Source organism: Tetrao urogallus (genome assembly GCF_951394365.1).
Source record: "Tetrao urogallus genome assembly, chromosome: 5".
Classification (NCBI taxonomy): Eukaryota; Metazoa; Chordata; class Aves; order Galliformes; family Phasianidae; genus Tetrao; species Tetrao urogallus.
The window spans coordinates 48,718,525-48,783,294 of NC_136818.1; the positions used below are offsets into that span (position 1 = coordinate 48,718,525).

The 64,770-nt window shown below is 41.5% G+C and overlaps 2 protein-coding genes across 2 annotated transcripts; both read left to right on the forward strand.

Annotated features, from left to right (window-relative positions):
* Positions 1-1,471: 1,471 nt before the first annotated feature.
* LOC306946810 (kinesin-like protein KIF20B) lies at positions 1,472-29,318 on the forward strand (the record flags this gene model as incomplete). The annotated part of the gene is made up of 33 exons (XM_079535911.1): positions 1,472-1,627; positions 2,110-2,196; positions 2,365-2,481; positions 2,676-2,814; positions 3,191-3,375; positions 4,803-4,851; positions 5,502-5,699; positions 6,034-6,145; positions 6,612-6,683; positions 7,147-7,293; positions 8,685-8,847; positions 9,709-9,963; positions 10,990-11,129; positions 11,661-11,808; positions 12,380-12,647; positions 13,152-13,213; positions 13,422-13,541; positions 14,280-14,442; positions 16,582-17,785; positions 18,225-18,363; positions 19,004-19,126; positions 19,535-19,595; positions 20,241-20,366; positions 20,623-20,762; positions 21,613-21,768; positions 22,669-22,845; positions 23,811-23,975; positions 24,622-24,747; positions 25,757-25,960; positions 26,572-26,652; positions 27,404-27,536; positions 28,006-28,148; positions 29,244-29,318. 33 exons carry the CDS (start codon positions 1,472-1,474, stop codon positions 29,316-29,318), a joined length of 5,634 nt encoding a protein of 1,877 aa, XP_079392037.1.
* Positions 29,319-36,338: 7,020 nt separating this feature from the next.
* Positions 36,339-63,299, forward strand: LOC306946811 (kinesin-like protein KIF20B; the record flags this gene model as incomplete). The annotated part of the gene is made up of 32 exons (XM_079535912.1): positions 36,339-36,494; positions 36,977-37,063; positions 37,232-37,348; positions 37,543-37,681; positions 38,676-38,860; positions 39,735-39,783; positions 40,375-40,572; positions 40,896-41,007; positions 41,474-41,545; positions 42,009-42,155; positions 43,547-43,709; positions 44,571-44,825; positions 45,414-45,553; positions 46,085-46,232; positions 46,804-47,071; positions 47,576-47,637; positions 47,846-47,965; positions 48,704-48,866; positions 51,006-52,209; positions 52,649-52,787; positions 53,687-53,747; positions 54,244-54,369; positions 54,626-54,765; positions 55,616-55,771; positions 56,664-56,840; positions 57,806-57,970; positions 58,626-58,751; positions 59,762-59,965; positions 60,577-60,657; positions 61,409-61,541; positions 62,011-62,153; positions 63,249-63,299. 32 exons carry the CDS (start codon positions 36,339-36,341, stop codon positions 63,297-63,299), a joined length of 5,487 nt encoding a protein of 1,828 aa, XP_079392038.1.
* Between the last annotated feature and the right edge of the window lie 1,471 nt (positions 63,300-64,770).

The following is a 64,770-nucleotide window of genomic DNA, read 5'->3' on the forward strand; positions in this document are numbered from 1 at the left end:
TGCCGCTTTGCGAGCAGCCATCGCTGAACGTGAAGCGGCGGTTATGAGACGTACGGCCCCTTTGGCGGCGTCGGCGGTTTGCGGTTGCCTAGCGACCTGCGGGAGCGACCGTGCTCGGCGCGTCCTGCTTAAGACGGCGTTTGCAGAAGCTCGGGCGGTATTTCAGGGCGGGCTTTCCCCTGTTTTGAACAGCTGTAGGGAGAGAGACCGCCTGGCCAGTTCCCTTCCGCGTGACTTTCGGCGATGGCTGCCTAGCCCTGTCCGACTCGGCAGCTGCGTTTTGCTGGTCGGGTAGGAGGGCTGAGCTGTGTGTTGCTCCATCCCGGCTTTTTGTGCTGCTCGCGGAGATCAAAAACGTGACTGCGTGAGAGGCAGCGCTGTCAGCGAGCGAAGGGCCGTGCCCCAGCGCTGGTCCCATCGGCCGCTTTAACCGCTGAAGTTTATCAAACGTTGCCTATTCCCTATTAGCACTTACGGACACTGTATGTGCGCTGCTGGAGCTTGGCGTGAGGGTGTAGGGTTGTAAGGCGGCTGAATCGCTGTCCAAGCTGTAGGAAGCCGGGCAGCACCAAGTGTTAGAGTGCTTTTTGCCGTGATAGATGAGTGATATCCTGACAAGCTATTTCAGAGGGCAAATATAAACTGCAAAGATGGCCCCTGTAGTATCAGAGGAAGAAGTAGCAGGAGAATGAAGTGTGGGCAAAACACACGGGTATTTGTATGTCAGATGTGCGTCTTAAGGGGTATTTGGGTGTCCTGTCACGCTGAATCAATTACACTTTCCTTTTCTGTAGCAGATCACTGCTGAGACTGAGATGCACTGAAGGAGTTAAATTGCGGATTTAAAAGCCAACAGTTGTACTCTGGCATGAGGTTTTCTGATGTTTAGTATCCTCTTAATACCAAAGCTACCTGTTAGACTTCACAGTGCCTCTGAGTCCTGCCTTGTGTTAAACTGCATGGGGTTATCCTTTTTCATACCAACGATTGATTAGGTGCCACAGGGATAAGCCATTGCAATGTTCTATTGTGATAAGCTTTTATTCCAAAAGGAGACTCAAACTGCAAAATGAGATGACGGGAAAGGTTATGTGGAGCGGGCCTGCTTTTACTAAATGGTATCTGTGACTATTTCCATCAGCCATCATGGCTCTAGCAAGGCTGTGCTACATGCAAAAGGCTTTTTCCCGATGGGCGGTTGTGGTGTGATTTAGTCTGACAGGCAGCTCGGCACCACAGGGTTTGCTCCTTGTGGGGAGATGGAGGGGAGAATAGGAAAAAGGTTACGCTTGTGGGTTTGAGGTAAAGAAAGTTGAGTAGAACAGAAAAGGAAGACGAAGCAAGAGTCAGTCCACACACACAAAGCAAACTGCAGATATCACTTAGTCGCGTATTACCTAACTGAACTTAGGAACTCTGCATCATGCGTTGAAAGAGCAAAGAATAATTTCTTTTTGTATCATCTTGCAGAATGGAAACTAATTCAGAAGAAGATAAAATTTTGAGACCATCCTATGTAGCTGGCATAGAGCTTCCAGAAAGAACAGGACTGGTAAATGTGGAAGACATAAAAACAAATCTCTCTGATGAGTTTAGTTTGGTTTCTTCAAGCTCAGACATGAGCCGGGTAAGAAAGCTTCAATATTAAAATTAATTGGATCTTGTGAAAGAAACTTCATTCTTTTCTTGGTAAGAAGAATTAGCATCTTAAAGAGGAGATGACAGTCATCTCTTCTGTGCCTTTAGACTGTGCGTAGGCTAGACCAAGATGTGTGGTGTTGCTTTGATACCTTATGGGGTGCACCAGTCTCAGTGGGTGAAGCTGACGTCGCTTCAGAGAAGCAGAGTGATGGAAGACTTGTGCTTATAGTTGGCCTGAATGCAGAACATGAGTGTACTGCAGTATTATTTGTTTTGAAACTCTAGGCTCTCACAAGGAAGTTTAGCAGGGGCCAAAGCACTTGTGAAAACAGAGTGAAATATTCGTGCTTCCCGTGTCATCAAATGAGTCTGTTACAACAGGCTGATGAAAAGAATGCTGTCTAAATGTGCTAATCATCAAAGAGAGGATCTAGTCAGATTTGTAACTTCCAGCTCTTTCAATTTTAGAGGTCTAGTTTGGAGCCTAGGGGACACATACAAGTTTGCCTGCGCATTAAGCCCTTTACAGCACTGGAAAGAGCAAATGGATCTCAGGTACGACATTTACTTAATCTTAACGCTAAAAACAAACAACAAAAAAAACCCAAGCTACCAAACAAAAGAAAACAAACAACCCTTAATGTATACTTGTTTACTTTTCCCCTTATGATGATCTTTTAAAACACTTTTGATGCCTGCATTACTTGTGCTTCCTTTTAATAGGGGTGTGTTTCACTTGAGGACTCAACAAGCGTTATACTGAAACCCCCTAAGAGCTCCTGGAGTCGACCGACTGAGAAAACTGCAGGACAGGCGATACAGAAATTCACCTTTTCACGAGTAAATGAATTTTCTTTAAATGCCTCTAAGTTATTTGTGGAAGATGTTGCTTGTCTTCTGTTACTTAAGATAGAACCAACAAGTTTCTCTTAAGAATTCCCTGTATGATTATAAGCGTGTATCTGACTCCTACAAGTATGTAAGGACTGCTTAAACAAGCTAAAGAGATTAACCAGCTTCTTGATAACGTTCAGGTGTTTGGACCTGAAGCAACTCAAGAAGAATTCTTTGAAGGTGCAGTGAAGCAGCCAGTGCTAGACTTCCTAGAAGGATGTAATCGCCTTGTTTTTACGTATGGCATTACAAATGCTGGGAAAACCTACACATTCCAAGGTAAGAGTAGAAAAGTTTTTTCCTTGAATTAGTTTATTAAAGCAGGATTTACTTCAGATTATTTCAGAGAGGGGAGGAAGCCTGGAAAACAGTTGAAAACTTGCATATTTGTTGAATGTGGGATTTTGCTGTGTTTTCTTTTCCCCCTTCTCTTATGGCTAAGCTGATGCAGTATATCTTGGCTGCTTTCAAGTGATGCCCTGTAATGTCTAAGGAATGGGTTGTGTTTCACTAGTAACACTGCAAACGCTGCTTCAGACTGTAACTGGCCTCTAAATTCTTTGTGTGTGCCTTGAGATTCAAATCCGTTATCTTCGTCTTCATTTACTTTGTACGTTGCTCATGATAATTACTGGGGCCTTTCTTTTGCTTACAGGGACAGAAGATGATGTTGGTATTTTGCCAAGGACGATGGATATGTTGTTTAAAACTATTGGAGGAAGGCTATACACCAAAATGGATCTGAAACCTATTCGGTGGCGAGATTACATAAAACTGACTGAAGACCAAGTGAGAGAAGAAACTGCTCTTAAAAATTCCTTGCTTCGTCTGACAAAAGAGGTAGGAGACCACTTCATAAAGAAACGATGAGTACATGCGTCTTGAGAGAGCTCAGTGTGATCCTGTGCATTGTGTGATGAAAGAGGCTTGTGTGTTCTCACGCAGTTGTTTATTCATCTTTCTGTTCCTGTCGACAAAGAATGAAGCATCTTCTTAGTGGCATGCCACACCATAGTGGGGTATTTCAGTTGTGGAGTTAGGTTGATCTTATTGAGGAGTTAGTTAAGTGTGCGTCAAAGGCAGGTGGCAGTCAGATTCTTTCTGAATAACTTTGAGAGCCCAGGCACGTGTTAAGTCTGGCTGCAATGATCTGTAAGTATGGCGGGGGGAAACAACACCTGTCTTCTACATGTGCATGAACCAAAGCTCTGTTCCAGGTTTAGTGAGGGTGTGGAAAGAAAATGCAGTGAACGGCTGTATGCTGATCTTAACTCTCTAATGGAGTAGGATGAGATGTGATCATGTGCTAGAGGTGCCTCCTCTGGTTTCAAGAGCCATGTTTGTAGGTAGAAAACTTGACCTGATAAACTGACTAGGTGCAAGCTTTGCTGCCTACCCAAAGCCAGGTCTGTGTGTTGTGTAGATGAAAATTTCTCCGTTTTTCTTCTTAAGCATACTGTGTCTGGTATGTGAGACTCCTTGTCTTCACTTTGGTAGATGGGAATTTCTTTCTACTTTTGTGCTTTAATAGGAAAAAAAAAAATACCACTCAGAATCTGTAGCCAGGGAACTGATTATGCGTCTGTGAACATCATAAGTTCTGGATGTTGGGAACCATTTTATATTATTAAGCAGTTTGGACAAAGAAAATAGTATATTTACAAAGTTTAGAGTTAATTTCAGTTGTGTAAGACTTTGACAGCCTGTGTTAAGAAGCAATGAGGTGCTTGCCTACACTAAATGATCAAGTATTCTACCTTAACTTTAGTTTCCAAGAATTGACCTAATAAGCCATAAGATATGGAAGTCCTGAATTATGAAAATGACAAAAAGAAAAATACTTCAGGAACCCTAGTTTGATGAAATCAAGGGTAATATGCAGACTACAACCGGGCTGTTGAAAATCATTCTGTTAAGTAACTCCTTCCAGTTTGGGATTCTCCTCCATTTTTTCTTTTTTCCCCCTGTATCGGCGAGCTGTAGTATGTTGTAGTAAAGGAAATGCCAGGAATGAGTAGTAAGGTAAAAACACAGAAATGTATGAGTGCAGTGAACCAATCATAGTGTACAGCCAGGATTTTGGCGTTGGCATATTGAAGCTATGCTGTATTGCTTTCTGGGAGGGCCATATATCTGTATTTTAAAAAAAGAAAAAAACAAAACAAACAAACAAACAAAAAAAAAAACCCAAAACCAAACAGGTAACAGGTGGTGTGTTAGTGCTGTACTTCAATAATAAATCCAGAAGTCTCTCTTTTCTTTTGTAGGTAGAACATCGCAATAGCACTAACGGCAAAGCACCGGCTGATTCTAAGGGTATGTTTTGTATTAAACAATGCAGAAGCTTTTCTAACTGCTAAGGTCAAGAACTGGCTCCTTGCTAATGTTAATAATAAAAGGATTATTTGGCTTTTATTTGTGATGGATTGGAATAATGGGCAGGACATCTGGGCAGAAAACAGAAGGGATGAAGTGGTTAGGAGACTACTTGGACGTCTAGCATAACCTGGTGTTAAGCATGAGGTGTAAGTAAAACGAAGAGAAAGAGAATGGCTTGTGATAAAATTCCTAGTGATATTCTGACAGGCTTTTAGGGCATTTAAGAACTGCCTAAATAGTAAGTTTCCCTAAAAAGTCAGAGCGAGGCTTCTCTACCAGTTCAAGTCTCTATATTGTAAAGCCTTTGAAGAGTTCAGAATATTTCTAACCCAACTAGACGCGTTAGATTAGGTTTTGGAAGTGAAAAAGCAAGCTCTCAAGTGGATGTGTCTTTGCAAAGGTGTAGGGCAAGCATATGACTTCCAGATGGTCTGTGTGTGTATGGGAGGAGGGGGATGTCCGTGGTTTTTGCCTGGGAAGAGTTTTCTTTAATTAACAAGGCTGCTGTAATCTTAGTCGTTACTTATTTTTAAATGCAATTAGTTTTGCTGTCTCTAGATTGACTTGTAATATTTTCTACTTTGCAGGTGTAGGAAATCTCTCAAAAGGATCAGAACAATCTAGCAGATTATCTCTAGATAATTTCTCAAAGTTCTCTGTTTGGGTTTCATTTTTTGAGATTTACAATGAATGTTTTTATGATTTACTGGCTCCTATGTCAGATGACAGGAAAAAGAAGACACTTCGCCTTGCTCCAGACATCAAGGGATATTCTTACGTGAAAGGTAACTGGAGTGCTTTGCAAATCACCATGCTTGTCATGGAAAAGTGCTATTTCTGTAATAATGTTTCTTCTGAGATAGAAAACTCTTAAATGTGTTCAGTTTAGCTCTAGAAATGTCTGCTTGAATGCAGAGGCATACTGTGTCTTGCCCTTTTCCATGGGAGGAAGAACCTTAGTCTTATCTCTCATCAGCTTATCGTGTGTCTGAAGCAGACTTAATACAGTATTTTCTTGTGTTGACTAAGTGTATTATTCTTTGTTTGTATACCTCATTTCTTGTTCACTTTTCCTTCTGCTAGTGAAGCTCCCAAAGTCACTTTTCCTTCTTTTGAAAGGTCTGCAGTGGGTTCAGGTCTCTGATTGTGAAGAAGCTTTTGGACTTTTTAAACTGGGACAGAAACACCGGAGTTTTGCAAGCACAAAGCTGAATGCTTGCTCCAGCCGAAGGTGGGAGACTTTGTCTGAGGTTGGGTATAAGATGGTGTGGGGAAGAGGGATAAGTGAAAATACTGCCTGTGGCTTTTGTAGGGCAGAAGGCTTTAAAGAGGCTTGATATCGAGTGTTCCATTAGATATCCTGTAACTGCATGTGATTCTAGTGCTTGAAACAAGATGGATTAGTCCTTCAAGCAGATAAGCGTGTACAAAAGCCAATTGTTTTATCAAAAACTCTCAGCAGAATAACTAAGCCTTCTTCTGTCTAAGTACTGGTGTTTTGGGGGAGGGAAGAAAAGCAAAAAAAGCTGAGAAAAAAGTCTCTTTAAAAGGCTTACTGCATCCAGTAGAATTATGAAGTTAATTGAATCTCAAGTAGATCCAGCAGCGTTTTGACTAGATGTTGTAGATTTGTAAAAATACATGTATTTCTGTCCTTTCTTCATTTCTCCTTACTGGTTTTAAATTTCTCCTTTTAGCCACAGTATATTTACCATCAAGTTACTAAAAATTGAAGACCTTGAAATGCCACGAGTGACACGAGTCAATGAGTAAGTTCAGAGCAAAGGTCCCTTCTTCTTTTGGGGTGAAATTGTCAGTTGTTTTCAGTGTTGGTGTATTGATACTAGGCTACGTACTCAGTGTTCCCTGATGGAGCCTCGTGTATGAGCGGTGGTTCCCCATTTCCTATCGTCATACGGTACTAAACCATCCAGTTGCAGTGCTGTTCTGCATCTTGTGCCCCCTGTTCAGCACAATGTTCCTCTATCCTGCTCCACTCGACTTCTGAACTAACGTTAAGTCCTCAGAAAGAAGCGCATGGCAGAAAAATGGAAGCTTTGTTGAAGAAGCGTTTGGCAGGAAGTAGCGTGCAGCTTCGCTAGGAAAGCAACATTAAAAAGCATGGGAGGGTTCAAGAAATTCTTCCGTTGGGAGGAGTGGTTGTGTTAGAAATGAAAATAATCAGGGCACGTTCCGAGGCAAGAAAACTTAATTTTCCTTATCTGCCTTCAGGTTATCCCTGTGTGATCTTGCTGGTTCAGAAAGGTATACCAAGACGCGCAACGAAGGTGATAGGCTGAAAGAGAGTGGAAATATCAATACGTCTCTCCTGACTCTAAGCAAGTGTATCAGTGCACTCAGGATCAGTCAGCAGTCAAAGTAAGTCCTTGTACTAACTGGAAACCAGGTGTGGATTTCAGGTATTGCGTGCAACGTTTAAGCTATTGTCTAAAATGCAGAGTACAAAGCTAAGGCATGAGTGAAAAGTACACGTAGACTTCTGCAGTTGTGTGAAGCCTTGTTGATCTAACAAAGTGGTCTATAAACTTGCCGGCTTTGTTTATTTTTTACTTTTGATTTTTTTAAGTAAACCTTTGAGTTCTGAATCTTTGAACGTGTTATCGTGGACTTAAGCAACTTAACATTGTTTCTTCTGGCCTTGCCTTCTCAAAGAAATCCTGGGATAAGATAGACAGTTTCTCTTCACTATTTTCTCTACAATAATGCAGACAGAAGAGAAGCCTACCTGCTATTTTTGCCTGCGGTTGGGCTCTAAGTGAGTGCAGGCAGAACTTTCTGTGTTTTAAAAGGATGTAGTATTTATTTACAGTCACAGCTGGATGCAACCGCTCAGGAGCAGCTTTCTCTGTAGATTCTCACTTGAAGATGTCTTTCTCCCACACAGATTAAGTGTGCTCTGTGCTTGGGGAATGCCATTGTGTGCTTGAAGAAATTCTCTTATTTGCTAACACTCTGCCTGGTAGCCTACTCAAATTCTGTTGTGCTTTAAAGAAGATGAAAATAGGCCTAGCTAGAGGTTTAGTCTCTCGTCGGTCCTTCCTTTGTAGGTAAGAAGGGTGCCTTTAAAGTTAGCAGCTTCTTGAAGAGCTGTGATGTGTTCAGAACTGTTTTATGTTCTGGTCCTGATCACTTGACATCTGAACAATTCAGAAGAAATGTACTGAAGCTTAATCACTTATCATATTGATAGATGACTTTGATAGTCATTTTCTTAACACGACTCTTGTTTAGCACTCCTGCAGTAGAGCTGCTTATGGGTCGTGTGTGTGTTGTGACAGCAGTGTAACTATCTGAAGCTTTCTTGCACTATTTGCAGAATTCAGTAGCTGTCAAGAGTGCAGTGGGCAACCTCACCAGGGAGGTGAGGTTTTCGTACAAGTAGAAACTGTTTTCTGAGAAGTAGATAGGCCGTTTTTGCAAAGATGGTAAGGGAAAGAGAAAGGAGAGAGAGAATTGAAGGTAATGTGAGGCCGTGTGACCTAACATAGGCTAAATGTTGGACGTACTTTTTGTTTTAAATATTCTTGTGCGATGTCCAAGAAGATAAAGGCTGCGTAGTAGCTGGAACAACCACACAACCTGTCTGCAGACTAGCAAAAAGCGATAGCATTAAAAACAGCCCACAACCCAAAATGATGTAAGGAGTTCTGCCGCTATTAATATGCTGTCTTCCGCTTGGATAGCTCGTACACTGAACTGAAGTTGTTAACTTGTGGTAATGGGCTTTGCTGTGGTTTTTGTCTCCAAAGGGTGCAGCAGCACATACCGTTTCGGGAGAGTAAGTTGACGCACTTTCTTCAGGGATTCTTCAGTGGAAAAGGGAAGATACACATGTTAGTAAACATCAGCCAGAGTGCTTCAGCCTATGATGAAACGTTCAACGTGCTGAGGTTCTCAGCTCTTGCACAAAAAGTGAGTGTGCTGTAGTCTCTCCTGGGGTTGTTGTGTTTCTTTGGGGTGTGAGGGCGGAAGCCCTTCTCTTCTGAGAATCTTATTCCTAAAAGGTTTTCAGCCTAACAAGAAGCAACTTGTCATATCGGGAGGAAATTCTCCACTATTTACTTAATTTTTCTCTCTTCCCAAAATATGATCCCACCCAGGAAAGCCAATCCAGCTAGCCCATACGTGTTGTAATTTTGACTCTTGTTCAGGTCAAGCCCTGACAATATAAATGGAGCAGCAAAGAGTTTGAAAGGCTGTGTTATGGCCGTAAGAGGCTTCAGTGGGGAAGCGGAGGTTAGTCAGAATGGGTAGGAATGAGAGTCATGATATAAGGCTGAGGAAGTTAAACTGTCCGATCAGTGCTGCAGGCTTGATGGAAGTGTTTGAAGCGTTGGCAGTTTGTTGTCTGAAGAGTGACTGGTGGATGTGTGCCCTCGGATTGTGGCCGTATCTAAGGAGGTTAAGTGGGAAAGTCGAAGGAGCAGCCTACGAGGGTGATGTGGTTGTGCAAGACAAAGACCTGAAAAGATGATGTCCAGTTGCATTGCGTGCAACTGGAAACTGAAAGCAAAAGCAGAAACCTGTGGCTTCGTGAAGTGGCAGTTCTTGCACGTTGTTTGGCTAGTGATAGTCTTGAGACTAAGGGGAGGATTGGAGTCTGCAGTAATTCCTTTCTACTTTCTTGAAAACTGGTTGAAGTAGTGACCAAACAAAGGCTATAGGCCAAGGGAGTAGTAAGCTCCGGAGAGGAAATGACAGCAGGTCCCTCTTGGAAGTACTAGTCAAGGTTGAAGGAATACTGATGGCTTTGTTCTTTTATTTCCTGGGCAGGTTGTAGTAACGGATGCATCTGTTCCTCCTCGTGATGAGTCATTTGGCCAGAACTCAGCCAGTGGATCATCAATGCCTTTTTGCTCTAAAATGACCGTCCCAAGGAGAAGCACTGGATTTCTGTGGGACCAGACCCTAGAAGATGTAGTGGAAGATGATGACTATGAGATGGAGCAAGAACATAAGAAGTCAGGAGAAGAAACAGTGCTGAAATACGAAGAAAATAAAGTTCTGGTAGGGAAAGAAGAATATTCAGTAAGTGCCCGGACTGCTTTAAGAATTAGTGCATCCCTGAGGCTTGTAACAACATCCTTCTTTTCTTCCATCTCCCTCCTCTTCGTTCTGAGCACCCTTTCTGTCCCTAAATTCAATGTTAAGAACTAAGTGGAATCTCAGAATCACAGAATGGCCAGGGTTGGAAGGGACCTCAAGGATCATGGATCTCCAACCCCCCTGCCGCATGCAGGGCCACCAACCTCCCCATTCAATACCAGACTAGGCTGCCCAGGGCTCCATCCAATCTGGCCTTGAACACCTCTGGGAGGGGGTACCCATAATCTCTCTGGGCAGCCTGTTCCAGCACCTCACCACTTCCTCTGTGAAGAACTCCCTCCTGACATCCAACTTAAATCTTCCCTCCCTCAACTTAAAACCATTTGCCCTTGTCCTGCTGTTGTCTGTCCTTTCAAAGAGTTATTTCCCCTCCTGTCTGTGGATGAATTTGGAATGACTCTGACTTAGTGTCTTGTGTGGGGAAGCTGTGTGAAATGTGTCCAAATTGAAATAGAGCATTGAGGCATGCAGATGTGTTATTATTTTCTTGTGGTCAGTACATAGCAAGAATACAGATATTTTATTCTCTTTTAGGACCTTGCTTTGCTTCTTTTAAAAGTTACTTCTAGATAGGGCAAAGAGGCAGGAACAGAAGGCTTGAGAATATTTTGGTAGCATTTAATTAGTATTATCTCTCCCATCACCCCCTTCCCCCTCCCACCCCCACCCCACCAAAAAAAAAGGGCATCTGCAAAGTAACAGCTGAATTCTATATGAATTATCTGCTTTAGATTTCTTGGCAAATGACTTATCTGAGCAAGCCTGTAAGTTATTGAGCTAGGACCAAATGTGAAGGCTTCTGTTTATGAATAAGTTAATAAAAGAAGTGGGAGGTCATTTTCAAATAGAGTGAAGGGAGAAAACTCAGTTCTAGGGAAAACATTGAAAAACTTAATACCAAACCAAACATTGGAAACCATGAAAAACTTAATAGTGCTGTTATCCTAGGCACTGCTGAATCTTGTGGAAGACTTGAAGAACAAACTTATTGCTGAGAAGAAGGACAAGTTACTGCTGGAACTGAAAATTCGTGATGAAGTGGCCCAAGAATTTACCCGATATTTTGCTCAGCAGGAAACAGAGTTCAAGTAAGTTAGCTTTAAACGCTCTTAAAGTTATTGGTTGAAAAGGAAAGGTGAGGGTGTATTCCCGTGTTGCTGAGAGTTGGATTGGATGAAAGAATAGTCTATTATTCTGCTGGACTTGCTCTTTTACTCTTACTTGGTCTCTGGTAAGAAATCAATGTCTACCTGGACGGTGGATTTTAGGAGAAATACAGCGTAGGAAAGGCTTTGATTTGGAGGCTGAGGAGAGGAGGGTATCTTTACTGACTGCTCTCTTAGTGGCAAACAGAATTTTTCTGGCTTGAGGAGCTCAGGAAGAAGTCTTCTAGTAAACATTTGCATCTGTTGTCACCTGCTGCTGCTCTCCCTCACCTCCATCAGGTCTTGGGGAGTGGGGAAATACATTTCTTTGTCAGTGTAGCAGTAATATTCTGTGTATTATTCTGTGGTGCCGAAATAGAGAAACATCTTTGTTTTCAAGAAACTGCGCTAATAACGTAGCGGTTGAGATGGGTTGGCTTTTAGCTGACGTATGTTCTGTCTTTTGTTCTACAGAGAATGCCTTTCCCAGGAACGAGAACGGCTTGAAGAAAATTCTGAAAAGCGCCTTGAAATTTTGAAGGAACTTGTAAGTGGTTATGCTGACAACCCAGGCGAAGAGAAACTAAAGAATCTGCCTCGCAGCGAACAAGCTGAACCCCTGGTATTTTTTCGTTCTTGCTTTTTCTTAAATATTTTCCTTTTTACTAGTTTAGTGGTATGGGCACGTCTTAGGGAGCTGAAAGGCTGGTCACAAGGAAAGGCAGGCTGTGTTGCTGTATGATGAGCAAGATGCATCTATTCTTCATCTAGTACGAATGGTTGCTGAGCCTTTCAGAAAGCTTTGGGAATTTGACGGCTTTTCTTTGTGTTTCTGCAACAGAAAACGAAAAATGACCCTGTGTTCGAGGAAAAAGGGAATCCTAGCTTACAGGTTAAATTTGCAGGAGTTGTATCTGTGGTAATATAAAAAAGGAGTGTGATAGTGGGTCGTCAAATACTATAAAATATAATAGCTGTTGCTAGATTGCCAATTCATATCTCCCACTCCCCGCGCCCCCCAATACAACTCTCTGTTAAGTTGCATGTGAACTTGCAAGGTGGGCTTTGAAGCTGGAATTAAAAACTGTTTAGGTGGTTGACTTCACAGTGGCTATCCAAACTATCTGTAGAAGTAACAGCTATTGCGTAGGTAGCTATCCACCAACTGTAACTGACAAGAAATTGTGTTCCAGGGTGGAGAACATAGCGCAGTGCGTGACACCTGTGCTGATCTTGAGGGCATTCTTGATTCTCTGCAGCGTGATGTTATGGATATTAAAAAGCAAGCTGTGGCAGCACATAGTTACATTGCATCCCTAGAGGATCCACAGGAAGCTATTGGTCGGCTTGAGGAGCAGCTGGAAAAAGCTGGCTTTGAGCTCATGAAGGCCAAGGAAGAGCTGACAGAGAAAAACACCAAACTACTTAAAACTGAGGAAGAGCTGAGACAGAAGAACAAAGGTGAGTTGTGTGATGCCATGGGTAGAAGAAAGAAATAGTTCACTAATCCGAAGTAGACATAAGCAATTTGAGCTGGAAGTAGAGGAGATGTTCTACGTTTGGAGCCATCGCCTGTATATAATACAAAGCCTGTGTGCAATATGAAGTGATTGTTTGTTCTGTGCATGTGTTCAGGTTGAACAATTGCACGGTTCTTGGTTATTTCATGTTTTTTCCGCTTAAGCTGCAGCTAGCAGGCTGAAGCTTTCAGAAGTATGGGGTTAAATGTCCCTGTGTAGATTTTGCTGTTGTACTGTAATCCCTGCTCTTCTTTACTTCTTGCTGATGCAACCTTTTCATTCCAACAAATACAACTTTTGAAACACTCCTATAAGTGCAGGCCACGTGCAAATGAATTAATTTCTTCAAATCTACTCCAACATCAGAATGTCTGGGAACATCTGGGGTTACTGAGTAAACTACCTATTGGCTACTTATTAATGCCAGTTTTTCTGTGTGTTACAGACTTTGAAATGCAGGTGATTCAATTGGATGAGTCTGTTGAGCAACTGAAAGAAGCAACCGAGGTAACTTTATCACGAAAATCCTGTGTAGGATTATTTGTTTAAAACCAAGTTGTGGTAGCTTAAAATGCTGTTCCAGTAGGCTCCAGGAGTAGCTTTCTCACCAAGTTTAGCGAAACTGAACTTGCGTTTAAAATGCATTGTGCAATTCGGCTACTTAACACTGCATTAGAAGCTGATGACTGAACTATTTTTTTATTTTGTTTCCAAGAGAATGAATGTGCAAAACGAAAGGATTCAAGTGCTAACAGATGTCGTGGTGCAGAAAGATGCCATTATTACAAAGCTACAAGACTTGAGATCTCATTTAGAAGAAAAAGTGAAGGACTATGTGAGTTTTGCCCATCTCACTATCTTTACACCGAAACAACCCATCCCAAACCCTATGCTTGTAATGCATTCACTTCTGTAAAAGTGATTTTCTGTACGAAGCTGTTGCTGTTTGAAATTGTAAACAATTCAGGTTAATCTGAAGATAGTTGTTGTTAACGCAAGCAAGAAAAATATCAGTGTGTTCCACCAACTGCTACCTGACGCTCCTACATCAAAGGAAGAGCAGCAGTAGGAGTATATTGAGCGGAGTTTGAAGTATGAGTGGATGGCCAGGATACCTCTACATTCTATGCAGTTAATAGAGCTCTCCTGACTAATGTACTGCAAGCTACTGAGTATGTGAAGAGTAGCTTGGCTAGAAGTGTGTGTGCATACCACTTCTGGTGGCTTTTCTTCATTTTCTACCTTGATGTGTGGTAGCCTGAAGTAGCTCTGAAAGCATTTATAGTTAATTCTGTCACTCTGGTAAACTCCTCTGGATTGTGTGCAAGTCTTTTGCTTTGTAACCTGCTAGGCTCTTGCTCTCCCTTGTGTACTGCACCGAGTATTGTGCTCGTCCTTATCTGAAGGTGTACCTGTTCTTGCTGTTGCTGGGATTTGTAACTGACATCTTTAGGGTCCCTGGATAAACGTTGCAGCTGTGTAGTTTTGTGAAAATGTTTGCCTACAGAAGATTACTGTGCGTTAAGTGGTCCTTTTGTTCAGCTTCAATGTAACTGGTCTTATATCAATACAGGAAAAGACTATAACTACATTTAAAACAAAGCTGGCAAATGAGAACTCTAATAAAGCTAGTGAAAGCAGCCGATTCAAGGGACGTGCGGAAAGTGAGTTGGAAGTGGGCAGAAAGCGCTGTTTTGAAGATAAGCCTCCTGTGGAAGAGCCACCTCCAAAGAAAGGTACAGTTTCTTCCATCGCTGAGCCAGGGGTCTTCCAAAAAACCAAATTGATTCCTATTCTGGAATGGAAGCAAAAGGTTGTGAAGCGCAACCTTATGGTATGAGGAGAAAATCCCGTGTTATTCTGTAAATAGAAGTAACTGTAATGTAAATATCCCTTTTGCAGAAGGTCCTATGCTGTTCATTTCTGAATGCTTAAAATAAAAGCTTTCTGCACTATTTATTTCCTTTTTGCTGCTTTTTCCTCATCCACGGCTTAGCTGTAGTCCCTTCCTTTCTTGCCTTTCTCTTGCGAAATATGTGCAAGAGAGGAAAGCCATGCCTTGTTTGTATGAGAATGCTTCTCTTGGATGATTTCCCTCTGCCATCTTTAGGATCCAGTATTTATGCCAAATAATGTGACCACTGAATGGTATCACGCATATTCGTATTACCAGAGACAGAGGAAGGGAAATAGAGCTGATGTGGACTTTGTCGTACTTCCAGTTGTAGTAGGCTTGTTATAATCATATGACTGAAGCTCTCATTTAAAAAGTTAATGGTAGTACTCTTCCAGCTAGGAATTAAAATGGATAACTGATACTCACAAGGTCAGCCTTGAGTTTTCTGTGAAGAAATACTGACTATTCAATCATGTTGGATGTTGTTTTTTTTAATTTGTATTATAAGTGTCCAATTACTGTTTAATATATTTTCTTTAACTGTATTAAATATACACAATGTAACAGTGAGCACAGGTGTGTTGTGCTGATTCTCTTATAGAATTTAGTTAATCCTAGTAGCGTGAGCAAAATTTCATTAGAGACGATAGGTTATCTTGGTTTGAAGTTCAGGGTATTTACACCATTCACTGAGCTTTCGGTCCCGTTTCCCACGTTTTGGGATCATGCTTTTTCCTTACTTGGTGCATAAGGAGCTTCTAGACTAAACATCACATACCTTCTTGCAGTCTTACTTCTCTTGCTTTAGTGTTTGCTTGTACATTTCAGCACAAAGCATTTAGATTACTTCTAAGTCTTCCAACGGAGGATTTTACTCGCCTTTGCTAGAGGTGCTGGGAGCAATTTAAACCCAAAACCTGGTTTGGGATTGAAGATGCCACTGCTGTTGCTTCAGAACGACTTCTAAATCACTTGGGGGCCGTCTGTGGAACTTGTTGGATTGGTTAAGAGGCCGTTTCCATGCAATCCACGTGTATCTGTGTGTAATGCTGGCTGTGTGTGGATGCTACAAAGTTCTGCTTTTCTGTGGTTGTAGTAATAGCGGGACTCTACAAAATTTCTGTGGGATATATTGTGCTGTCACAATCCCTAGTCATTTAAGTCTTGACTTATTTTTTAAATGCTGAAGCAAAGTATGCATATTACTTAATGGACGTAGCTGGATTCTAAAGCAAGGAAGAAGTACAGCAGGAGTCACTTCTGATAGGAAGAAAATGCATGTAATTTTAGTTAGTGCTCACTAGCTAAGGAAAAACCAGCCCCAAGCTAATGCACTGTTTATGGAAACTTGAGTCTGCAAATGTGTACCTTTTTCTGAGCAAGCTTTCTATGCAAAAAAATAGTAGGTGTGGACAGAAGTAGGAATCCCCATAAGTTGTTCAGAGACCAACTGAAAAAAAGGAGACAGCAGATACCCACACTGAAGTGATCAACTTGTCCCGGATTTTATCTTTTTAAAGTAAGAGCACCAGGAGTTTAAATGAAACTTCTCAGAGAACTGTCTAATACCTCTTAGATGTAGGTGGATTCTTAGCTGTTTTCTAGGGATTGCTGAAGCAGGGAAGGTGGAAGCAATATAGCTGAATTATCTACTTCGTTCCCATGTTTCTTAAAACTCACCACGTGTTCTACTAGTGTGCAGTGGAAGGTTGGAGTAGTGCCACGGTAAAAGCGTTCTTGCGGACTGAAAGCTTTTTGCTGCAAACTATGTCTAGAAGTCTGAGGCACGTGATTACGAGTTCAGAGGGCTTTAACTCCATTTGTACTTTCAAATACCACGAGATGTGAGGGTATGGCTTTCATGTTAAGACAGTTTTTCATTTAGTAGTTGATACTTGGTATTGTGAACTACTACCTAGTATTGATTTTCATCAACGTGAGCTGCATTCCTTTTCTTTGTGTGGTGTTTTTTTTCCAGTTGTTGTGAAGGAGAGAAAGAAAAAGAGCACTCTAGAGCAAAAGAGAATTGAACACGTGACGCAGAAGTGCTCTGCGTACCATATGGAAGTACTAGCACTGAGGGAAAGAACGGAAACCTTGGAACGTCACTTAGCTGTGCTTGAAGAGCATTGCAGGAGAGAAGAAAATAAAAAAGAAGGTCTCAGTAAGCAGGTCACAAGCCTGAGTATTAAGCTCTCTTTTTCTGAAGAAACAGCTGCTGACCTCTGTGAACAACTTCGGCAGTGTCAAGCTGAGTATCGGGAAATTGCTTCTGAGCTGGATGAACAGAGATCTGTAAATATGGGGCTAGAAGAAAAAAATGTTCAACTAAATAACATCATAGAAGTTGCCAAACAAAACATAATTGATAAAGTGTCACAAGTAAAAGCAGTGCAGACCAAATTAGGTGACTTATACAAACGTCACTTAGAGTCCTACGCTATCGATACTGACTTAGTCAATGTAGAGGATTCCTCAGGCTCTGAGGAAGATGAACCAGAGAGATCTCAAATTAGTTCTGCATGCCTTCAGTCACAGGCTTCTTCTCTGTCAGATCTTGCACAGGACCGCTCCTTTGACCACGGTCTTGAAAGGATTTGGGAAGCATGCAAAAGTATTATTGATGTTTCCTCACAAAAAAGTCAGCGGATCGAAGCACTGCTTCAAGATGTTGAAAGCCTAAGGAAGGGACTGAAAGATGCTGAGAATTGTAATAATCGACTTGACATGAAGCTAAGCGAGGTTACAAATCCAGATAGTCAGAAAGAAGATCTTATGAATCAGTTACAAGAGCAAGTAGAAAAGAAAACCTGGGACTTTGAAAAAAAGGCTGCGGAAGATCACAGAGTAATTGCACAATTTGAGGAGGAAGTTGCCAACTGTGAGGTAAAAATAAGAGAGCTTGAATGTCTCCTGGAAGCTTTCAGAGCAAAGGAAGGCAGCGTGACAAAACTCGAAGAGTTACTTAAGGAAAAGGAATCCATTATTGTAAATCTAGGAACAGTTATGGCAGCTCTGCAGGAGAAGTCTGCTAATGAAGACACAAAGGTTGAAGAGCTAAATAATGAAAAAGCAAATCTGATGGAAGAAGTTGTGCAGCTGAAAAACAGCTTGGAGCTGATGAAGCACTCTCTTTGGGAAAAGGAAAAGAGTGAAAAGGAGAAAATGCAAACTATAGAATCGTAAGTAACTCCTGAGATAACTTACAGCCCTTTGAGAACGAGCTAGAGTTAAAACTCGTTCTTGTGAACATCCCTTTGACTTAATGCTTTTGCATGTTTATCAGTAGCCAAGCTACTACTTTAGGATGCTTTGGTATGCTACTTGAGTTCAAAGGGAATACAGGAGCGTGCAAGGAAGCAAAGAATAACTTGGGGATTTCTGGTGGTTTTGTTGTACATCCCTCAGAACAGAATCTGAAGTATCTGTAGCTTCAGAATCTGATTATGAGAGGCAAGCTGAAATTTGAAAGTAATTGTTTAAATCTTGTCACTGGTCTAGATAGATCTAAGATTCTATTTACAAGTAGAAACCAGCAGGCAGGGCCTGGATTAAGCCACAAATGCTGTTTCCATGAGATGCGTACAGTAATGTTCTTTGTCTCTTTATTTTTAACATAAGGCTTAAAAAGGCTGTTGCTGAGAGCTCTGTCCTTGTGCGGAATTTGAAAAAAGATTTGCAGAGGAAAGAAGAAGAATATGCAGACTTAAAAGACAAACTTCCTGATGCCAAGAAACAAATTCTGCAAATACAAAGCGAGGTTTGTAGTCAAGTTTCTTCTAGAAGATTGTGCTTGGCTTTCTGTTGTTAGAACTTGTTTGCTCAAACCTTACCTACGAAGCTTAAAAATGTGTCACGCTGGTGGGGCAAGCAGCAACGCTTAGTGAATGTTGCCGTTGAAGCTGTAGAGGAGACCAGAAGTCAAGACATGGTTTCATAAAGATAACGAACAGAGGAAAGTAAACTTTGTTGGTAGTCTTGAATAATGTTTGTGAAAAGAATGGCTAATTGGCTTCTGGAGGGGGACTTGTGGTGATCTTTGTAGTAACAGCAGCCTTGCCTCTGGTATTTGTGGCAACTCCAAAACCTCAAACCTGACTCCTGTGAAAAGTGCTGATAACTGGGAAGAAAAATGGTATTTACCTGATGAGAAATAGACTGATTTCCAGAGGCTCTTTAATATTAAGTTTGGGTTTTTTTCTTTATTTTCATCTTAATGATATTAATGATTATAATTTAGTCATTAAGCGGGAAGGTATTTTACAACCGATTTTACTGGAACTTAGTTGGAAATATTATGGGAAGTGTTTAGGGTGGAAAACTGTGAGGCATAAAAATGGTTTTAGGTAACTTGGTTTACAGAAGTCTTAAAATAACTGTGTGCTTTACTTATGTTACAGGTGTCGTCATTGCGTTCTTCGGAGAAATCTCTGAGGAACAGAATTGATGAACTTGAAAAGATTAAAAAACAGTTCAGTGAAGAGCTGGATGTCAAAAGGCTTACTATCCAGCAACTTAGACAGGTACATGACTTTTATTAAAATTTCCTTGCTCATAATTTTCTTTTTTTAAACGAATGATGCGAGTATTCCAAGCACAGGAAAAAGCGTACAGAAATTGGGGTAAAATGAAAGTAGCCAACTGAAATTAGTGATAGACCATGAAAGGTGTTCAAATAATTTGTCATTGCAGAGCGCTGGCAGATTGCTTTAAATACAATAAGCTGCATAGTAAATACATGTTTAATAGCTGCATATAACCTGATTCTGATGAGTGACAACTCTGTATGTTAATCGAAATGTCTCATCTCAAACCCTTCTTATCAGCTAGAATGCTTATTTGTACTTTATGAAAAAATGACTGATTGTAGGCTGTCTTAAAAATTCTGCTTGTTTCTACTGTGTATGCTTTTCTCTCAATGTGAAATATAGGAGCTGTTGAATAACGAGAAGTTGGAAGAAGTCACCAGACAATATGAGAAAATACGTGAAGGTCAGCCATTATTTTTCCTCTCTCTCCATCTCTCTCTCTCTCTCTCTATCTATCTATCTCTGTGTAGTATCCATGTCAATGTTGTCACATCACTAATGACTTTGGCGAGTCTTACACTTTTATATTTTAAAACATGATTTGAGAAACTCCAAACTAGATGTTTAATAGTTACGCACTGCTTTAAATGTTACTGTATGACTATTATCAAGTAAACTTGAAAGTAAAGCAACAGATTTGGGAGAAGTCTCCAAGAAAGTGCAGATTTGCAGTGCTTTTTAAAAAGTCTGCTGCTCATGTGCTGTTTTAGTTGACCTTCTGAAGTAAACTCAACCTCTGAAATGTCAAGTTCTGCAATAACAGATTCTGTAGGCTGTAGGATGATCTTAGAGCAGCTGAACTACAGTCATTCTCTCATGTAATAAACTCCATATTCTGATTGTCCCTAGCACTAGAATTCTCACCTAAAACAAGTTGGTAAGAGTCACTTAAGAACTCTGTTTGTATCTGTATGTGAATATTTCAATAGAGATGCTCTGTTTCTTTCAAGAGAGCTTTTGGTCATGGGGGAACCTCGACTTGAAAACTCCTCGGGAGAGGATAACGGGAACTAATAGGGAGTTCATCTGTAAATTTTCAAACCTCCAGATCTGTGTGCAAAAGAAAAAACAATTGAAGCTATGAAGATGACATTAGAAGAACAAGAAGAGACTCAGCTTGAACAAGATCAAGTGCTTGAAGCTCAAATAGAAGAGAACGAAAGATTAGCTTCAGGTAATCTTTCAGTGGAAAGGGAGCAGTGATGCATAAGTGCTTTAGATGTATTGTGATAGCCACTTCCATTTTCATTTGGTTTGGGCATTAATGTTCCATAGTGAACAACAAATTTCTACTTGTTAAAAGCTTCTGCTATTTCTTTGTTCTACAGCAGGCAAAACCTAAGTGGCTTTAGTAAAAAGTCATTAATGTGGTGTTTCAAATACACATTTGAAACGATAAGGTGTCTAACCTCATTTTGTGTATTGAGTAGAACTGGAGACGTGGAAACATAGATGCAGAGAACTGCAGAACCAGAGCAATAGTGACCGGCAGCAAAAGGACAGGGAAGGGGAAGAGGCAAACGTGAATGAAAACCATACAGAATTAATAAAGCTGCAAAAAGAGCTGAAGGTAACTTCACTTTAAAGTTGTAACTTCAACTTAGGAGACTACTTATAACATGATAAAGTAAACTGTTACATTGATGAAGAAAACTTCCTGTACAACCTGCAGTGCAGTGTGCAATAAGGACCAGGTACAGCTAGGAGTATTAACTCAAAGCAAATTATAACTTAACATACATTTGTCCAACCTTTTTTCTATTAGTTGCTTGGGCAATTTGTATAAGCTATCCAAATCAGCACCTAACTTTATCGCCAGGAAGCCTTTTTTTGTTGTGCTGAGGGTCTAATTTTAATTGGCCTTGATTAAAAGAATTTTTCTTTTTTTTCAAGTAGTTTCTCAGATGCTCTATGCTATATGTGAGTGTGTCTGACAGTAAGGTTGATTGCGACAGAAAAGGAGATAAAGTTGTTGTGGATTGGAGTGAAGTTCTTGAGTACACATGGACTATTCCTACAGCGTAAATTGTGTTACGTTTCTTTGTCTTTCAACCCCAAAGGAGGTGCAAGTTATCTACATCTCCTGCAAGGCAGCATAAAATATTAGACACTTTTAAGTTAAAATAGTTTTTCATGCAGTGACTTTCGGTGTAAGTTCTGTAATGCTTGTGAGAACATTTATAAAGAGAAAAAGTTGTTCTGTGGAGTCCCTCCAGTCTGAATAAGAAATACTGAAAAATATTATTATTAAATGGAAAAGAACTGATGAGTATGCAATACATGCACTGGGAACATTCTGTAGTAAAAACTGCTAATGTTTCTATGATCTTGTAGAAACAAGTCTATTTAATGACGTCCTGGCTTTTAAGACTTTTATTCCTTAATCACTTAGTTTTTCATTTCTGATTCCTTTGAAATAGACAGGTGAGGCCAAGTATCAAACTGATAGAAAGAAGTGGCTGGAGGAAAAAGAAGGACTCCTGAATCAGGTAAAAGAAGCTGAGAATCTTCGCAACAGAGAAATGAAGAAGTTTGCTGAGGACCGACAACGGCACGGAAAGCAACAAGCAGAAATTGTAAGTGACGAGGTCTTGGCAGAGTCATCCAGAGTCTGTAGTCTGGGGACAACTTCACGCCAAGTACTAACAGTATGGGCACGTAAGAGTAGCTTGTCCAAGTCCCCTTGCTTTCTTATGAAGCCCGTATGAGAACTGCTTGATTTGGAAAAGGGAGGAATAGGAGGGTCACAAAAAGACAAAGCTTTCCTAACTACGTATGTAGTTAGGAAAATGTAACATATGTGGGACTTAAATAAGAAAATTACAGTTGAAAAATAAATTACTGCTTAATGAGTCTAAGAAAACATTTTGAACAGTAGGATTTGTTTGTTTTCTTTTCTGGAACACAGAAGGCCTCTAAGCCTTTAGAAGGAAGAAAAAGGCAATGGAGTTTCGAAAGGAACCCCACAAACTTCTCTCCAGATACTGAATAAAACTGCTGGGTCAATCTGCTCCCTTTTTTTTGCTCCCTTATCACTTTCCAAGAAGTGACTGATAACAAAGTGGTTGCTTGAGCTGTTCACTGAGCTGTTGTCATGTAACTTCTCAAACATGTACATCTGTATGGTGCACAAAACCTTTTTTGCATCCGGAAGTAGTTAGTCCTGACTTTCTGGACCTGCAAGCAGCACAGAGGATGTGAGGAGACTGGTACTGTTAGTAATCACTAAATGAGCAAACCGAAGTGGAGGTTCTTAAATAATACCAATGATAATTTTTCACAAGGAGAGTAACAGAGATTGTCTAATAGAAGCATGGTTTTGCTTCTGTAGTTTGTAGTGCAATAGTTCCAGAGCTCCCGTGGATCTTGAAGAGATCGTACATTTACTAAGACTGTAAAACAGTGCTACCTACCAAACTGTAAGAACACTTCCGTGTGTGCTAGTGCTGTTCATCGATAATCTTTTCTTTGTTTAGGCAAGACTTGTTGCCCAGCTGGAGGAAAAGGACAGCAATCTTCAAAAGTGGCGTGAAGAGAGAGATCAGTTAGTAGAAGCTTTGGAAGTGCAGCTCAAAACGTTGGCTGCTAATGCCGTGCAAAGAGAGAGAGAAATAGCAGAACTGAAACGATCGGCCTTAAAGGATTCAAGCAAGGTCAGCTCTCTTTTCTTCCTGCCTGATTGGCTACCCATAAATTCTGCAAAACGCTATGCCAGCTCTTTGTATTTTGGGTGTAGTTCTGTTCTTAAACACTGTCGTATTGACATCGTGTGCAGTGCAGCTAACCAAAAAAGCACCAGATTTGACTTCCGTTCTTCAGAAACAGCATTTCTGTTAGTGCTAGAGTTTCAAAATTTTTAGTAGTTCAAATAAACGGACGTCAGTTTGATGCTTTTGATCCTAAGGTTAGTCTGGACGTCTGTAACTTTTTCCCATACTTCACAGCGTTTCTTGGTCCCAAGCTAGGCTCAATACTTGGTCAGATAGTAGTTCTGTCTCAGGTTTCTTACTTTCTTTGTTTTCTCTGAGCTAGTATCTACAATGGCATGAAAAGACGGAAGGAGATGGGAAGAGAGATGCAGGGAAGCATCAAAGGCAGAGGGGGAATGATCTCTGGAAGTTGCCTTTTTTATTTCACTGTCCAGCTTTAAATCAGGACAGCCAATCTAAGCAGTAGCATGGAACTTCAGAAGCTAAACAGAAGACTAATTGAGTTGTGCTTTTTTGAGAATGTTTGGATATCTCCTTCTGTGGGATGGGAGCCGCGCTCATAGCAAAACTTCCCCTACAAGGGCTGACAATTCTCACAGTACAGAGGTCTTTGTGAACAAATAAAAACCCTTTTTATTCTTGTATCTTAAGAGAAAGGCTGAAGCACAAGAGTAGAAGAAAAGAAAAGAATTCAATACATATTGTAATACATCTTCCCAGGCAATAAGGTGACTACTGCACTTGTAGCAGTGACCATACAGAACCATGCAATGTTATTGTTCTTGATTAGCTTACTGTCTTAGCCTGCAATTCTGAAACGGTTGCTACTAAGTAACTGCAGTGCTGCTTGTGTGTGTTAGCTCCTTTTGCCAATCCTGCAACTCAGCAATTTTTACGGTGTTTATTAGGATAATGAAACTGTGATAGAAGAGTTAAGAAAAGAACTGGCTGACAAAGATGACTTTATAAAGGAATTAAAACAACGCATCAACCACAATAGCCCCCAGGCTTTGTCAGAAGTACCTTTACTTGAAGAAAGACAAGGTAGAATGGATCGTTCTGTAAATGAAAAGGTATGATTATATTTACAGAAAATATGTACTCAAAGTCTTGTTCCCCCCTTTTTGTTCTGCTGTTTTCCTAGAGATACTGGAAATCTCCCAGGAGTTAGAATCACTTTTCTTAACATAGAGTCCTTTAACGACATATTCAGTGATGAGTGTTGGTTCTTTCTGTCTTCCACTCAGGCATGTGCTCTCATCCTCTCAGAAGCATTTTATTTACTGGAACTCCACCTCTGTATATATGCAATGGAACTTTTCCGTTCAATTTTCCATGTGTTCATGTGTGGACACTAAAGATTAGGCAGAGGTTTAGTCTCTGGCATTCTAACATAGCAGCTGTGAGCGTGCGGAGAGCATGGGTTGAATGGATGACAAGACGACCAGCATTACAGATTTTGTCCCTAAGTAACATCTGACTTGGTCTCTTTTGGAGGTAGAGTACTGAATGAGGCTGTTGGAGAGACCCAGTAGGGTGAATCTGAAGATCACACGATGAATGGATGTTACTACCTTCACAGATTTGTGCTGTGAAGGTCAACTTACTTGTTCATGTGGTGTCTGAGCTTGAGATTTTACGCTGGAAACTTTAGAAAACTCAAAGTATTTTGGAGGTGTGCTGCACAGCTTGATCTTCACTGATTTTAAATGTTTACAGGCTGTGAAAAAAGAAAGCAAAACTAAAAACGGAGATGAAGAAAGTATTCCAGGAAGACGTGAAGCTAAAGGGAATTATTCATCAACTCGACGTCCTAGCTGTGTCACTTCATTAAACGAATCTGAGGTTAGTATGCGACTTCAAATCTGAAAATGTGGTAGTTGTACTGATCTTGATAAAGAATGAGTAGGAAAAGGTCTCGAGTTCTCTACACAATTCTCAAGCTTTGTTTATCCCTTTCAAGGTGATCAGATCATCTGTTTTCATAGCCTTTGGTAGGAATAAAAGCTGTTGAAACCATTGTGTGATGAATTCCTCTTATTTGCAGTTGAAAACTTTCCTCTCGTTGATGCTTATGACGTGGCTCATGATTACATGAGTCACCTGGAAAGCAATTTACAGAGCCACTGAAATGGGCACAGCGAATGGAACTTGTTTTCTTCCCCTGCAGGATTTCTAACTTTGCCAGCTTTCGTAAAGTAGCAGTTCTATGTATTCATGGCAGTAGTAGCAGCCATCTGCCATTTCCTGATGTCCCCAGCAGCCCGTCTTCCATGTTCTGTTCAACATCTGAACTTGCTTTTGATATGCTAGCTACTAGCTGAATTCCTGCCATAGAGAAGGAGGAGTCCACGTGATCACAGCTCTGACTCTGTTGTTCCTGCCGAGAAAAACAGGGTTGGGTGGATCTCTGCAACTCTAGTGTAGAAGAGGAAGGGCAAACTGCCTAAAACTAAGCTGGACGATAATAAGGCACTTGCGTCAAAAGCTTCTGTTCCTGCCCAGTTCTGCAGCAGCAGAGTTGAGATGAAGAAGATCATGTCAGTTAATTGTAGAAAGAGAATGGTTGTCTGTGCCCTTGAGAAAAATGAGCTGTAAAGCATCAGGCTCAATGTAACATGGAAAACTTTTTCTGTTACCTTAGATTGGAAACAATAATTTTAATTGTAACAGGTTCTGGGAAAGAAGGGCTAAACTCTGCTGTAACTGAAATAGACTGCTTCTTCTGTTAGAAGTGTTCTGTAAGCTAACAGCTGGGATACTGCAGGTTTGCATATCCTTCTCCAGATGCATGATAGTTTTTGATCTCATGGCTTCCCTAACACTTGCACTTAAAATTTCTCTGTGCTATCAGGAGCATTTGGAAACTGACCTCCACTCTTCTGAAGCATCCACAGAAAATGGAAAAACTGGTTGTTTCCCAAAACCAGAGGTGGAGATCCAACTGCCAACTCTGCAACCTGATAAGATGGAGATTAAGCAGCGCGACAGCATGTTACCTGCAAGGGTGAAAATGCCTAGGACAAGAAAGAAGAGAAAAAGTGATGACATGGATGAGGTATGACCTACACCAAACAGAAAACGAAATATCTGATGCCTTTCTACCGTTCCTCGTTTAAGCTTTAAAAAATGCTACTTCTATCTCAGGAAAGTGGTTGAATCATTTAATTGATGAACCTTGGCGTGGGGAGTCCAAGCTTTAATGAAACTAAACTACTAGCCAAGCTGGGTGATAATGATTTAAGAGAAGGGAAAGACTTTATCTCAACTCCATTGTGAATTTTCTTTGAAAATCTGTAGACATCAGTCAGCTTTTCAGACTTCTTATACGTTTGCTTTCTATTTTGTCTGAAATATCTGAGTGTTTCCTCTGACTTGTCAACATGCAGTTTTGCTTCTTACGAGTCTTGGGGAGAACAAAGTCCACTCTGTATGGGGATGGCATCGCATCACAGGATGTCTAATACTGATATCTTAATAATGCTACCAACCCATTTGTGCACTTGAATGTTTATTTAGTATTTGATTCACATTGGAATTGTTACCGCTAGCAAATACCTCCCTATTACTGAATGCAATAGCGTTGAAAGTGTTTGCTTTTGTGATATACCTAATGAAAAGCGAATCTTTCCAAAAGAGTTGTGGCTAAAACTTGTCTTATTTTCCCAGGATTTTGTGATAAGTGAGAACTCGAAAAATGCAAAGTCTGCCATGGCTTGTAATTCACCCTCTACAAGTGACAAGAAAATGGTTGGTTTTTGTTCTAGTTTGGAAGCTAGTTTGGGACTTTCTGTCATTGTGTGGCCATTTGAAGGGAGTAAACATTCTTATGCAGCAGTGTCTTATCCTTATTTGTGTAGCTGAATGGGAATCTTAAACTCTTATGACCTCCTCCTATTAAATCCCATAAGCTTACCATAGAGCAAGTCGGTCTGTCCCAAGAGTGTACAATGGCTGGGCTGTAGTGTGAAATGATTTGGTGGAAAGGACATGGCAGACTGAATAGTTGGGAGGAGAAGCCTGAGCGTATTATCACGTGCTTCTGTAAGTGAAGCCCTTGTATTAAGCTGAGATTCATGTGATTTATATGCATGGGAATGATTAAAAAGAGATGTTTTAATGTCTTAGGAGTATCCTTGGCATGGTTAGAGTGTGAAGAGTAGGTTTTTCCCAATGTGTTGTCTTCTGTTTTGTATGTTTGTTTGTGTTTCTTATAGTTAGAGCAGCTTATGTAAGAAACATCTCCACAGCTTGGGATTTACTTTTAAAGAAACTACTGCTTCTTTAACAAATGTTAAGAAACTTATGCCTTGGAATTGCTGAGACTTTGACAACTCCCTAAAGGGTATAAAATTGTCTACGTTACTTGCAGTTGTAATATCATTAGCATAATAAACAGAGGTGTCAGTAGCAAAGCTCAAAATGTCGGCTTAAGATAACACTGACCTAAAATAAAGCTTAAACAATGCTCTTATTTCTTGTTCACGTGTCTGTTAAACAGAAACCCGGAAAAGAATACTTCCTAAGAAAGCGAGTGTGTACTTCCGGTAGAAGATTGACTAGCAGGAGTGATGGAACTCTACAAAAAGTTGGAGATTTTCTTCAAAGTACTCCTTCTATTATTCACTCTAAAGGTTGGTGTAGAACAAGTAAGATTTATTCCACCTTCTGTAGGCACTGCAGAATGGCTTGTTTCTGCTGTAGGCTATGAATGTATATATTCTTAGAGAACTTGTCTGCCATGTTACGTTGCTCTTCAACTTATGAAATAAATGCATTTGTTCATCTCTTCCGAGATTCATTACTACTTGAATGAAAATCTGCAAGTATGCAGAGGAAGTTGACTCCACCTTGTGCTTCTGTCAGCACAAAAGTTAGGCCTGTTGTTTAGCTCCTGCCGAAGTTCCTCACTTCCAGCGACTTCTGAGTCATGTTTGTTTTTCATACCCTTGATGGACCATTGCAATTTCTGAATATTTTAATTTAAACTTGATGTATCACTTATGAACCAAGTTTATAATGAAGCTTTTGGCATTTGTTGATATAAAGACTCACGAAATCCGTAAGTTGGTCACTTTATGAATCAAAACAAATTTCTTCTAGCCAAGAAGCTGATGGCAGCAGTAAGCTCCCCAAAATCTCCTAAACCAGAAAGTCTTGGAAAGGAGGAGTTGAAGCCAAAAAGATCCAAAAGGAAGCTGTATTCAGCTGACATTTCCTGCCCTCTAGATATACCTGCTTCTTGGGTGAGCGATTACACATTACTATTCTGTCCAATGTAATGCATTTCTGTAGTCTTGTCTCAACATAAACTACTCAGGAGTCCAACAGACTTGAAGATTTCATCTATTTGCAGGAGGAGGTTGAAAGTGCTGAGCTATTTCTTTGTTCGACCTAGTCATTCTTGTTGGTCTTCCTGCAGTTTTATTTTATTTTCTCTTTGAAGATCTCTGCATTTGGCTGCTGGCTTACAGCAGCCTATGTAGGGAATGTAGCAATCATGGAGACGTCTTCCAATTTGGAATCACAGTTACTTACAGTGTGTTGGGTTGGGATTATTCTACTGCAGCTATGCTTTTCTAAAGCACAACTTGAACAGCTCTTTAGGTATGCAGAAACTGCGTTATCCTGCCCAAGCCAACTTGTCAAGGATCTGAAGTGCCAGGACTTGATGCACCATTTCAGAAAGCAATTTTGTGACTCTGCCAGCAGCTATGGTGCTGAGAGTTCTTGCTCTGTTGGAGCCGCATCCTTTAATTATGTTAGAGTCCTTTTTCTGTTCAACATAGTGTTCATTTGCCCACACTGTAACATCCCACTGAATTTTCTGTTGATTTGATGGATGAGGGGGGCAGAAACCAAAATGGGTTTTGTTAGAGCACGAAGGAAATGAGACAATTTTTTCTCTCACTGTACTTCTGAGAGCATGGAACTGAACAGAGAAGTGAATTGCTGGGCAAGTCATAGCTACAGGGATTTAGGCTAGAAATGTTTTCTGAACACCCCATGTTTCACAAAACGTGCATTAGAATGCTCATTGGAAAATAAGCATTTTAAAGTGAATGCTGCCTTCGGGATTTCTTTGGGAGTGGGTATTTTTTAAAATAAACAGCATTTTGTACATTTGTCTTATTTGTTCCTTCTGATTAAGCTGCATTAAAACAATGTCTGTATCCTATAGATTTCTGTATCCTACAGAATCTCTGTATCCTATAGAATTCTGATTAAAAGATAATAAGCAAATGCCATTCTGAAATCCATTTAGGGGAAGAAATAGGTTTGCATGGGTCATTGTCAGTCTTGTGTAAAAAGATGAGTAACTTTTGAAATATTTTCTTCAGGTTTCTGTGGAACAGAACAAGAAGGAAAGCGACCATGTAATCATCAAGCGACGACTACGATCCAAAAAACGCTAAATAACCTTGAAGAAGCATGTTTGTTCCACTTAGTCAGGACTTAGTTCTGTTATATTGTTATTGTTATATCTGGTTGTTATTGAACGTTAACAGTTGCTTAGTTGTGTTCTTAGGTTTGTATATAGTATAGTATATATAGGTGTATAGTGTCTTTCTGACGTTTCAAACTGACTCTTGAAGTTGAAATAAATACCAGTTTTCTTGAATGATGTCTTTGGTGGTTTGTTTGTTTGGTTTTTTTTTGGGGGTGGGGGGGAAGAGTTCTTTTTTTTTTTTGCTTCTTTTGTTTTTTGTTTGTTTTGCCTCCCCTGTATAGGAATGGTGTCTTTAGAAGTGTTTGTTATTTACCCATTGTGCAGTAGTAATAACATACTTGTTCAGGATGGCCTGAATTGCTTTTTTCAGGTGACTGGTGTACTTAGCAGAACTTTGCGGGAGAGGAATGGGATCAGCGCATGATAACGCTTAATTTTTGAATCTTTTTAAAGAATTTTCTTTGGAGAGAAGATAGTGCCAGTTCCTCAACGTGGAAGACAGGCGCCATCTTCTTTCTCACCTCTTCATTCAAATACGACAGAGAATAAGCTGCCCGTCTCTCAAATTTGGCTTTCCTTCCTAAGTAGAGATGAATGCATTTGTCGTGAAATCTTGTTTAATGTTTTCATAGGTAGTTCTACGCTTTGAGTTCCTTTGTCCTTCTGTCCGGATCTTCTGTTTTCTCCCACCTGTGGTTTGGTTATCTGTCTAGACTGACCTTTTTCAGGGCTACAGTTGAGCTCTTTCAGGACTTGAGAAGAGTGCATCGCTGATGACTCTTAGCTAGGTGGTAGGTGAGCGTTTCTGCATTTTATGCAAGTGTCATAGCTGGAGGCATAATAAATACACAAAGTGAAAGTCATGGCACAGTCTTAAACAGTGGGCCGTACTTAGCGTATTGCTTCTTTGCCTTTCTCAGAGTTCTGTCTGCTTTGTTCCACGCTCAGCACAAGTTCAACCAGCTGCTCATCTTGCCCCCCATCTTGTTCTTCTGTACAGTTCAAGTTAATTTTAGAACCCATCAATACATGCCTGTTGAGCAGGACTGTTCCTCCCGTTGCGCAACCTTGCTCTTGCCTGCAGAGAGGTTCACGGTCCATCACGCTGCTTTGAATGACGGCTTGATTGCTTGTCATTAAATCACCAAATAAGCTTTGAAGCCAAGAAAAATCCACAAGGTAAGTGCAGGATAGGAAGCACGTTGAATTCCTTGTGGTATGATTTCTTTGTTGATTTGATTGTTCTTTTCCCTACCAAATGTTGTAGTTTCAAGTATTCCAGCTCTTGGTGGTAAAAATGTTGCACGTGGAACAGCTGTGACAGTGGGTTTTTCTTGTTGGGTTTTTGCTCCTTTCCATGAAAGGAGAACCGAATATTTTGGGGAGTCTTCTTTGTGATAGGACAGCTTTAAGTAGGCATGCTAATACCTGAGCTTCTTGGGGCTCGACTTGTGCTGTGACTGAAGAAAAGTCGAGCTATAAACAAGAAGTGCGTATGTGGGTGAGCACGTGCGTCTGCATGCGTGTAGGCCAGCCGGCGCGGCGCCCGCACGATGGCGCTGCGGCCCTTCTGATCCCGAGTCAGCAGCCCTCCCTCTGCCAGCGGCGGGGAGCTGGAGTGCTTTGCTCCTTTCCGACGCGCCCGCATCTCGGCGCGCTTAGCCGAGCTTCGTGGAGCTATGCTGCTGCTAGTGGAGCTCCTTCAGCTCCTGCGTTTCCCTGTCACCTGTAGGGAGCGTCTGCACTGCAGCGCATTCCATGTCTCTCCCCTCTGTCACTTCTGGAGCTACATTTCGCACACTCGCCCTGCTGAAGAGATGTACTGCCCATACAGTGTAGTTTCAGAACGGTGCCCAGCACTTCTTGGGCTTCTGTGCCATTTCCTGTACCTGGATCGGATTGAAAAGTACAGAGCAAGCTCATCTGAACCGCCTGGGGGCAAAGGTTGGGCTGCCCTCTGCGCGCTGGCACCCAGTGCCTGCACTGCTTGAAGGTTTTCCGGTTTTCTCATGAACATCTAGTGTTGTTCCTCGGTACATCTGTCCCAGTCGCTAAGGCATCCTCTTGAAAGCTCTCTGAAGAGTGGAATTGTTACCAAAAAGTGTATATTTGCAGAATATTTACTTTACTTCTTTTTAATCTTTAATACTTCTGTTTAAATTACTTTACTACTTTTTAATCTTTACTTCCGTCTTCAGTGGAAAGGCTCTCCCTCAGGTTTCCCATACCCTGGAGGTTGGTGAGAGGGTCTGGGGACTGGGAGACTTCCCTTAGTCAGGGAAGAGGTGCTCCGTAAGTGCCTAGGCAGTACTAAGGTCCACAAGTCCATGGGACCTGCACCATGGGGTGCATCCACGTGTGCTGAGGGAGCTGGCGGAGGTCGTTGCCGAACCTCCCTCCGTCATCTTTGAGGGGTCTTGGATAATGAGGGAGGTCATGAAGACTGAAGGATAGCCAGTGTCACTCCAGTCTTCAAAAAGGGCAAGAAGGAAGACCCGGGTAATTGTAGGCCTGTCAGCCTCACCTCTGTCCCTGGAAAGGTGATGGTACAGCTTGTGGTGGATGCCATCTCCGGACAACTGGGAGAAAAGGAGGTTATCAGGAGTAGTCAGCATGGCTTCACCAAGGGGAGGTCTTGCTCGACCAACCTGATGGCCTTCTATGATGTTGTGACATGCTGGGTGGATGGGGGGAGAGCGTAGATGTAGTCTACCTTGATTTTCGAAAGGCATTTGATACCGTCTCCCACGACATCCTTATAACAAAGCTGAGGAAGTGTGGGATAGACGAGTGGACAGTGAGGTGGGTTAAGAACTGGCTGACTGGCAGAGCACAGAGGGTTGTCGTTGGTGGTGCAGAGTCTGCCTGGAGACCTGTAACCAGTGGTGTCCCCCAGGGGTCTGTGCTGGGTCCGGTCTTGTTCAACATCTTCATCAGTGACCTTGATGAGGGGATAGTGGCCACCCTCAGCAAGTTTGCTGATGATATGGAGTTGGGAGGATTGGCTGACCCGCCTGAAGGCTGTGCTGCCATTCAGCGAGACCTGGACAGGCTGGAGAGCTGGGCAGTAAGAAACCAGATGAGGTTCAACAAAAGCAAGTGTAGGGTCTTGCACCTAGGGAGGAATAATTGCATGCACCAGTACAGGCTGGGGGATGAGCTGCTGGAGAGGAGCTCTGCAGAGAGGGACCTGGGCGTCCTGGTGGACAACAGGTTGGCCATGGGCCAGCAGTGTGCCCTCGTGGCCAAAAAGGCCAATGGCATTCTGGGGTGCATTAAAAAGAGCGTGTCCAGCAGGTCGAGGGAGGTGATCCTCCCCCTCTACTCTGCCCTGGTAAGGCCTCATCTGGAGTACTGTGTCCAGTTCTGGGCTCCCCAGTACAAAGAAGACAGGGACCTCTTGGAAAGAGTCCAGCGGAGGGCCACGAAGATGGTGAAGGGCCTGGAGCATCTCCCCTATGAAGAAAGGCTGAGGGAACTGGGTCTGTTTAGCCTTGAGAAAAGACGAGTGAGAGGGGATGGAATCCAGGTTAATAAATACCTGAGGTGTGGGGGCCATAGTGGTGAGGCCCGTCTTTTCCAGTGGTACGTGGAGACAGGACAAAGGGAAACGGACATAAGCTGCAGCAGAGGAAGTTCCTCACAAATGTGCGCAAGAACTTCTTTACGGTGAGGGTGATGGAGCACTGGAACAGGCTGCCCGGGGGGGTTGTGGAGTCTCCTTCTCTGGAGATGTTCAAGACTCGCCTGGACGCCTACCTGTGCGACCTGGTGTAGGGAACCTGCTTTGGCAGGGGGGTTGGTCTCGATGATCTCTAGAGGTCCCTTCCAACCCCTACAATTCTGTGACTCAGAGCTTCAAGCTTCTTATCAGGATCGTGATGAAACAGTTCATACGTACCAGTGCCAGCTATAACTTGTTTGCCTGTTGCTGCTGACTGACATCTCAGAGGAGCTTATGGACCTATCCTTTATCTTACATGCTGGGGAAATTCCTGCTGCTGAAAAAATAATTAGGCAGAAAAGAGATCCTCTGTAGTTTAAGATCAAGTATGGGAGATCACCTTGGCTAAGGAAGAGTTTGTTTTTGAAGTTGCTGAATTTAACATTCATAGATCCCCCTATTAAGTTCATCTCTAGTTTTTCCCAGAAACATTGATGTAAAACAAAAATGTGATTCTACTCTGGGAGCTTAGAATGCATGTCTAGTAAATGCTACAATCTCCTTTTATTTCTGAGTGATCTACGGGATTGAGACTTCTCCTTTTGAGAAACAAAGTTTGGATGTTTTATGGTACAAAAATTCCAAATTGCACCTTTCCTGCTGGATGCTGAAGACTTCTTGCGCTCTGCAATTTATTGTTGAAAGAAGGCGTCATTGTTTCCGGTGGGATGGAATTGTGTTGCTTCACAATGTCTAGTGACTATGCTATGTTTTGGCTCTATGAGAAAAAGAGTGTTGATACCACTTTGATGTGTCTAGTTGTTGCTGAGCTGCGCTGCACAGAGCTGAGGACCCCTCAGTCTGTCCCACTGTGCTACTGATGAGGAGCAAGAAAAGGAGCTGAGAGGCACAGGGTGCCCAAGGAGCTGGCCAAGGCGATATTCCTTGCAGAAGGAGAGTTTGCAAAGGAGGAGGAGTTAATCTCTGGCTCTCGCTTCAAGTGCTTGGAGACTTGCCGGGCACCTGTTGGTGGGTGGTGAGCGATTGCTTGCTTGTGCATCGCTTGTTACGTACATATGTATGTATGTCATAATTATTTTCCTGTTCCTTTTCTCCATCTTCGTACATAGTTTTATTTTCACCCATGAGTTCTACTTTTTTTTTTTTTTTTTTTTTTTTTTTTTAATTCTCTCCCCCATCCCACTTGGACAACATTTCCAACTGCTTGAAGTGTGTTCTGTATAAGTCTTTTTCATTGTAAACGTGATGCCTTGGTGTCACTGCATGCCAGATGGGGGAGAATGAAAATACTGGGGGAAAAAAACTGGAAAAGGACAGGTGTACTATCTGTTAAGGTGAACTATTGTACCTCATGAGGAGGTACAGCTCAGAGACCTCATGGAACGTGGGTAATTTTGACCATATCTGGGGAAAGCTGTTCAGTAATGCTTTCATGTGCCTGTGGTTAACCAAGAAAGATGTAGGTGTTCTTCTCTGCTACTGTTTGAAGCGTTCTAGCCTGGAGTACACATTTCAGAGTCTTTTCTATCCATACAGTCCCAACTACAGCTAGAACAGGTAATATTAAGGCAGAGGAGGCCTCCGCAGCGGGGTGCTGTGGTCTCCTGAGCTCCCCGTGCCACGAAACGGCAGGATACGGCAGGATAAGGGTCCCCGGGGGGCGGGGGGGAACTGGCAGAGGGGCTGCCCCTGCCACCCCAGGCTGCCCCTCGAGGCGCAGCAGATGCATGCAGGCCTGCCTTCTGCTTCTCAAGCGAGAAATCACAGCGCGAGAGCAGGATCCTGCTAAATGCCGCCTTGCGAGCAGCCATCGCTGCACGTAAGTGAGGCGGCGGTTATGAGACGTGCGGCCCCTTTGGCGGCGTCGGCGGTTTGCGGTTGCCTAGCGACCTGCGGGAGCGACCGTGCTCGGCGGGGGTCCGTTTCTTTCCCGTAAGACGGCGTTTGCTGAAGCTCGGGCGGTATTTCAGGGCGGGCTTTCCCCTGTTTTGAACAGCTGCCCGTCGTGCTTGCAAGCTGTAGGGAGAGGGAAGGGAACGCCTGGCCCGTTCCCTTCCGCGTGACTTTCGGCGATGGCTGCCTAGCCCTGTCCGACTCGGCAGCTGCGTTTTGCTGGTCGGGTAGGAGGGCTGAGCTGTGTGTTGCTCCATCCCGGCTTTTTGTGCTGCTCGCGGAGATCAAAAACGTGACTGCGTGAGAGGCAGCGCTGTCAGCGAGCGAAGGGCCGTGCCCCAGCGCTGGTCCCATCGGCCGCTTTAACCGCTGAAGTTTATCAAACGTTGCCTATTCCCTATTAGCACTTACGGACACTGTATGTGCGCTGCTGGAGCTTGGCGTGAGGGTGTAGGGTTGTAAGGCGGCTGAATCGCTGTCCAAGCTGTAGGAAGCCGGGCAGCACCAAGTGTTAGAGTGCTTTTTGCCGTGATAGATGAGTGATATCCTGACAAGCTATTTCAGAGGGCAAATATAAACTGCAAAGATGGCCCCTGTAGTATCAGAGGAAGAAGTAGCAGGAGAATGAAGTGTGGGCAAAACACGCGGGTATTTGTATGTCAGATGTGCGTCTTAAGGGGTATTTGGGTGTCCTGTCACGCTGAATCAATTACACTTTCCTTTTCTGTAGCAGATCACTGCTGAGACTGAGATGCACTGAAGGAGTTAAATTGCGGATTTAAAAGCCAACAGTTGTACTCTGGCATGAGGTTTTCTGATGTTTAGTATCCTCTTAATACCAAAGCTACCTGTTAGACTTCACAGTGCCTCTGAGTCCTGCCTTGTGTTAAACTGCATGGGGTTATCCTTTTTCATACCAACGATTGATTAGGTGCCACAGGGATAAGCCATTGCAATGTTCTATTGTGATAAGCTTTTATTCCAAAAGGAGACTCAAACTGCAAAATGAGATGACGGGAAAGGTTATGTGGAGCGGGCCTGCTTTTACTAAATGGTATCTGTGACTATTTCCATCAGCCATCATGGCTCTAGCAAGGCTGTGCTACATGCAAAAGGCTTTTTCCCGATGGGCGGTTGTGGTGTGATTTAGTCTGACAGGCAGCTCGGCACCACAGGGTTTGCTCCTTGTGGGGAGATGGAGGGGAGAATAGGAAAAAGGTTACGCTTGTGGGTTTGAGGTAAAGAAAGTTGAGTAGAACAGAAAAGGAAGACGAAGCAAGAGTCAGTCCACACACACAAAGCAAACTGCAGATATCACTTAGTCGCGTATTACCTAACTGAACTTAGGAACTCTGCATCATGCGTTGAAAGAGCAAAGAATAATTTCTTTTTGTATCATCTTGCAGAATGGAAACTAATTCAGAAGAAGATAAAATTTTGAGACCATCCTATGTAGCTGGCATAGAGCTTCCAGAAAGAACAGGACTGGTAAATGTGGAAGACATAAAAACAAATCTCTCTGATGAGTTTAGTTTGGTTTCTTCAAGCTCAGACATGAGCCGGGTAAGAAAGCTTCAATATTAAAATTAATTGGATCTTGTAAAAGAAGCTTCATTCTTTTCTTGGTAAGAAGAATTAGCATCTTAAAGAGGAGATGACAGTCATCTCTTCTGTGCCTTTAGACTGTGCGTAGGCTAGACCAAGATGTGTGGTGTTGCTTTGATACCTTATGGGGTGCACCAGTCTCAGTGGGTGAAGCTGACGTCACTTCAGAGAAGCAGAGTGATGGAAGACTTGTGCTTATAGTTGGCCTGAATGCAGAACATGAGTGTACTGCAGTATTATTTGTTTTGAAACTCTAGGCTCTCACAAGGAAGTTTAGCAGGGGCCAAAGCACTTGTGAAAACAGAGTGAAATATTCGTGCTTCCCGTGTCATCAAATGAGTCTGTTACAACAGGCTGATGAAAAGAATGCTGTCTAAATGTGCTAATCATCAAAGAGAGGATCTAGTCAGATTTGTAACTTCCAGCTCTTTCAATTTTAGAGGTCTAGTTTGGAGCCTAGGGGACACATACAAGTTTGCCTGCGCATTAAGCCCTTTACAGCACTGGAAAGAGCAAATGGATCTCAGGTACGACATTTACTTAATCTTAACGCTAAAAACAAACAACAAAAAAAACCCAAGCTACCAAACAAAAGAAAACAAACAACCCTTAATGTATACTTGTTTACTTTTCCCCTTATGATGATCTTTTAAAACACTTTTGATGCCTGCATTACTTGTGCTTCCTTTTAATAGGGGTGTGTTTCACTTGAGGACTCAACAAGCGTTATACTGAAACCCCCTAAGAGCTCCTGGAGTCGACCGACTGAGAAAACTGCAGGACAGGCGATACAGAAATTCACCTTTTCACGAGTAAATGAATTTTCTTTAAATGCCTCTAAGTTATTTGTGGAAGATGTTGCTTGTCTTCTGTTACTTAAGATAGAACCAACAAGTTTCTCTTAAGAATTCCCTGTATGATTATAAGCGTGTATCTGACTCCTACAAGTATGTAAGGACCGCTTAAACAAGCTAAAGAGATTAACCAGCTTCTTGGTAACGTTCAGGTGTTTGGACCTGAAGCAACTCAAGAAGAATTCTTTGAAGGTGCAGTGAAGCAGCCAGTGCTAGACTTCCTAGAAGGATGTAATCGCCTTGTTTTTACGTATGGCGTTAGAAATGCTGGGAAAACCTACACATTCCAAGGTAAGAGTAGAAAAGTTTTTTCCTTGAATTAGTTTCTTGAAGCAGGATTTACTTCTAGAAGAGAGAGATGTTTTGACTTCTTACCTAGTGACTCAGCAGGCTTTGTACATTGCCTTCTATTGAATATTAGCAGCCTTGAAAAGTCTTCTTCCATGACATATATTACTAAAGTGACAACTGTAGTCACTACCCGAATTTGCGTATACGTGCAGTGGTAGTCCTTTGTAAGCCAGCAGGAATTTCAGAGAGATGTGCATGACTTCCATGTCCAAGTACTCCAAATCTCAGGGCGAAGAGAAAGCTGTGAAATCGAACGATCAGTCTGTGAGAAGGGTGCAAATCAGCAACTTTGGTTTTGGTTCCTACAATGACATTATGCATCTTAGATGCTGTTTTTTATTTGAAGAAAGTATGTCTGAGTTTGTTGGATTTATCGTAGGCAGAGATTAAACATTTTGAAACATTTGAGCAGGCTATTTCCATCTTTTTTCAAGTTTCTGGGTTTAGTAATAACAACGTCATAGAAGCTTGTCTTTTTTGAGCTCTAAGAAAAGGCAGTGGGGAAAGAAGTTGAGTTCCTTGAGCAATAGTTACAAGGCTCCCAGGTACTGGTTACTAAGGTTGGTGGGATGAATACAGTGGTGTTACAGAGACATCTCTCTGGTTGTATGTCAGGATTATTTCAGAGAGGGGAGGAAGCCTGGAAAACAGTTGAAAACTTGCATATTTGTTGAATGTGGGATTTTGCTGCGTTTTCTTTTCCCCCTTCTCTTATGGCTAAGCTGATGCAGTATATCTTGGCTGCTTTCAAGTGATGCCCTGTAATGTCTAAGGAATGGGTTGTGTTTCACTAGTAACACTGCAAACGCTGCTTCAGACTGTAACTGGCCTCTAATTTTTTGTGTGTGCCTTGAGATTCAAATCCGTTATCTTCGTCTTCGTTTACTTTGTACGTTGCTCATGATAATTACTGGGGCCTTTCTTTTGCTTACAGGGACAGAAGATGATGTTGGTATTTTGCCAAGGACGATGGATATGTTGTTTAAAACTATTGGAGGAAGGCTATACACCAAAATGGATCTGAAACCTATTCGGTGGCGAGATTACATAAAACTGACTGAAGACCAAGTGAGAGAAGAAACTGCTCTTAAAAATTCCTTGCTTCGTCTGACAAAAGAGGTAGGAGACCACTTCATAAAGAAACGATGAGTACATGCGTCTTGAGAGAGCTCAGTGTGATCCTGTGCATTGTGTGATGAAAGAGGCTTGTGTGTTCTCACGCAGTTGTTTATTCATCTTTCTGTTCCTGTCGACAAAGAATGAAGCATCTTCTTAGTGGCATGCCACACCATAGTGGGGTATTTCAGTTGTGGAGTTAGATTGATCTTATTGAGGAGTTAGTTAAGTGTGCGTCAAAGGCAGGTGGCAGTCAGATTCTTTCTGAATAACTTTGAGAGCCCAGGCACGTGTTAAGTCTGGCTGCAATGATCTGTAAGTATGGCGGGGGGAAACAACACCTGTCTTCTACATGTGCATGAACCAAAGCTCTGTTCCAGGTTTAGTGAGGATGTGGAAAGAAAATGCAGTGAACGGCTGTATGCTGATCTTAACTCTCTAATGGAGTAGGATGAGATGTGATCATGTGCTAGAGGTGCCTCCTCTGGTTTCAAGAGCCATGTCTGTAGGTAGAACACTTGACCTGATAAACTGACTAGGTGCAAGCATTTTTCTTTCCAGTTTGGGATTCTCCTCCAATTTTTCTTTTTTCCCCCTGTATCGGCGAGCTGTAGTATGTTATAGTAGAGGAATTGTCAGGAATGAGTAGTAAGGTAAAAACAAGACTGAAAGCAGGAGTGTATGAGTGCACTGAACCAATCGTAACGTACTGCCAGGATTTTTGGTGTTGGCATATTGAAACTATGCTGTACTGCTTTCTGGGAGGGCCATATAGCTGTATTTTAAAAAAAAGAAAAAAAACAACCACAAAAACACAGGTGGTGTGTTGGTGCTGTGCTTCAGTAATAAATCCAGAAGTCTCTCTTTTCTTTTGCAGGTAGAGCATCGCAATAGCACTAACGGCAAAGCACCGGCTGATTCTAAGGGTATGTTTTGTATTAAACAATACAGAAGCTTTTCTAACTGCTAAGGTCAAGAACGGACTCTTGGCTAATGTTAATAATAAAAGGATTATTTGGCTTTTATTTGCGATGGATTGGAATAATGGGCAGGACATCTGGGCAGAAAACAGAAGGGATGAAGTGGTTAGGAGACTACTTGGACGTCTAGCATAACCTGGTGTTAAGCACGAGGTGTAAGTATAAAACGAAGAGAAAGAGTATGGCTTGTGATAAGATTCCTAGTGATATTCTGACAGGCTTTTAGGGCATTCAAGAACTACATTAAAAAGCCTTTGAAGAGTTCAGAATATTTCTAACCCAACTAGACGCGTTAGATTAGGTTTTGGAAGTGAAAAAGCAAGCTCTCAAGTGGATGTGTCTTTGCAAAGGTGTAGGGCAAGCATATGACTTCCAGATGCTCTGTGTGTGTATGGGAGGAGGGGGATGTCCGTGGTTTTTGCCTGGGAAGAGTTTTCTTTAATTAACAAGGCTGCTGTAATCTTAGTCGTTACTTATTTTTAAATGCAATTAGTTTTGCTGTCTCTAGATTGACTTGTAATATTTTCTACTTTGCAGGTGTAGGAAATCTCTCAAAAGGATCAGAACAATCTAGCAGATTATCTCTAGATAATTTCTCAAAGTTCTCTGTTTGGGTTTCATTTTTTGAGATTTACAATGAATGTTTTTATGATTTACTGGCTCCTATGTCAGATGACAGGAAAAAAAAGACACTTGGCCTTGCTCCAGACAACAAGGGATATTCTTACGTGAAAGGTAACTGGAGTGCTTTGCAAATCACCAAGCTTGTCATGGAAAAGTGCTATTTCTGTAATAATGTTTCTTCTGAGATAGAAAACTCTTAAATGTGTTCAGTTTAGCTCTAGAAATGTCTGCTTGAATGCAGAGGCATACTGTGTCTTGCCCTTTTCCATGGGAGGAAGAACCTTAGTCTTATCTCTCATCAGCTTATCGTGTGTCTGAAGCAGACTTAATACAGTATTTTCTTGTGTTGACTAAGTGTATTATTCTTTGTTTGTATACCTCATTTCTTTATTTGCTAATGAAGTTCCCAAAGTCACTTTTCCTTCTTCTGAAAGGTCTGCAGTGGGTTCAGGTCTCTGATTGTGAAGAAGCTTTTGGACTTTTTGAACTGGGACAGAAACACCGGAGTTTTGCAAGCACAAAGCTGAATGCTTGCTCCAGCCGAAGGTGGGAGACTTTGTCTGAGGTTGGGTATAAGATGGTGTGGGGAAGAGGGATAAGTGAAAATACTGCCTGTGGCTTTTGTAGGGCAGAAGGCTTTAAAGAGGCTTGATATCGAGTGTTCCATTAGATATCCTGTAACTGCATGTGATTCTAGTGCTTGAAACAAGATGGATTAGTCCTTCAAGCAGATAAGCGTGTACAAAAGCCAATTGTTTTATCAAAAACTCTCAGCAGAATAACTAAGCCTTCTTCTGTCTAAGTACTGGTGTTTTGGGGGAGGGAAGAAAAGCAAAAAAAGCTGAGAAAAAAGTCTCTTTAAAAGGCTTACTGCATCCAGTAGAATTATGAAGTTAATTGAATCTCAAGTAGATCCAGCAGCGTTTTGACTAGATGTTGTAGATTTGTAAAAATACATGTATTTCTGTCCTTTCTTCATTTCTCCTTACTGGTTTTAAATTTCTCCTTTTAGCCACAGTATATTTACCATCAAGTTACTAAAAATTGAAGACCTTGAAATGCCACGAGTGACACGAGTCAATGAGTAAGTTCAGAGCAAAGGTCCCTTCTTCTTTTGGGGTGAAATTGTCAGTTGTTTTCAGTGTTGGTGTATTGATACTAGGCTACGTACTCAGTGTTCCCTGATGGAGCCTCGTGTATGAGCGGTGGTTCCCCATTTCCTATCGTCATACGGTACTAAACCATCCAGTTGCAGTGCTGTTCTGCATCTTGTGCCCCCTGTTCAGCACAATGTTCCTCTATCCTGCTCCACTCGACTTCTGAACTAACGTTAAGTCCTCAGAAAGAAGCGCATGGCAGAAAAATGGAAGCTTTGTTGAAGAAGCGTTTGGCAGGAAGTAGCGTGCAGCTTCGCTAGGAAAGCAACATTAAAAAGCATGGGAGGGTTCAAGAAATTCTTCCGTTGGGAGGAGTGGTTGTGTTAGAAATGAAAATAATCAGGGCACGTTCCGAGGCAAGAAAACTTAATTTTCCTTATCTGCCTTCAGGTTATCCCTGTGTGATCTTGCTGGTTCAGAAAGGTATACCAAGACGCGCAACGAAGGTGATAGGCTGAAAGAGAGTGGAAATATCAATACGTCTCTCCTGACTCTAAGCAAGTGTATCAGTGCACTCAGGATCAGTCAGCAGTCAAAGTAAGTCCTTGTACTAACTGGAAACCAGGTGTGGATTTCAGGTATTGCGTGCAACGTTTAAGCTATTGTCTAAAATGCAGAGTACAAAGCTAAGGCATGAGTGAAAAGTACACGTAGACTTCTGCAGTTGTGTGAAGCCTTGTTGATCTAACAAAGTGGTCTATAAACTTGCCGTCTTTGTTTATTTTTTACTTTTGATTTTTTTAAGTAAACCTTTGAGTTCTGAATCTTTGAACGTGTTATCGTGGACTTAAGCAACTTAACATTGTTTCTTCTGGCCTTGCCTTCTCAAAGAAATCCTGGGATAAGATAGACAGTTTCTCTTCACTATTTTCTCTACAATAATGCAGACAGAAGAGAAGCCTACCTGCTATTTTTGCCTGCGGTTGGGCTCTAAGTGAGTGCAGGCAGAACTTTCTGTGTTTTAAAAGGATGTAGTATTTATTTACAGTCACAGCTGGATGCAACCGCTCAGGAGCAGCTTTCTCTGTAGATTCTCATTTGAAGATGTCTTTCTCCCGCACAGATTAAGTGTGCTCTGTGCTTGGGGAATGCCATTGTGTGCTTGAAGAAATTCTCTTATTTGCTAACACTCTGCCTGGTAGCCTACTCAAATTCTGTTGTGCTTTAAAGAAGATGAAAATAGGCCTAGCTAGAGGTTTAGTCTCTCGTCGGTCCTTCCTTTGTAGGTAAGAAGGGTGCCTTTAAAGTTAGCAGCTTCTTGAAGAGCTGTGATGTGTTCAGAACTGTTTTATGTTCTGGTCCTGATCACTTGACATCTGAACAATTCAGAAGAAATGTACTGAAGCTTAATCACTTATCATATTGATAGATGACTTTGATAGTCATTTTCTTAACACGACTCTTGTTTAGCACTCCTGCAGTAGAGCTGCTTATGGGTCGTGTGTGTGTTGTGACAGCAGTGTAACTATCTGAAGCTTTCTTGCACTATTTGCAGAATTCAGTAGCTGTCAAGAGTGCAGTGGGCAACCTCACCAGGGAGGTGAGGTTTTCGTACAAGTAGAAACTGTTTTCTGAGAAGTAGATAGGCCGTTTTTGCAAAGATGGTAAGGGAAAGAGAAAGGAGAGAGAGAATTGAAGGTAATGTGAGGCCGTGTGACCTAACATAGGCTAAATGTTGGACATACTTTTTGTTTTAAATATTCTTGTGCGATGTCCAAGAAGATAAAGGCTGCGTAGTAGCTGGAACAACCACACAACCTGTCTGCAGACTAGCAAAAAGCGATAGCATTAAAAACAGCCCACAACCCAAAATGATGTAAGGAGTTCTGCCGCTATTAATATGCTGTCTTCCGCTTGGATAGCTCGTACACTGAACTGAAGTTGTTAACTTGTGGTAATGGGCTTTGCTGTGGTTTTTGTCTCCAAAGGGTGCAGCAGCACATACCGTTTCGGGAGAGTAAGTTGACGCACTTTCTTCAGGGATTCTTCAGTGGAAAAGGGAAGATACACATGTTAGTAAACATCAGCCAGAGTGCTTCAGCCTATGATGAAACGTTCAACGTGCTGAGGTTCTCAGCTCTTGCACAAAAAGTGAGTGTGCTGTAGTCTCTCCTGGGGTTGTTGTGTTTCTTTGGGGTGTGAGGGCGGAAGCCCTTCTCTTCTGAGAATCTTATTCCTAAAAGGTTTTCAGCCTAACAAGAAGCAACTTGTCATATCGGGAGGAAATTCTCCACTATTTACTTAATTTTTCTCTCTTCCCAAAATATGATCCCACCCAGGAAAGCCAATCCAGCTAGCCCATACGTGTTGTAATTTTGACTCTTGTTCAGGTCAAGCCCTGACAATATAAATGGAGCAGCAAAGAGTTTGAAAGGCTGTGTTATGGCCGTAAGAGGCTTCAGTGGGGAAGCGGAGGTTAGTCAGAATGGGTAGGAATGAGAGTCATGATATAAGGCTGAAGAAGTTAAACTGTCCGATCAGTGCTGCAGGCTTGATGGAAGTGTTTGAAGCGTTGGCAGTTTGTTGTCTGAAGAGTGACTGGTGGATGTGTGCCCTCGGATTGTGGCCGTATCTAAGGAGGTTAAGTGGGAAAGTCGAAGGAGCAGCCTACGAGGGTGATGTGGTTGTGCAAGACAAAGACCTGAAAAGATGATGTCCAGTTGCATTGCGTGCAACTGGAAACTGAAAGCAAAAGCAGAAACCTGTGGCTTCGTGAAGTGGCAGTTCTTGCACGTTGTTTGGCTAGTGATAGTCTTGAGACTAAGGGGAGGATTGGAGTCTGCAGTAATTCCTTTCTACTTTCTTGAAAACTGGTTGAAGTAGTGACCAAACAAAGGCTATAGGCCAAGGGAGTAGTAAGCTCCGGAGAGGAAATGACAGCAGGTCCCTCTTGGAAGTACTAGTCAAGGTTGAAGGAATACTGATGGCTTTGTTCTTTTATTTCCTGGGCAGGTTATAGTAACGGATGCATCTGTTCCTCCTCGTGATGAGTCATTTGGCCAGAACTCAGCCAGTGGGTCATCAATGCCCTGTTGCTCTAAAATGACCGTCCCAAGGAGAAGCACTGGATTTCTGTGGGACTGGACCCTAGAAGATGGAGTGGAAGATGATGACTATGAGTTGGAGCAAGAACATAAGAAGTCAGGAGAAGAAACAGTGCTGAAATACGAAGAAAATAACGTCCTGATAGGGAAAGAAGAATATTCAGTAAGTGCCCAGACTGCTTTAAGAATTAGTGCATCCCTGAGGCTTGTAACAACATCCTTCTTTTCTTCCATCTCCCTCCTCTTCGTTCTGAGCACCCTTTCTGTCCCTAAATTCAATGTTAAGAACTAAGTGGAATCTCAGAATCACAGAATGGCCAGGGTTGGAAGGGACCTCAAGGATCATGGATCTCCAACCCCCCTGCCGCATGCAGGGCCACCAACCTCCCCATTCAGTACTAGAGTAGGCTGCCCAGGGCTCCATCCAATCTGGCCTTGAACACCTCTGGGAGGGGGTACCCATAATCTCTCTGGGCAGACTGTTCCCACCCCTCCCTAACCCCCCCCCAAAAAAGGGCATCTGCAAAGTAACAGCTGAATTCTATATGAATTATCTGCTTTAGATTTCTTGGCAAATGACTTATCTGAGCAAGCCTGTAAGTTATTGAGCTAGGACCAAATGTGAAGGCTTCTGTTTATGAATAAGTTAATAAAAGAAGTGGGAGGTCATTTTCAAATAGAGTGAAGGGAGAAAACTCAGTTCTAGCGAAACCATTGCTTGATGAAAAACTTAATAGTGCTGTTATCCTAGGCACTGCTGAGTCTTGTGGAAGACTTGAGGAACCAACTTATTGCTGAGAAGAAGGACAAGTTACTGCTGGAACTGAAAATTTGTGATGAAGTGGCCCAAAAATTTACCCGATATGTTGCTCAGCAGGAAACAGAGTTCAAGTAAGTTAGCTTTAAACGCTCTTAAAGTTATTGGTTGAAAAGGAAAGGTGAGGGTGTATTCCCATGTTGCTGAGAGTTGGATTGGATGAAAGAATAGTCTATTATTCTGCTGGACTTGCTCTTTTACTCTTACTTGGTCTCTGGTAAGAAATCAATGTCTACCTGGACGGTGGAATTTAGGAGAAATACAGCGCAGGAAAGGCTTTGATTTGGAGGCTGAGGAGAGGAGGGTATCTTTACTGACTGCTCTCTTAGTGGCAAACAGAATTTTTCTGGCTTGAGGAGCTCAGGAAGAAGTCTTCTAGTAAACATTTGCATCTGTTGTCACCTGCTGCTGCTCTCCCTCACCTCCATCAGGTCTTGGGGAGTGGGGAAATACATTTCTTTGTCAGTGTAGCAGTAATATTCTGTGTATTATTCTGTGGTGCCGAAATAGAGAAACATCTTTGTTTTCAAGAAACTGCGCTAATAACGTAGCGGTTGAGATGGGTTGGCTTTTAGCTGACGTATGTTCTGTCTTTTGTTCTACAGAGAATGCCTTTCCCAGGAACGAGAACGGCTTGAAGAAAATTCTGAAAAGCGCCTTGAAATTTTGAAGGAACTTGTAAGTGGTTATGCTGACAACCCAGGCGAAGAGAAACTAAAGAATCTGCCTCGCAGCGAACAAGCTGAACCCCTGGTATTTTTTCATTCTTGCTTTTTCTTAAATACTTTCCTTTTTACCAGTTTAGTGGTATGGGCACGTCTTAGGGAGCTGAAAGGCTGGTCACAAGGAAAGGCAGGCTGTGTTGCTGTATGATGAGCAAGATGCATCTATTCTTCATCTAGTACGAATGGTTGCTGAGCCTTTCAGAAAGCTTTGGGAATTTGACGGCTTTTCTTTGTGTTTCTGCAACAGAAAACGAAAAATGACCCTGTGTTCAAGGAAAAAGGGAATCCTAGCTTACAGGTTAAATTTGCAGGAGTTGTATCTGTGGTAATATAAAAAAGGAGTGTGATAGTGGGTCGTCAAATACTATAAAATATAATAGCTGTTGCTAGATTGCCAATTCATATCTCCCACTCCCCGCGCCCCCCAATACAACTCTCTGTTAAGTTGCATGTGAACTTGCAAGGTGGGCTTTGAAGCTGGAATTAAAAACTGTTTAGGTGGTTGACTTCACAGTGGCTATCCAAACTATCTGTAGAAGTAACAGCTATTGCGTAGGTAGCTATCCACCAACTGTAACTGACAAGAAATTGTGTTCCAGGGTGGAGAACATAGCGCAGTGCGTGACACCTGTGCTGATCTTGAGGGCATTCTTGATTCTCTGCAGCGTGATGTTATGGATATTAAAAAGCAAGCTGTGGCAGCACATAGTTACATTGCATCCCTAGAGGATCCACAGGAAGCTATTGGTCGGCTTGAGGAGCAGCTGGAAAAAGCTGGCTTTGAGCTCATGAAGGCCAAGGAAGAGCTGACAGAGAAAAACACCAAACTACTTAAAACTGAGGAAGAGCTGAGACAGAAGAACAAAGGTGAGTTGTGTGATGCCATGGGTAGAAGAAAGAAATAGTTCACTAATCCGAAGTAGACATAAGCAATTTGAGCTGGAAGTAGAGGAGATGTTCTACGTTTGGAGCCATCGCCTGTATATAATACAAAGCCTGTGTGCAATATGAAGTGATTGTTTGTTCTGTGCATGTGTTCAGGTTGAACAATTGCACGGTTCTTGGTTATTTCATGTTTTTTCCGCTTAAGCTGCAGCTAGCAGGCTGAAGCTTTCAGAAGTATGGGGTTAAATGTCCCTGTGTAGATTTTGCTGTTGTACTGTAATCCCTGCTCTTCTTTACTTCTTGCTGATGCAACCTTTTCATTCCAACAAATACAACTTTTGAAACACTCCTATAAGTGCAGGCCACGTGCAAATGAATTAATTTCTTCAAATCTACTCCAACATCAGAATGTCTGGGAACATCTGGGGTTACTGAGTAAACTACCTATTGGCTACTTATTAATGCCAGTTTTTCTGTGTGTTACAGACTTTGAAATGCAGGTGATTCAATTGGATGAGTCTGTTGAGCAACTGAAAGAAGCAACCGAGGTAACTTTATCACGAAAATCCTGTGTAGGATTATTTGTTTAAAACCAAGTTGTGGTAGCTTAAAATGCTGTTCCAGTAGGCTCCAGGAGTAGCTTTCTCACCAAGTTTAGCGAAACTGAACTTGCGTTTAAAATGCATTGTGCAATTCGGCTACTTAACACTGCATTAGAAGCTGATGACTGAACTATTTTTTTATTTTGTTTCCAAGAGAATGAATGTGCAAAACGAAAGGATTCAAGTGCTAACAGACGTCGTGGTGCAGAAAGATGCCATTATTACAAAGCTACAAGACTTGAGATCTCATTTAGAAGAAAAAGTGAAGGACTATGTGAGTTTTGCCCATCTCACTATCTTTACACCGAAACAACCCATCCCAAACCCTATGCTTGTAATGCATTCACTTCTGTAAAAGTGATTTTCTGTACGAAGCTGTTGCTGTTTGAAATTGTAAACAATTCAGGTTAATCTGAAGATAGTTGTTGTTAACGCAAGCAAGAAAAATATCAGTGTGTTCCACCAACTGCTACCTGACGCTCCTACATCAAAGGAAGAGCAGCAGTAGGAGTATATTGAGCGGAGTTTGAAGTATGAGTGGATGGCCAGGATACCTCTACATTCTATGCAGTTAATAGAGCTCTCCTGACTAATGTACTGCAAGCTACTGAGTATGTGAAGAGTAGCTTGGCTAGAAGTGTGTGTGCATACCACTTCTGGTGGCTTTTCTTCATTTTCTACCTTGATGTGTGGTAGCCTGAAGTAGCTCTGAAAGCATTTATAGTTAATTCTGTCACTCTGGTAAACTCCTCTGGATTGTGTGCAAGTCTTTTGCTTTGTAACCTGCTAGGCTCTTGCTCTCCCTTGTGTACTGCACCGAGTATTGTGCTCGTCCTTATCTGAAGGTGTACCTGTTCTTGCTGTTGCTGGGATTTGTAACTGACATCTTTAGGGTCCCTGGATAAACGTTGCAGCTGTGTAGTTTTGTGAAAATGTTTGCCTACAGAAGATTACTGTGCGTTAAGTGGTCCTTTTGTTCAGCTTCAATGTAACTGGTCTTATATCAATACAGGAAAAGACTATAACTACATTTAAAACAAAGCTGGCAAATGAGAACTCTAATAAAGCTAGTGAAAGCAGCCGATTCAAGGGACGTGCGGAAAGTGAGTTGGAAGTGGGCAGAAAGCGCTGTTTTGAAGATAAGCCTCCTGTGGAAGAGCCACCTCCAAAGAAAGGTACAGTTTCTTCCATCGCTGAGCCAGGGGTCTTCCAAAAAACCAAATTGATTCCTATTCTGGAATGGAAGCAAAAGGTTGTGAAGCGCAACCTTATGGTATGAGGAGAAAATCCCGTGTTATTCTGTAAATAGAAGTAACTGTAATGTAAATATCCCTTTTGCAGAAGGTCCTATGCTGTTCATTTCTGAATGCTTAAAATAAAAGCTTTCTGCACTATTTATTTCCTTTTTGCTGCTTTTTCCTCATCCACGGCTTAGCTGTAGTCCCTTCCTTTCTTGCCTTTCTCTTGCGAAATATGTGCAAGAGAGGAAAGCCATGCCTTGTTTGTATGAGAATGCTTCTCTTGGATGATTTCCCTCTGCCATCTTTAGGATCCAGTATTTATGCCAAATAATGTGACCACTGAATGGTATCACGCATATTCGTATTACCAGAGACAGAGGAAGGGAAATAGAGCTGATGTGGACTTTGTCGTACTTCCAGTTGTAGTAGGCTTGTTATAATCATATGACTGAAGCTCTCATTTAAAAAGTTAATGGTAGTACTCTTCCAGCTAGGAATTAAAATGGATAACTGATACTCACAAGGTCAGCCTTGAGTTTTCTGTGAAGAAATACTGACTATTCAATCATGTTGGATGTTGTTTTTTTTAATTTGTATTATAAGTGTCCAATTACTGTTTAATATATTTTCTTTAACTGTATTAAATATACACAATGTAACAGTGAGCACAGGTGTGTTGTGCTGATTCTCTTATAGAATTTAGTTAATCCTAGTAGCGTGAGCAAAATTTCATTAGAGACGATAGGTTATCTTGGTTTGAAGTTCAGGGTATTTACACCATTCACTGAGCTTTCGGTCCCGTTTCCCACGTTTTGGGATCATGCTTTTTCCTTACTTGGTGCATAAGGAGCTTCTAGACTAAACATCACATACCTTCTTGCAGTCTTACTTCTCTTGCTTTAGTGTTTGCTTGTACATTTCAGCACAAAGCATTTAGATTACTTCTAAGTCTTCCAACGGAGGATTTTACTCGCCTTTGCTAGAGGTGCTGGGAGCAATTTAAACCCAAAACCTGGTTTGGGACTGAAGATGCCACTGCTGTTGCTTCAGAACGACTTCTAAATCACTTGGGGGCCGTCTGTGGAACTTGTTGGAATGGTTAAGAGGCCGTTTCCATGCAATCCACGTGTATCTGTGTGTAATGCTGGCTGTGTGTGGATGCTACAAAGTTCTGCTTTTCTGTGGTTGTAGTAATAGCGGGACTCTACAAAATTTCTGTGGGATATATTGTGCTGTCACAATCCCTAGTCATTTAAGTCTTGACTTATTTTTTAAATGCTGAAGCAAAGTATGCATATTACTTAATGGACGTAGCTGGATTCTAAAGCAAGGAAGAAGTACAGCAGGAGTCACTTCTGATAGGAAGAAAATGCATGTAATTTTAGTTAGTGCTCACTAGCTAAGGAAAAACCAGCCCCAAGCTAATGCACTGTTTATGGAAACTTGAGTCTGCAAATGTGTACCTTTTTCTGAGCAAGCTTTCTATGCAAAAAAATAGTAGGTGTGGACAGAAGTAGGAATCCCCATAAGTTGTTCAGAGACCAACTGAAAAAAAGGAGACAGCAGATACCCACACTGAAGTGATCAACTTGTCCCGGATTTTATCTTTTTAAAGTAAGAGCACCAGGAGTTTAAATGAAACTTCTCAGAGAACTGTCTAATACCTCTTAGATGTAGGTGGATTCTTAGCTGTTTTCTAGGGATTGCTGAAGCAGGGAAGGTGGAAGCAATATAGCTGAATTATCTATTTCGTTCCCATGTTTCTTAAAACTAACCACATGTTCTACTAGTGTGCAGTGGAAGGTTGGAGTAGTGCCACGGTAAAAGCGTTCTTGCGGACTGAGAGCTTTTTGCTGCAAACTATGTCTAGAAGTCTGAGGCACGTGATTACGAGTTCAGAGGGCTTTAACTCCATTTGTACTTTCAAATACCACGAGATGTGAGGGTATGGCTTTCATGTTAAGACAGTTTTTCATTTAGTAGTTGATACTTGGTATTGTGAACTACTACCTAGTATTGATTTTCATCAACGTGAGCTGCATTCCTTTTCTTTGTGTGGTGTTTTTTTTCCAGTTGTTGTGAAGGAGAGAAAGAAAAAGAGCACTCTAGAGCAAAAGAGAATGGAATACATGAAGCAGAAGTGCTCTGCGTACCATATGGAAGTACTAGCACTGAGGGAAAGAACGGAAACCTTGGAACGTCACTTAGCTGTGCTTGAAGAGCATTGCAGGAGAGAAGAAAATAAAAAAGAAGGTCTCAGTAAGCAGGTCACAAGCCTGCGTACTAAGCTCTCTTTTTCTGAAGAAACAGCTGCTGACCTCTGTGAACAACTTCGGCAGTGTCAAGCTGAGTATCGGGAAATTGCTTCTGAGCTGGATGAACAGAGATCTGTAAATATGGGGCTAGAAGAAAAAAATGTTCAACTAAATAACATCATAGAAGTTGCCAAACAAAACATAATTGATAAAGTGTCACAAGTAAAAGCAGTGCAGACCAAATTAGGTGACTTATACAAACGTCACTTAGAGTCCTACGCTATCGATACTGACTTAGTCAATGTAGAGGATTCCTCAGGCTCTGAGGAAGATGAACCAGAGAGATCTCAAATTAGTTCTGCATGCCTTCAGTCACAGGCTTCTTCTCTGTCAGATCTTGCACAGGACCGCTCCTTTGACCACGGTCTTGAAAGGATTTGGGAAGCATGCAAAAGTATTATTGATGTTTCCTCACAAAAAAGTCAGCGGATCGAAGCACTGCTTCAAGATGTTGAAAGCCTAAGGAAGGGACTGAAAGATGCTGAGAATTGTAATAATCGACTTGACATGAAGCTAAGCGAGGTTACAAATCCAGATAGTCAGAAAGAAGATCTTATGAATCAGTTACAAGAGCAAGTAGAAAAGAAAACCTGGGACTTTGAAAAAAAGGCTGCGGAAGATCACAGAGTAATTGCACAATTTGAGGAGGAAGTTGCCAACTGTGAGGTAAAAATAAGAGAGCTTGAATGTCTCCTGGAAGCTTTCAGAGCAAAGGAAGGCAGCGTGACAAAACTCGAAGAGTTACTTAAGGAAAAGGAATCCATTATTGTAAATCTAGGAACAGTTATGGCAGCTCTGCAGGAGAAGTCTGCTAATGAAGACACAAAGGTTGAAGAGCTAAATAATGAAAAAGCAAATCTGATGGAAGAAGTTGTGCAGCTGAAAAACAGCTTGGAGCGGATGAAACACTCTCTTTGGGAAAAGGAAAAGAGTGAAAAGGAGAAAATGCAAACTATAGAATCGTAAGTAACTCCTGAGATAACTTACAGCCCTTTGAGAACGAGCTAGAGTTAAAACTCGTTCTTGTGAACATCCCTTTGACTTAATGCTTTTGCATGTTTATCAGTAGCCAAGCTACTACTTTAGGATGCTTTGGTATGCTACTTGAGTTCAAAGGGAAAACAGGAGCGTGCAAGGAAGCAAAGAATAACTTGGGGATTTCTGGTGGTTTTGTTGTACATCCCTCAGAACAGAATCTGAAGTATCTGTAGCTTCAGAATCTGATTATGAGAGGCAAGCTGAAATTTGAAAGTAATTGTTTAAATCTTGTCACTGGTCTAGATAGATCTAAGATTCTATTTACAAGTAGAAACCAGCAGGCAGGGCCTGGATTAAGCCACAAATGCTGTTTCCATGAGATGCGTACAGTAATGTTCTTTGTCTCTTTATTTTTAACATAAGGCTTAAAAAGGCTGTTGCTGAGAGCTCTGTCCTTGTGCGGAATTTGAAAAAAGATTTGCAGAGGAAAGAAGAAGAGTATGCAGACTTAAAAGACAAACTTTTTGATGCCAAGAAACAAATTCTGCAAATACAAAGCGAGGTTTGTAGTCAAGTTTCTTCTAGAAGATTGTGCTTGGCTTTCTGTTGTTAGAACTTGTTTGCTCAAACCTTACCTACGAAGCTTAAAAATGTGTCACGCTGGTGGGGCAAGCAGCAACGCTTAGTGAATGTTGCCGTTGAAGCTGTAGAGGAGACCAGAAGTCAAGACATGGTTTCATAAAGATAACGAACAGAGGAAAGTAAACTTTGTTGGTAGTCTTGAATAATGTTTGTGAAAAGAATGGCTAATTGGCTTCTGGAGGGGGACTTGTGGTGATCTTTGTAGTAACAGTAGCCTTGCCTCTGGTATTTGTGGCAACTCCAAAACCTCAAACCTGACTCCTGTGAAAAGTGCTGATAACTGGGAAGAAAAATGGTATTTACCTGACGAGAAATAGACTGATTCCCAGAGGCTCTTTGGTATAAGACATACGTATTTTTTTCTTTATTCTCATCTTCAGTGATGTTACTGGTTAAGATTAATTATTAAGCAGGAAGATATCTTGCAAGCTATTTTACTGGAATTTTTGTTTTATTTTAATGAATGATGCAAGTTTTCCAAGCAACAGGAAAAAGTTTACAGAAATTGGGGTAAAATGAAAGTAGCCAACTGAAATTAGTGATAGACCATGAAAGGTGTTCAAATAATTTGTCATTGCAGAGCGCTGGCAGATTGCTTTAAATACAATAAGCTGCATAGTAAATACATGTTTAATAACTGCATATAACCTGATTCTGATGAGTGACATCTCTGTATGTTAATTGAAATGTCTTACCTCAAACCCTTCTTATCAGCTAGAATGCTTATTTGTACTTTATGAAAAAATGACTGATTGTAGGCTGTCTTAAAAATTCTGCTTGTTTCTACTGTGTATGATTTTCTTTCAATGTGAAATATAGGAGCTGTTGAATAATGCAAAGTTGGAAGAAGTCTCCAGTCAATATAAGAAAATACGTGAAGGTCAGCCATTATTTTTCCCTCTCTCTATGTCTCTGTGTAATATCCATGTCAATGTTGTGACATTGCTGATGGCTTTGGTAGGTCTTACACTTTTATATTTTTAAAATGATAGGTTTGCTGTGCTTTTTAAAAAGTCTACTGCTCATGTGCTGTTTTAGTTGACCTTCTGAAGTAAACTCAACCTCTGAAATGTCAAGTTCTGCAATAACAGATTCTGTAGGCTGTAGGATGATCTTAGAGCAGCTGAACTACAGTCATTTTCTCATGTAATAAACTCCATATTCTGATTGTCCCTAGCACTAGAATTCTCACCTAAAACAAGTTGGTAAGAGTCACTTAAGAACTCTGTTTGTATCTGTATGTGAATATTTCAATAGAGATGCTCTATTTCTTTCAAGAGAGCTTTTGGTCATGGGGGAACCTCGACTTGAAAACTCCTCGGGAGAGGATAACGGGAACTAGTAGGGAGTTCATCTGTAAATTTTCAAACCTCCAGATCTGTATGTAAGAGAAAAACTAATTGGAGTTATGAGGACGACATTAGAAGAACAACAAGAGACTCAGCTTGAACAAGATCAAGTGCTTGAAGCTCAATTAGAAGAGAAGGAAAGGTTAGCTTCAGGTAATCTTTCAGTGGAAAGGGAGCGGTGATGCATAAGTGCTTTAGATGTATTGTGATAGCCACTTCCATTTTCATTTGGCTTGGGCATTAATGTTCCATAGTGAACAACAAATTTCTACTTGTTAAAAGCTTCTGCTATTTCTTTGTTCTACAGCAGGCAAAACCTAAGTGGCTTTAGTAAAAAGTCATTAATGTGGTGTTTCAAATACACATTTGAAACGATAAGGTGTCTAACCTCATTTTGTGTATTGAGTAGAACTGGAGACGTGGAAACATAGATGCAGAGAACTGCAGAACCAGAGCAATAGTGACCGGCAGCAAAAGGACAGGGAAAGGGAAGAGGCAAACGTGAATGAAAACCATACAGAATTAATAAAGCTGCAAAAAGAGCTGAAGGTAACTTCACTTTAAAGTTGTAACTTCAACTTAGGAGACTACTTATAACATGATAAAGTAAACTGTTACATTGATGGAAAAATCTTCCTGTACAACCTGCAGTGCAGTGTGCAATAAGGACCAGGTACAGCTAGGAGTATTAACTGAAAGCAAATTATAACTTAACATACATTTGTCCAACCTTTTTTCTATTAGTTGCTTGGGCAATTTGTATAAGCTATCCAAATCAGCACCTAACTTTATCGCCAGGAAGCCTTTTTTTGTTGTGCTGAGGGTCTAATTTTAATTGGCCTTGGTTAAAAGAATTTTTCTTTTTTTTCAAGTAGTTTCTCAGATGCTCTATGCTATATGTGAGTGTGTCTGACAGTAAGGTTGATTGCGATAGAAAAGGAGATAAAGTTGTTGTGGATTGGAGTGACGTTCTTGAGTACACATGGACTATTCCTACAGCGTAAATTGTGTTACGTTTCTTTGTCTTTCAACCCCAAAGGAGGTGCAAGTTATCTACATCTCCTGCAAGGCAGCATAAAATATTAGACACTTTTAAGTTAAAATAGTTTTTCATGCAGTGACTTTCGGTGTAAGTTCTGTAATGCTTGTGAGAACATTTATAAAGAGAAAAAGTTGTTCTGTGGAGTCCCTCCAGTCTGAATAAGAAATACTGAAAAATATTATTATTAAATGGAAAAGAACTGATGAGTATGCAATACATGCACTGGGAACATTCTGTAGTAAAAACTGCTAATGTTTCTATGATCTTGTAGAAACAAGTCTATTTAATGACGTCCTGGCTTTTAAGACTTTTATTCCTTAATCACTTAGTTTTTCATTTCTGATTCCTTTGAAATAGACAGGTGAGGCCAAGTATCAAACTGATAGAAAGAAGTGGCTGAAGGAAAAAAAAGGACTCCTGAATCAGGTAAAAGAAGCTGAGAATCTTCGCAACAGAGAAATGAAGAAGTTTGCTGAGGACCGACAACGGCACGGAAAGCAACAAGCAGAAATTGTAAGTGACGAGGTCTTGGCAGAGTCATCCAGAGTCTGTAGTCTGGGGACAACTTCACGCCAAGTACTAACAGTATGGGCACGTAAGAGTAGCTTGTCCAAGTCCCCTTGCTTTCTTATGAAGCCCGTATGAGAACTGCTTGATTTGGAAAAGGGAGGAATAGGAGGGTCACAAAAAGACAAAGCTTTCCTACCTACGTAATGAAATGTAACGTATGTGGGACTTAAATAAGAAAATTACAGTTGAAAAATAAATTACTGCTTAATGAGTCTAAGAAAACATTTTGAACAGTAGGATTTGTTTGTTTTCTTTTCTGGAACACAGAAGGCCTCTAAGCCTTTAGAAGGAAGAAAAAGGCAATGGAGTTTCCAAAGGAACCCCACAAACTTCTCTCCAGATACTGAATAAAACTGCTGGGTCAATCTGCTCCCTTTTTTTTGCTCCCTTATCACTTTCCAAGAAGTGACTGATAACAAAGTGGTTGCTTGAGCTGTTCACTGAGCTGTTGTCATGTAACTTCTCAAACATGTACATCTGTATGGTGCACAAAACCTTTTTTGCATGCGGAAGTAGTTAGTCCTGACTTTCTGGACCTGCAAGCAGCACAGAGGATGTGAGGAGACTGGTACTGTTAGTAATCACTAAATGAGCAAACCGAAGTGGAGGTTCTTAAATAATACCAATGATAATTTTTCACAAGGAGAGTAACAGAGATTGTCTAATAGAAGCATGGTTTTGCTTCTGTAGTTTGTAGTGCAATAGTTCCAGAGCTCCCGTGGATCTTGAAGAGATCGTACATTTACTAAGACTGTAAAACAGTGCTACCTACCAAACTGTAAGAACACTTCCGTGTGTGCTAGTGCTGTTCATCGATAATCTTTTCTTTGTTTAGGCAAGACTTGTTGCCCAGCTGGAGGAAAAGGACAGCAATCTTCAAAAGTGGCGTGAAGAGAGAGATCAGTTAGTAGAAGCTTTGGAAGTGCAGCTCAAAACGTTGGCTGCTAATGCCGTGCAAAGAGAGAGAGAAATAGCAGAACTGAAACGATCGGCCTTAAAGGATTCAAGCAAGGTCAGCTCTCTTTTCTTCCTGCCTGATTGGCTACCCATAAATTCTGCAAAACGCTATGCCAGCTCTTTGTATTTTGGGTGTAGTTCTGTTCTTAAACACTGTCGTATTGACATCGTGTGCAGTGCAGCTAACCAAAAAAGCACCAGATTTGACTTCCGTTCTTCAGAAACAGCATTTCTGGTAGTGCTAGAGTTTCAAAATTTTTAGTAGTTCAAATAAACGGACGTCAGTTTGATGCTTTTGATCCTAAGGTTAGTCTGGACGTCTGTAACTTTTTCCCATACTTCACAGCGTTTCTTGGTCCCAAGCTAGGCTCAATACTTGGTCAGATAGTAGTTCTGTCTCAGGTTTCTTACTTTCTTTGTTTTCTCTGAGCTAGTATCTACAATGGCATGAAAAGACGGAAGGAGATGGGAAGAGAGATGCAGGGAAGCATCAAAGGCAGAGGGGGAATGATCTCTGGAAGTTGCCTTTTTTATTTCACTGTCCAGCTTTAAATCAGGACAGCCAATCTAAGCAGTAGCATGGAACTTCAGAAGCTAAACAGAAGACTAATTGAGTTGTGCTTTTTTGAGAATGCTTGGATATCTCCTTCTGTGGGATGGGAGCCGCGCTCATAGCAAAACTTCCCCTACAAGGGCTGACAGTTCTCACAGTACAGAGGTCTTCGTGAACAAATAAAAACCCTTTTTATTCTTGTATCTTAAGAGAAAGGCTGAAGCACAAGAGTAGAAGAAAAGAAAAGAATTCAATACATATTGTAATACATCTTCCCAGGCAATAAGGTGACTACTGCACTTGTAGCAGTGACCATACAAAACCATGCAATGTTATTGTTCTTGATTAGCTTACTGTCTTAGCCTGCAATTCTGAAACGGTTGCTACTAAGTAACTGCAGTGCTGCTTGTGTGTGTTAGCTCCTTTTGCCAATCCTGCAACTTAGCAATTTTTACGGTGTTTATTAGGATAATGAAACTGTGATAGAAGAGTTAAGAAAAGAACTGGCTGACAAAGATGACTTTATAAAGGAATTAAAACAACGCATCAACCACAATAGCCCCCAGGCTTTGTCAGAAGTACCTTTACTTGAAGAAAGACAAGGTAGAATGGATCGTTCTGTAAATGAAAAGGTATGATTATATTTACAGAAAATATGTACTCAAAGTCTTGTTCCCCCCTTTTTGTTCTGCTGTTTTCCTAGAGATACTGGAAATCTCCCAGGAGTTAGAATCACTTTTCTTAACATAGAGTCCTTTAACGACATATTCAGTGATGAGTGTTGGTTCTTTCTGTCTTCCACTCAGGCATGTGCTCTCATCCTCTCAGAAGCATTTTATTTACTGGAACTCCACCTCTGTATATATGCAATGGAACTTTTCCGTTCAATTTTCCATGTGTTCAATTTTTCCATGTGTGGACACTAAAGATTAGGCAGAGGTTTAGTCTCTGGCATTCTAACATAGCAGCTGTGAGCGTGCGGAGAGTACGGGCTGAATGGATGACAAGACGACCAGCATTACAGATTTTGTCCCTAAGTAACATCTGACTTGGTCTCTTTTGGAGGTAGGGTACTGAATGAGGCTGTTGGAGAGACCCAGTAGGGTGAATCTGAAGATTACACGATGAATGGATGTTACTACCTTCACAGATTTGTGCTGTGGAGGTCAACTTACTTGTTCATGTGGTGTCTGAGCTTGAGATTCTACACTGGAAACTTTAGAAAACTCAAAGTATTTTGGAGGTGTGCTGCACAGCTTGATCTTCACTGATTTTAAATGTTTACAGGCTGTGAAAAAAGAAAGCAAAACTAAAAACGGAGATGAAGAAAGTATTCCAGGAAGACGTGAAGCTAAAGGGAATTATTCATCAACTCGACGTCCTAGCTGTGTCACTTCATTAAACGAATCTGAGGTTAGTATGCGACTTCAAATCTGAAAATGTGGTAGTTGTACTGATCTTGATAAAGAATGAGTAGGAAAAGGTCTCGAGTTCTCTACACAATTCTCAAGCTTTGTTTATCCCTTTCAAGGTGATCAGATCATCTGTTTTCATAGCCTTTGGTAGGAATAAAAGCTGTTGAAACCATTGTGTGATGAATTCCTCTTATTTGCAGTTGAAAACTTTCCTCTCGTTGATGCTTATGACGTGGCTCATGATTACATGAGTCACCTGGAAAGCAATTTACAGAGCCACTGAAATGGGCACAGCGAATGGAACTTGTTTTCTTCCCCTGCAGGATTTCTAACTTTGCCAGCTTTCGTAAAGTAGCAGTTCTATGTATTCATGGCAGTAGTAGCAGCCATCTGCCATTTCCTGATGTCCCCAGCAGCCCGTCTTCCATGTTCTGTTCAACATCTGAACTTGCTTTTGATATGCTAGCTACTAGCTGAATTCCTGCCATAGAGAAGGAGGAGTCCACGTGATCACAGCTCTGACTCTGTTGTTCCTGCCGAGAAAAACAGGGTTGGGTGGATCTCTGCAACTCTAGTGTAGAAGAGGAAGGGCAAACTGCCTAAAACTAAGCTGGACGATAATAAGGCACTTGCGTCAAAAGCTTCTGTTCCTGCCCAGTTCTGCAGCAGCAGAGTTGAGATGAAGAAGATCATGTCAGTTAATTGTAGAAAGAGAATGGTTGTCTGTGCCCTTGAGAAAAATGAGCTGTAAAGCATCAGGCTCAATGTAACATGGAAAACTTTTTCTGTTACCTTAGATTGGAAACAATAATTTTAATTGTAACAGGTTCTGGGAAAGAAGGGCTAAACTCTGCTGTAACTGAAATAGACTGCTTCTTCTGTTAGAAGTGTTCTGTAAGCTAACAGCTGGGATACTGCAGGTTTGCATATCCTTCTCCAGATGCATGATAGTTTTTTAATCTCATGGCTTCCCTAACACTTGCACTTAAAATTTCTCTGTGCTATCAGGAGCATTTGGAAACTGACCTCCACTCTTCTGAAGCATCCACAGAAAATGGAAAAACTGGTTGTTTCCCAAAACCAGAGGTGGAGATCCAACTGCCAACTCTGCAACCTGATAAGATGGAGATTAAGCAGCGCGACAGCATGTTACCTGCAAGGGTGAAAATGCCTAGGACAAGAAAGAAGAGAAAAAGTGATGACATGGATGAGGTATGACCTACACCAAACAGAAAACGAAATATCTGATGCCTTTCTACCGTTCCTCGTTTAAGCTTTAAAAAATGCTACTTCTATCTCAGGAAAGTGGTTGAAGCATTTAATTGATGAACCTTGGCGTGGAGAGTCCAAGCTTTAATGAAACTAAACTACTAGCCAAGCTGGGTGATAATGATTTAAGAGAAGGGAAAGACTTTATCTCAACTCCATTGTGAATTTTCTTTGAAAATCTGTAGACATCAGTCAGCTTTTCAGACTTCTTATACGTTTGCTTTCTATTTTGTCTGAAATATCTGAGTGTTTCCTCTGACTTGTCAACATGCAGTTTTGCTTCTTACGAGTCTTGGGGAGAACAAAGTCCACTCTGTATGGGGATGGCATCGCATCACAGGATGTCTAATACTGATATCTTAATAATGCTACCAACCCATTTGTGCACTTGAATGTTTATTTAGTATTTGATTCACATTGGAATTGTTACCACTAGCAAATACCTCCCTATTACTGAATGCAATAGCGTTGAAAGTGTTTGCTTTTGTGATATACCTAATGAAAAGCGAATCTTTCCAAAAGAGTTGTGGCTAAAACTTGTCTTATTTTCCCAGGATTTTGTGATAAGTGAGAACTCGAAAAATGCAAAGTCTGCCATGGCTTGTAATTCACCCTCTACAAGTGACGAGAAAATGGTTGGTTTTTGTTCTAGTTTGGAAGCTAGTTTGGGACTTTCTGTCATTGTGTGGCCATTTGAAGGGAGTAAACATTCTTATGCAGCAGTGTCTTATCCTTATTTGTGTAGCTGAATGGGAATCTTAAACTCTTATGACCTCCTCCTATTAAATCCCATAAGCTTACCATAGAGCAAGTCGGTCTGTCCCAAGAGTGTACAATGGCTGGGCTGTAGTGTGGAATGATTTGGTGGAAAGGATATGGCAGACTGAATAGTTGGGAGGAGAAGCCTGAGCGTATTATCATGTGCTTCTGTAAGTGAAGCCCTTGTATTAAGCTGAGATTCATGTGATTTGTATGCATGGGAATGATTAAAAAGAGATGTTTTAATGTCTTAGGAGTATCCTTGGCATGGTTAGAGTGTGAAGAGTAGGTTTTTCCCAATGTGTTGTCTTCTGTTTTGTATGTTTGTTTATGTTTCTTATAGTTAGAGCAGCTTATGTAAGAAACATCTCCACAGCTTGGGATTTACTTTTAAAGAAACTACTGCTTCTTTAACAAATGTTAAGAAACTTATGCCTTGGAATTGCTGAGACTTTGACAACTCCCTAAAGGGTATAAAATTGTCTACGTTACTTGCAGTTGTAATATCATTAGCATAATAAACAGAGGTGTCAGTAGCAAAGCTCAAAATGTCGGCTTAAGATAACACTGACCTAAAATAAAGCTTAAACAATGCTCTTATTTCTTGTTCACGTGTCTGTTAAACAGAAACCCGGAAAAGAGTACTTCCTAAGAAAGCGAGTGTGTACTTCCGGTAGAAGATTGACTAGCAGGAGTGATGGAACTCTACAAAAAGTTGGAGATTTTCTTCAAAGTACTCCTTCTATTATTCACTCTAAAGGTTGGTGTAGAACAAGTAAGATTTATTCCACCTTCTGTAGGCACTGCAGAATGGCTTGTTTCTGCTGTAGGCTATGAATGTATATATTCTTAGAGAACTTGTCTGCCATGTTACGTTGCTCTTCAACTTATGAAATAAATGCATTTGTTCATCTCTTCCGAGATTCATTACTACTTGAATGAAAATCTGCAAGTATGCAGAGGAAGTTGACTCCACCTTGTGCTTCTGTCAGCACAAAAGTTAGGCCTGTTGTTTAGCTCCTGCCGAAGTTCCTCACTTCCAGCGACTTCTGAGTCATGTTTGTTTTTCATACCCTTGATGGACCATTGCAATTTCTGAATATTTTAATTTAAACTTGATGTATCACTTATGAACCAAGTTTATAATGAAGCTTTTGGCATTTGTTGATATAAAGACTCACGAAATCCGTAAGTTGGTCACTTTATGAATCAAAACAAATTTCTTCTAGCCAAGAAGCTGATGGCAGCAGTAAGCTCCCCAAAATCTCCTGAACCAGAAAGTCTTGGAAAGGAGGAGTTGAAGCCAAAAAGATCCAAAAGGAAGCTGTATTCAGCTGACATTTCCTGCCCTCTAGATATACCTGCTTCTTGGGTGAGCGATTACACATTACTATTCTGTCCAATGTAATGCATTTCTGTAGTCTTGTCTCAACATAAACTACTCAGGAGTCCAACAGACTTGAAGATTTCATCTATTTGCAGGAGGAGGTTGAAAGTGCTGAGCTATTTCTTTGTTCGACCTAGTCATTCTTGTTGGTCTTCCTGCAGTTTTATTTTATTTTCTCTTTGAAGATCTCTGCATTTGGCTGCTGGCTTACAGCAGCCTATGTAGGGAATGTAGCAATCATGGAGACGTCTTCCAATTTGGAATCACAGTTACTTACAGTGTGTTGGGTTGGGATTATTCTACTGCAGCTATGCTTTTCTAAAGCACAACTTGAACAGCTCTTTAGGTATGCAGAAACTGCGTTATCCTGCCCAAGCCAACTTGTCAAGGATCTGAAGTGCCAGGACTTGATGCACCATTTCAGAAAGCAATTTTGTGACTCTGCCAGCAGCTATGGTGCTGAGAGTTCTTGCTCTGTTGGAGCCGCATCCTTTAATTATGTTAGAGTCCTTTTTCTGTTCAACATAGTGTTCATTTGCCCACACTGTAACATCCCACTGAATTTTCTGTTGATTTGATGGATGAGGGGGGCAGAAACCAAAATGGGTTTTGTTAGAGCACGAAGGAAATGAGACAATTTTTTCTCTCGCTGTACTTCTGAGAGCATGGAACTGAACAGAGAAGTGAATTGCTGGGCAAGTCATAGCTACAGGGATTTAGGCTAGAAATGTTTTCTGAACACCCCATGTTTCACAAAACGTGCATTAGAATGCTCATTGGAAAATAAGCATTTTAAAGTGAATGCTGCCTTCAGGATTTCTTTGGGAGTGGGTATTTTTTAAAATAAACAGCATTTTGTACATGTGTCTTATTTGTTCCTTCTGATTAAGCTGCATTAAAACAATGTCTGTATCCTATAGATTTCTGTATCCTACAGAATCTCTGTATCCTATAGAATTCTGATTAAAAGATAATAAGCAAATGCCATTCTGAAATCCATTTAGGGGAAGAAATAGGTTTGCATGGGTCATTGTCAGTCTTGTGTAAAAAGACGAGTAACTTTTGAAATATTTTCTTCAGGTTTCTGTGGAACAGAACAAGAAGGAAAGCGACCATGTAATCATCAAGTGACGACTACGATCCAAAAAACGCTGAATAACCTTGAAGAAGCATGTTTGTTCCACTTAGTCAGGACTTAGTTCTGTTATATTGTTATTGTTATAACTGGTTGTTATTGAACGTTAACAGTTGCTTAGTTGTGTTCTTAGGTTTGTATATAGTATAGTATATATAGGTGTATAGTGTCTTTCTGACGTTTCAAACTGACTCTTGAAGTTGAAATAAATACCAGTTTTCTTGAATGATGTGTTTGGTGGTTTGTTTGTTTGGTTTTTTTTGGGGGTGGGGGGAAGGAGTTCTTTTTTTTTTTTTTTTTGCTTCTTTTGTTTTTTGTTTGTTTTGCCTCCCCTGTATAGGAATGGTGTCTTTAGAAGTGTTTGTTATTTACCCATTGTGCAGTAGTAATAACATACTTGTTCAGGATGGCCTGAATTGCTTTTTTCAGGTGACTGGTGTACTTAGCAGAACTTTGCGGGAGAGGAATGGGATCAGCGCATGATAACGCTTAATTTTTGAATCTTTTTAAAGAATTTTCTTTGGAGAGAAGATAGTGCCAGTTCCTCAACGTGGAAGACAGGCGCCATCTTCTTTCTCACCTCTTCATTCAAATACGACAGAGAATAAGCTGCCCGTCTCTCAAATTTGGCTTTCCTTCCTAAGTAGAGATGAATGCATTTGTCGTGAAATCTTGTTTAATGTTTTCATAGGTAGTTCTACGCTTTGATTTGATTGTTCTTTTCCCTACCAAATGTTGTAGTTTCAAGTATTCCAGCTCTTGGTGGTAAAAATGTTGCACGTGGAACAGCTGTGACAGTGGGTTTTTCTTGTTGGGTTTTTGCTCCTTTCCATGAAAGGAGAACCGAATATTTTGGGGAGTCTTCTTTGTGATAGGACAGCTTTAAGTAGGCATGCTAATACCTGAGCTTCTTGGGGCTCGACTTGTGCTGTGACTGAAGAAAAGTCGAGCTATAAACAAGAAGTGCGTATGTGGGTGAGCACGTGCGTCTGCATGCGTGTAGGCCAGCCGGCGCGGCGCCCGCACGATGGCGCTGCGGCCCTTCTGATCCCGAGTCAGCAGCCCTCCCTCTGCCAGCGGCGGGGAGCTGGAGTGCTTTGCTCCTTTCCGACGCGCCCGCATCTCGGCGCGCTTAGCCGAGCTTCGTGGAGCTATGCTGCTGCTAGTGGAGCTCCTTCAGCTCCTGCGTTTCCCTGTCACCTGTAGGGAGCGTCTGCACTGCAGCGCATTCCATGTCTCTCCCCTCTGTCACTTCTGGAGCTACATTTCGCACACTCGCCCTGCTGAAGAGATGTACTGCCCATACAGTGTTGCTTCAGAACGGTGCCCAGCACTTCTTGGGCTTCTGTGCCATTTCCTGTACCTGGATCGGATTGAAAAGTACAGAGCAAGCTCATCTGAACCGCCTGGGGGCAAAGGTTGGGCTGCCCTCTGCGCGCTGGCACCCAGTGCCTGCACTGCTTGAAG